Source organism: Gadus macrocephalus, chromosome 18 (assembly GCF_031168955.1).
Source record: "Gadus macrocephalus chromosome 18, ASM3116895v1".
Classification (NCBI taxonomy): Eukaryota; Metazoa; Chordata; class Actinopteri; order Gadiformes; family Gadidae; genus Gadus; species Gadus macrocephalus.
This window is the reverse complement of record NC_082399.1, coordinates 8002418-8065921: the sequence shown is the minus strand read 5'-3', so window position 1 is coordinate 8065921 and position 63504 is coordinate 8002418. Positions and strand designations below refer to the sequence as shown.

The 63504-nt window shown below is 44.6% G+C and overlaps 6 protein-coding genes across 7 annotated transcripts; 4 read left to right on the top strand and 2 right to left on the bottom strand.

Moving 5' to 3' along the window:
* Positions 1-23285: 23285 nt before the first annotated feature.
* Positions 23286-26819, bottom strand: fbxl15 (F-box and leucine-rich repeat protein 15). Its single transcript, XM_060036377.1, has 4 exons — positions 26668-26819; positions 26197-26356; positions 25597-26099; positions 23286-24895 (listed from the first exon to the last, which is right to left on the bottom strand). Exons 1-4 carry the CDS (start codon positions 26739-26741, stop codon positions 24706-24708), a joined length of 927 nt encoding a protein of 308 aa, XP_059892360.1. The 5' UTR covers positions 26742-26819; the 3' UTR covers positions 23286-24705.
* Positions 26820-27484: 665 nt separating this feature from the next.
* On the top strand, positions 27485-28899 carry gpx9 (glutathione peroxidase 9). The gene is made up of 5 exons (XM_060036380.1): positions 27485-27670; positions 27783-27876; positions 28128-28258; positions 28358-28488; positions 28586-28899. The coding sequence occupies exons 1-5, from the start codon at positions 27539-27541 to the stop codon at positions 28641-28643; spliced, it is 546 nt and encodes a 181-aa protein (XP_059892363.1). The 5' UTR covers positions 27485-27538; the 3' UTR covers positions 28644-28899.
* Positions 28900-29246: 347 nt separating this feature from the next.
* On the top strand, positions 29247-31332 carry ndufb8 (NADH:ubiquinone oxidoreductase subunit B8). Its single transcript, XM_060036378.1, has 5 exons — positions 29247-29405; positions 29644-29770; positions 29960-30059; positions 30538-30693; positions 31181-31332. Exons 1-5 carry the CDS (start codon positions 29273-29275, stop codon positions 31271-31273), a joined length of 609 nt encoding a protein of 202 aa, XP_059892361.1. The 5' UTR covers positions 29247-29272; the 3' UTR covers positions 31274-31332.
* Positions 31333-32001: 669 nt separating this feature from the next.
* sec31b (SEC31 homolog B, COPII coat complex component) lies at positions 32002-46814 on the top strand. Of its 2 annotated transcripts, XM_060036246.1 has the most exons (27): positions 32002-32166; positions 32809-32917; positions 33134-33257; positions 33501-33696; positions 33963-34058; positions 34691-34831; positions 35568-35710; positions 36080-36179; positions 36504-36665; positions 37100-37252; positions 37558-37788; positions 38030-38104; positions 38211-38303; positions 38442-38550; positions 38853-39031; positions 39482-39608; positions 39727-39872; positions 40308-40481; positions 41136-41315; positions 41720-41921; positions 42025-42435; positions 42581-42619; positions 43504-43562; positions 43846-43971; positions 44222-44341; positions 44787-44858; positions 45421-46814. In XM_060036246.1, the coding sequence occupies exons 2-27, from the start codon at positions 32839-32841 to the stop codon at positions 45598-45600; spliced, it is 3717 nt and encodes a 1238-aa protein (XP_059892229.1). In that variant the 5' UTR covers positions 32002-32166; positions 32809-32838; the 3' UTR covers positions 45601-46814. The 2 variants fall into 2 exon arrangements, with proteins under 2 accessions (XP_059892229.1, XP_059892230.1); XM_060036247.1 differs by lacking the exon at positions 42581-42619.
* Positions 46815-51029: 4215 nt separating this feature from the next.
* scd (stearoyl-CoA desaturase (delta-9-desaturase)) lies at positions 51030-55798 on the bottom strand. Its single transcript, XM_060036266.1, has 6 exons — positions 55582-55798; positions 55116-55346; positions 54863-54993; positions 54509-54714; positions 53969-54201; positions 51030-53666 (listed from the first exon to the last, which is right to left on the bottom strand). Exons 2-6 carry the CDS (start codon positions 55333-55335, stop codon positions 53467-53469), a joined length of 990 nt encoding a protein of 329 aa, XP_059892249.1. The 5' UTR covers positions 55336-55346; positions 55582-55798; the 3' UTR covers positions 51030-53466.
* Positions 55799-56874: 1076 nt separating this feature from the next.
* Positions 56875-63021, top strand: dnajb12b (DnaJ heat shock protein family (Hsp40) member B12b). Its single transcript, XM_060036212.1, has 8 exons — positions 56875-57494; positions 57952-58114; positions 59151-59296; positions 59704-59877; positions 59966-60036; positions 60235-60344; positions 61048-61220; positions 61605-63021. The coding sequence occupies exons 1-8, from the start codon at positions 57362-57364 to the stop codon at positions 61724-61726; spliced, it is 1092 nt and encodes a 363-aa protein (XP_059892195.1). The 5' UTR covers positions 56875-57361; the 3' UTR covers positions 61727-63021.
* Positions 63022-63504: the final 483 nt, after the last annotated feature.

Below are 63504 nucleotides of genomic sequence, written 5' to 3'. Positions count from 1 at the left end.
CTCAGCAGGTGAGCTCATGCCCCAGAGGAGGACGTGGACGTGGACGTGGACGTGGACGTGGACGTGGACGTGGACGTGGAGAAGGGGTGGCCCCCCCCCCTCCATAAGCCTGCTCACTACTGCTATTGACGTTCACATGCAACTTCTCATAAGCCGGGGTGTCAGTGTACGTCTCAATGCCACCAGGTATTCTTCTAGAATATTCAATAATTCTGGAAGCTGCATCGTATGAATCAATGTCTTAAGATCTGTCTTTAAAGATAATTGTCTGAAACTTTTTTAGTTTGAAGCTTTTCACATCTCTGAATGACATTGAAATTCAGAACCCAAATAACCCTGAAGAATATATTCTCGATCATATTTTTCAGTCACTGGCAAATAACCCCCCCACACACACACACACACACACACACTGAAGTAAAAGCAAGACGTCCTGCTGTTGTTAAGGAATACACTTAGATTGAACGCTGAGCTCTGGTAGACAGGTCACATGGTGCGGTCGGGGGTGGTGTGTGTGTGTGTGTGTGTGTGTGTGTGTGTGTGTGTGTGTGTGTGTGTGTGTGTGTGTGAGACTGTGTGTGTGTGTGTGTGTGTGTGTGTGTGTGTGTGTGTGTGTGTGTGTGTGTGTGTGTGTTTGCACAGCAAGTGGTTCCCCAGAACCCTGGGCTCAGGATTGATTGAGACAGGGGGTTATGGGAGTGATGAAATGTACAGCAGATAATTATTTAGCGTGATGTATAACTTTAGCATAGCCCTACTCCTCTGGCGCTGTTCATCAGTCCGCTTCTGTGAGGAGGAATAACTGCCGTACTCTTTGTTCTGACGGTGTTACAAGTTACAACATGACGGCTATAGGAGGATTTCTAAAGCACTTACTTGTGACTTGTTTTTGTTCAATGAGGAACAGAAGTGAAGGATTTATAATTACAGGCCGTTGCATAAACAGTTTGAGATATTTATATAACCTAGAGTTGGACGGGCAGTGAGTGGTGATTTTGTTCCTCCATCTGGCCTTTTCCATCTGGTGGAACTACAAAATATACAATGGAGGAATCATTCCAATTAAATCTTTATTATTATTTTATAAGCTTATGAAATAAACGCTTAGAAACTTTATTTGACAACAGTGTGTTTGGACGTAAGGTGTATTGGGGGAAAACTTGTGAAGGTGAAGGCCATTTATTTGCTATAAAGAAATCTCGCTGTGAACATCATCAAACTTCTGGAGCACCCAAATACCAAACTACTACATAACCAAATATCAAATATAACATACCCAAATACCAACCTAATACATACCCAAAGTCATACTTCTATATACCCATATACCAAACTACTACATACCCAAATATCAAAATTAACATACCCAAATACCAACCTAATGCATACTTCTATATACCCATATACCAAACTACTACATACCCAAATACCAAACTACTACATACCCAAATACCAAAGCATTACATACCCAAATACCAAACTACTACATACCCAAATACCAACTACTACATACAAAAATACCAAACTCCTATATACCCAAATACCAACCTCTAAATGCTTTGTCTACCTACTGCGCACATCTTATACATACATAACTTGACTAGACTACAGTGTTGAGGGTGAGAACGATTGACTCACCACAACACCACATAAAACGGGGTGGATTCACCTTGAATCAGTTAGAGAAACAGTTCTAGATTTATTTTCCACCATTATCACCTGTGCAGCGTGGTCTCGCAACCTCAGGATCAATCTGACAAACACAGAACGAGAATGCGCGCGCAGGCTGTCTCTCTTCTATTGTTCTAGGTCCGGCCAAGGTGTGGAGTTTCTCTCACTCTTTAGCGCCCCTGAACCCTAGCAACCGCCTTACTTATATTTCATCCACAGAGGCAGGCAGCACAGCTGAGAGCAGCTAAACACGTCGGCGGCTGCTCCTGGAGCCATCTCCATCCCCCCCAGCACCACACCTTTTCAGTTAAACCCTGTTTGAAACAGGCAAGAACCATGGCCAGAGACAACGGCGTGGGACTTGTTAGCGCATAAGAGAGCAGGAGCAGGAGCAGGAGGAGGAAGGACTTTGGTGTGTGTCTCTCAAATGAGCAGTCTGTGGGGGCGGGGGGGGGGCATTGTTGGGGTTGAGGGTGTAGGGGTGTGGGGGGGGGGGGGGTTGACGATGATTTCCATAGCAACAGTCAAGTCCCCAGCTGTCATGTTTGGGCTGAGGTGGGTGGCGTGAGCGCCGGGACCACTTAACCCCCGGCCACATTTCAGCGGAGGAAGTTATCTGCTGCTGAGTGTCTGAGCCGCGCCTCATTTAAATGCAAACGGCGCACCCCTGGGACGCCAGGGTAATGCTTTAAAATGAACACAGGGAGAAGAGAGAGGGAGAGAGAGGGAGGGAGGTAGAGAGAGGGAGGGAGGGAGGCAGGGAGAGGCGGCAAGGGGGGGCTGTTCTTCTGAAATAATTAACCATAAATGCTTTGGATGTCACCGTGATATATAGAGAGGGGGGGGGGGAGAGAGAGAGAGAGAGAGAGAGAGAGAGAGAGAGAGAGAGAGAGAGAGAGAGAGAGAGAGAGAGAGAGAGAGAGAGAGAGAGAGAGAGAGAGAGAGAGAGAGAGAGAGAGAGGAGAGTATATACGACACACACAATTCCAAAACCCTACAACGCCATTCGTGTCCGCTATCCTCCCGTGCATGATGTAACAGTATTGGTCAAATCAAATAATGAAATAAAAAGAATTGCCCCCTGCTCTCGATCTATCTCGCTTGTGCATTCATCACACACACCGTTCTCGGTGGAAGCGCAAAGCTCACCTTTCTCATCCCCTCCCTTTGTCCTGGTTATGGGGTTCATTCAGCCAATTACCAGGAACTGAGCGCTCCTGATGTCCAAAAGTGGCCAATTGGAATAATATAACGACCCGCGCTACGGAATTGACCTTAAGACACAGAACATGTATGATTCCATTATAAGCAGGCAGAGCCCCTTGTCGCAGGATGGCTGGAACATACGCCCGCACACCGTGTAGGGACAGGTGATAGAGGCAGCAGGAAGCCAGGTAACACACACATGAGACCACATACGCAGCCATTGCTCTCGTGATGCGACTTTGGTCAGCATAGACAGCCCCAGATTCAGTTTGATTTGCCTTGTCTCCGCCAGTTCTTTATTTGGGCAGAGAAAAATAGAAAAATATAAATAGAATTCACTTTGGAGTTTTGTTGTTGATTTAAATATTACAAAACATCAGAGGCACATGACTCATGACACTCTGAGGTCCGAGAGAGAGTATTTATTACAATAGCACACAGAGAGACCCAGTTGACACAGTACGCCATTGTTTTCTATTACATTACCCATCATATATTGATTTGTGTACAGAGCAACAGTATCCTATTGGCCTGCTTACACAAGTCAATACCCATGCAGGTTCCCCCCCCCCCCCTCCCCCCCCCCTCCCCCACCCCCGCCATACTGCCGAGAACACACACACACAAACCACCACACACACACACACATTAACCCGCAACCAAACACATTGTCTGCACACCGGGAATGCAGATTAAGTGATAGTTAGCCTCTCGTCAAGTGATAGTTGCTCGCGGCGATGGCGACCGTACTTCCCCTGTAACCCCCCCATGGAGACCGTGATCTCAAACAGCCTCCCCGTACCATAACAAATATTGGCCGTGACAGGCCAGACAAAACCGTCCCTGTTGTTGTGCTACGTGGCGGCGGTTGTCCCCTCGCCTTTCACTGGGGCCCCCTTCTGGGGCCTGTGAAAGGCCAGCCAATCACACGCTTCCCTCACGCTGCAGCTGGTTTTACAGCGAGCGGTGAGGGCTGACCTCTGAAGGGGGCCTCTGCCTCCCCCCCTGCCTCTCCAGCACCACCTCCCTCCACCCACGTCCTCAGGGACCCTTCAACAAGCTTTAGAGGCCAAATGAGGTGTAAGTCTATTAAAAGAGAGTTTGTGTGGAGATCACAGTCCCTCTGGGGGCCCCGGGGTGGGGGGGGAGAGCTATGGTGTGGGGGAGGAGGGGGGGGGGGCACTGCGCCTTGTCATTCAGGTGCGGCTAATTTACGTCTGCTTCGCAGCAGAGGAGTGGGGGCCGCAGACGCCAAGGCCCGCCCCTACGGGGTCTGTCCTCGCGCTCCGATTGGAAACACGTCGAGAGTTGACGTGACAGGCAGTTGATTTATGAACCCCAATGAAGTACAAAAGAGAGAGACGTGCAGCCTAAACGCTGCGGATGAGGCCGCAATTTCCATTTTGCTAAAGCACTGGAAGTCCCCTTTAAGGGCTCATTTTTATTCTCTCTCTCTCTCTCTCTCTCTCTCTCTCTCTCTCTCTCTCTCTTTCTCTCTCTCTCTCGCTCTCTCTCACCGACAAAGTCAATCTACCAGCCTACATTGATCAGGATGTATTCAAATTACATACCATACCAATACATAACACACAATCTCGGAAACCATCAGCTATCGTCCGACGACGATTTACCACCAGCAAAAGCTGGTATTATTTCTGGTGTTCTGGTGAGGCTGGATAAAGGGTAACCGGGCCAAGTCTCCTCCTCCGTGCGCCTGATCATAGTTTCTATATCTTCTGTAGGTGCTCCAGGGCCGGACCAACATTTTGGGCTGATCTCTATGTTCAGATATCTTATAAGAGCGACATCATCAGGCATTAGAAATAGTTGCTCTCCATAGGGACTGTTCACCTGCATGGTAAGGGTGCTCAAACATGATTGGTCGATACTACTCGGACAACAATCGGAAAACCATAGCGCTTCTGACACCGAAATCTACACCCGTTGCCTACAGATTCTCCATACATATGCAGACATATGTTTATGGAAAGGACATCACACAAAACCCGACGATCCAACAAGCAGGCTCCTACAGAGATCTGTGAGAAAACCGTCAAACACAAAGCTCCTTCATGCATTCACACACACACACACACACACACACACACACACACACACACACACACACACACACACACACACACACACACACACACACACACACACACACACACACACACACACACACACACACAGAGAGAGACAGCCACCGTCTCTGCAGGAGGCCATTAACACCGCAGTTGACACTCTCGCAGGTTAAGTAGATCACTGGATCATACTCAACCACGTGTACAAGCATCCGACAATTATGAACAGGTTTTGCTGATTACTTCGTCACCTCTGCTGAATATTTATCTCTATGAAGAGTGTATGCAAGACAGTATATATCATCTCACCAACTGAAATGGAATGGTATCTACAGAGAGGGCTAATATATTAGCCCATCACTACATTAGCCCGTGCATAACCCCGCTTTTCCTCATCGGCAGTCAGCCTATTCTCAATTTGGCTGAGAATGAGCCTTTCCGTATCCCGTATTGACAGCAGTTGTCAGTTTGGGGGAGGGAGGGGGAGGCGCAGGTCACCTGGGCGGCATTAACCTCTCGGAGGCCGCCTGTGAGCAGTGCATTAGTCACAGGGGGAGGAAGGGGGGATCCTGGCCGTCCCTCCCTAATAGATTATTGACCACTGGGCAGCAGCCAGCAGCCAGCAGCGATGTGTGGTCCGGGAGAACGATGACTTCTTCATCGCCGGCGGAGAAGACACACACACACACACACAGCTGCACACATGCACATGTGCGTTCTCCATCTTCGATGTATTTTTCGGGATCTATATTTCGATTCTTTAGTTAATGTTCTTTTAGGGTTGAGTGTTTTGTACCCACGTACAGATTTTTCTGATTCTGATTCTGGTTCTCGTGTCATCTGTCGTTTTCTCTTTTCGCCAAATATGATCACAATGGAGTTATTGTAGCATAAACACCACATTGACCGTGCGTATTTTGGTACAGCTTGCATCGTACTCGGTTTATGCCAACGCTTTTGAAGTGGTTGCATAGGAGATAGAAAGGAGAAGCAGGCTGGCAATGTTTTGCTGTTTGCTTATGAAGTCATCTTGACAAAAGGGGCCTTTGGTGGGTGGGTGGGGGGGGGGGGAAAGGAGATAAATATGTAAACCATATCCCGGCATAGGCTTCAGTATAGGAGTCTGCAGCTCATCTAATAGGTGGGGGGGGGGGGGGGGGGAATGCTCGGGAACACAATAATTGCATCCATGAAGTTGGACTCCCTAATTAAAAGCAAGGTCGTTTCTCTTTGGGTGTCACACTTAGGAACTTTAATTGAAATTGAAATTAAAATGAATATCTACAGTTGTGCATGTTTTCCCTGTTTATGTGTTTGGGGGATAGGGATTGGGCTGTGTGTGTGTGTGTGTGTGTGTGTGTAGAGGGCGGGGGGGGTTAAGGGGGGCCGGGTGGGGTGCTGAGGAATCAGGGGCTAGCTTTTCTTACACATGGATTCACATTGTCTCAACGACGCATGTTATCTGTCTTGTTTGTGGGTGAGCTCTGATAAAACAGGTTTTCAATGCGGTTTCTGGAGGTCAACAATGCAGTGAATGCATAGTTTTTTTATAATTAAAATTGAAATGTGAAGAGCCCCCCCCCCCCCAACACACACACACACACACACACACACACACACACACACACACACACACACACACACACACACACACACACACACACACACACACACACACACACACACACACACACACACACACACACACACACACAACGAAGAAACGAGACAACAGAATCCACCCGGAGACCAGCGCCAATATCATATGTGCTCTGTTTCCTTTTGGCTCTGCCTGGGTTTTTTAATTGTTTGATAATTCATCTCCGAGCCCTAATTTACCCCCCGCCGCCAACACTGTATGTTCGACCGTTGGGTGAGACAATCCGCTGAATTCCAAATGAGCTCCTCGCATATAAACGCTTTCTTCCGGGGGGAAAAAAAGCACCTATTTATGGACGTGTTTGTTTGTTCTTCATCAGCGTTTAACCCTTTGGGCGACCAACGTCCGTATGCCGGCTCGGCAGAACCAGACCCATTTGAAATGTCCTTGGGCACACTGCCACACGTTTTTTTATCCCACTTTGTTAATGACTCTTGTGATCAAGATATTAGAAGATAATTAATGCAATGAGTTGAGTTCTTGACCACAAGGTCGACCATTTAGATTCCTTGGCAGAGATGATGGAAGATTCGCCCTTAACGCTGGATCACTCAGTGGACCAGGCAACCCAGAACTTTCTTGGTTGTTGTTTGTGTTTGCGGTCGTGCTCGGCTTCAAAACTGTGCACCAACACAGTGAAATGCATTCTTCTGCGACAATCAAGTCGATCGTATTGTAATGATGGGGAGAGGGGGAGGGAGAGAGAGGGCCAAGGGAGACAAGGGTGTGTTTTTATGTCAAAAAACACCACATTACCAACTGCACATTCTGAGTGCACGATATATATACTGTTGTTGCACCATTAGGAAGATCACCCCCTACCTACCTACCCACTAACCCCCCCCCACACACACACACACACACACACACACACACACACACACACACACACACACACACACACACACACACACACACACACACACACACACACACACACACACACACAAAAAGCACCACAGAAGGATGGAGAATATGGGCTATCTGGGCTTGGCCACATTACATTGACTGGTGGTGGTCTTCAGTGTGTGAGCGGGGCTGCCTGCTGCGCTGCGCGAGGCCGCCAGCGGCCCCATAAGAGAGGTAAGTGGCGGTGATGAGACACTGTCCCCTGTGCCTCCTTCAGCTGCCATTCCCTTTAAATTGAAACAGAGTCCCGGCAAATAAATGCCACAGAGCTGGGGGAAAATGGTTCGAAAGTTGCATTTCGCATAAGCACCCGTTGGGGAATTGCACCCCCTCCGTTCCAGCCCGTCGAAACCCCGGCCATCCCCGCCCCCCCCCCCCCCCCCCCCCCTGGCGTGGCCCGCCGTACTCGCTCCACTTTTTGTTATTTATATGATGAAGGGAGGAGGGCTACGTCAGGGTCGTTCAGCGTTCATTTGTCTGCTGGCGTTGCGCGGCGCTAGGTAGCCACTGCGGTCTGAAGATGTTGTTCTGACGAAGCGGCCTGCAGCAGCCTGCTCAGGATCTGCTCCTGTCCGCAGAACAAGCGCCTCCATGGACCAGCTCAACGTTAACCTTCTTTAACAAATCGTCGGAGCTCAATGACGATTTTAATACATACGGTGCATAGGACCGTTTAACTTAACAATTACTTTTTTTACCCCAAGCTCTAAATGTATAGTGTCGTCCTACACGTCCACTTCGTCCTACACCACCACCTTCCATGATTCTTTATTTCTATGAAGCCGTTTACTCTCCAGCCCATGTTACAGTCCATTGTTGCCAACGGTTCTCTGGCTTTATTTCCACTCTGCATCAACGTACCCCCCCCCCCCCCCCCCATCCTGTTCATCAGGTATAAATCCTACCTCTATTTTACTATTTTACATTTAATTGAGGCCATGATAAAACACGATGGCTCCCAGGGGTGGCGGGCACGCTGTTTGCTATTCATGTTGCTTTAAAAAACAGAAACAGTAAATCCTGTGAGTTGTTGTAAAGCCCGCTGTATTACCATATGTGGGCCATTTCCATGGAGTGACAGACCCCCCCCCTCCCCTGCCCCCCCTTTGATTCCGCCCTGGATCAAATGGGGACTATTGATCCTGGAGCACTCCATTTCAAGTTAATTGTGCTTGAAATGAGGCGCGCACACTCGAGTATACACCTACAACGGGAAGGCTTTATTTATTTATATTTGTCCGGGAACCAATGTCAGATAAACGGCAAATATTCAATTCATGTCTTATTCAATTTCGCTCAAAATAGCCGGTTTGTGCTGATGTATGCGCTGAGACGGGTTGAACCAGATTGAATGCGACGTTGATCCCCGACCGAGGACGGCGCGCTTCACGAGACATGCACTACACGAGAGCGTTGGCCGATATTTTGGCAACACATTGCTGGATATCGTGGACTAGTTCTGGCAGAGCAATGATTTACACTTATCCACAGGTAAACAGCTAATCAATTATTTTTGGGGTGTTCCACTGACACGACTATCTTCCTCAGCATTCTCCGCCTTGGCCAGCCAGCGTTGTTCTGCTGCGGCATCTAAAAGGCGGTTTATTGTTTCCAGGTTGGAGAGGTAAGCAAATCTGGATGTAAGATCTCAACAAAGGTCTGCCGGGAAACCTGGCCTCCCTGTGACCCTTGTCCCTTTTCCGTCTGATACTGGGACACACAACTTGGACCAAGAGTAACAGCTAGGAGATCCCATGCACCAAGTAGACCTGAGAACAATGACCTATTCTCACCTGATTCTATTCTTCCTAAAGCGACTACCAGTGAGGACCGAAGCGGGTCATTTAAAAGGAAAGGTTAGGGATCAGGGAAGTTGGCTGAAGGATGACTACAGGTAGGTCGTGGGCATCGGAAATCGAACCCAGAACCTTTCACCTGGGAAAGCAGCAGCAGCCCGACCACCCTCGTGTCCTGAGAACCCTCCACACCACCCGGGTACCTGAGTAGATGGTAGTAGAGACAGTCAGGCTCCAGCGTGATCATGGGTCAGACAATGGTTTCCAGTGCTCCATCTGTGCATAGTCTTCCTATCTTCCTGCAGCATCACAGCACCAACTTTGTTCGTCGCCGTTGTACAACGGACTAAACGTTTCCCGCCGTGATGCTGCAGCCCCAGTCCAACCAGCACCCCACGTCCGTCCCACTCCAGTCCAATGCATTAAAACCACTCTGCTAACCCACATTAAACCCGGCTGTAATCTCACCGAGGGGGGAATTCACACACTCGCTGGACCTCATCCAAGAAATGTACAGTATCGTCAAATGAGATTAGGCGCCATGAATCGGTACAGGAGCAAACACTTACTGAATGTAATTTAGGCTGGCCGGCCTAATCCCATTTAACAGCACAGAGGAGCAGGGGGCCCCAGAGCACAGCATGGAGGGGCCCCACCCTGGTGTAGGGACCCAGCCTGGTTGTGAACCATACAACAGTGAAAGGAACTGCTCCCTCCACTGGCCTTGGGGCCATAGTGCAGCGAGAGAGGGAAAAAGAGGTCCAGCAGCATAGCATAGCATTTAATGAACAAACACCACCCTCCCTTTGTTTATAAGCCCATTCCTTTCATAATAGTATATATAAATAAGCGAAAGTGTGTAATGGATCGCATTAAATAGGCAGGCATATTGAGGCAGGATTTAATTTGCATGCCAGATTAGCTCGCTACCGGTTGGGGCCTTGCCTCAGGGCACCCAATTCATTAATAGGATCTAGTCTCTTCAAATCCATTAAGTCAATTGAACCCATACATAATCTGATTTTAGAGGCGGCATGTAAATGGGGATGGGGGGGGGGGGGGGGGGGGGGGGGGCAATGACTGGTATGGATGTACCAACACAACCCTCTGTGCGGGATCTCTCCGGGGTGACTTGACTTCCGACGAATGGTGTAAGACAATCAAAGCGTTTCACTTAAGATAATGCAACATAAAGCAAATACTTGTATTTGATTTTGTACTGCTATAAATGTATTAAATAAATCTAAAATAGTCTGGAATCAGACTGTAAACAATAGGGTCGTTGACACACATCTCAGGGTCTGTGTCTGCGCCTTCACCCGCTGGTTTCGTCCAGGTTATAATAAAACCAGACACACTCTTGTAAACTAAATCTGCTTCAGGCCATCAGAACCAATGGGCTCCTACTCATGTTAAGTGGTGTGTGTGTGTGTGTGTGTGTGTGTGTGTGTGTGTGTGTGTGTGTGTGTGTGTGTGTGTGTGTTTGTGTATACCTGTGTGTGTGTGTTAGCTGACCTAAATCCTTCTTGGTAAGAGTGACTGGTAAAGGCAGTGAGGAAGGGGGCCGCTGGTTGGTGTGTGTGTGTGTGTGTGGGGGGGGGGGGGGTTGCTCTGAACACAAGGCCTGACATAGTGGGGGGCCATGCATGAGTGACGCAGCCATGCAGTCCCAGATTTCACACTGTACACACACACGCGCACACACACACACACACACACACACAAGTGCATCTGGGCCAAGTGGGTGGCTAGACTTTGGGCACGTGCACCCAACCATGACCGCGCACGCACACACACACACACAAACAGGGTCATGCACTTACACACTCACAGAAAAAGGCATAACATAGCATAACTTCGATGACACTCTGATACACACGGAAATGCGCTTGTGTATCAGCCGTACCAGATATCACAGCAGACATTGGTAAATATCTGCCCATTTGTCACCCAATCCTACTGTAGACCACAGCCACGCTAAGATGAATTCCTGCCCGAACATGAATTCATAAATAATAGCTAAATATATATATATATATATATATATATAACCTCTGCAGGAGGCAATTAGCCCCAGAGATCCTTTTCGAGACCTGAAAGGTTTTAACCAGAAGCTAAACTACACCTCCGTATTCTACATGAGAGGATTTGTCACCGTTGTCACAACGACTTACCTGCTTTTCAAAACTAGAAACGACCCACAATGGATAGCGTGGGGCATTTGGAGAGGGTAGGGGGGTGGGTGGGAGGTAGGTTTTAAATCTTCTGTGGAGGATTTGGACACTTATATAACCCTTCCAATTATACATTTCTCTCCCTCCGAGACGTGGCCCTCGTGCCCTCCCTTCTGTTTCTATGACTCACAAATATCCAACGCTGAGCTGAGCGGTAATGCCAGTGTGCCCACATGACTGCAGAAAGAGTGGCTCTTTCCGCTTTCTGCCCGACTGACTAAGGCATAATGGGGAGGCTTGGAAAAAGCAGGCGGCTTAAGGCAGCGCACTTTTAACAAAGCCTCCGGTGGCATCGCTCGCTGGGAGGCTGTGTGCGTTGTGTTTTCAAGAGTCAGTCAGTGTGGCACCTCAAACGCCTCTGATGAAACGTCAGTCAGACTGAACTACAGGGTGCTGATCCTTTCACAATGTAACGTCAGCCAACACATTTAGGCATTTAGGAGGCCGTTTACAAGCAGGTAGGGGTTAGGCCTTTTGTTTGCCTACAGTTAGACTGTAGATGTCGGGGTTCAAACCCAGAACCTTTAAGCTTGGGGTCAAACATCCTTATCACTCGACTATAATAGTAAATAATACATTTCAACCCAATAATAAATAATCATTATTATAATAACATCTTATAATACATACTGGTTAAATTTGCAAACCATATGAATTGAGTTCATTCCATTAACGAAGCCACACAACAACCACCATTCAATACTAGCGGGGCCGAACTAGTGAATGTGATAGTTCTGGAAGCAGCAGCCCGTGTGTTGGGTGTCGGGGGGTGGGGGGGGGGGGGGGGGGGGCCCGGGGGGGGTCCCTGCACTGCTTAACCCTATAGCCTTGTTCTCTCACCAGAACTCCTGCAAGTGTTTCATGTGCTCCCACCATGACTGAGGAATGTCACAGAGAGCTCTATTCTCCACGACCTCCTACCACGGTTCCTCGGCGCTCCGCCTCTCCCTTTATCAGATTTCCGCCCCACCTTAGATGTACCTGTTGGCCTGGCGGTGGGTGGTCCGTCCCTAACCTGAGCTCCTGGCTCTCCTCCCTCCGCTGCGTTGCACCTGTTCATCACAGTTTGGCCGTAACTGTTTTTTTTTTTGTGGTTTGTAGTTTGTAGTTTGTAGTTTTGCAGTTGGTTTTCTGCAGTTGTGGTGGTGTTAAAAAAAAAGTTACATGGAAGAAGGGTATCACGGATGGGGCGGGTGAAAAGAGAGGATAACTCAACCCCTCACAGGCCCCGAGACCACCTAACCTGTCGCCTCTATTCCTGACTGCCCCCCCTCACATCTCCCCCTCATAATGAGGGAGGAGGGCAGAGTGGCGGGAGGCGGGTGAGGCATAACCTTTTTACTGCCTGTGCTCCCCCCCCTCCCCGCATGCCCCATACATCCTGACCCCACGGAGGTATTACAGTGGGCAAATATAAAGCCGGGCTTCATGAACCCGAGCTTATCTGGCCTCTGGAAGTATGTGAGACATGCCTGGGAACAAAAGGCCATCTTTCAGCTCGGGAAGCCGGCTGAGCAGATCTCTTTCACCACTCACAGATTGCCCTGTGTTTTCTTAATTGACAGAACCCGGGACCGGGTTTGATAGAAATGACATGCAGCTGGCCCGGGCTGGTGGGCTGGTGGGCCGGTGGGCCGGTGGGCGGTGGGGGTGGCTTCCAGGTAGACCACCTTTCAGCAGGGACATTGCCCGGCGATCCACCTCATAAAGCAGTGTGATGGGGGTCTCTCTGCGGAGCCTCTCTGAACCCGTGGCCGGCTAGCGCTCGCGTGGGAAACGTCTCATGTTCCACGGGTTCATAGTCCGGGGTCAACGTGTATGAATGTTTTATTTTTACAGACACACGCACGCACGCACGCACGCAAACACGCAAACACACACACACACGCACACAATCTGAACTATGTTTTCTGTCAATTGAATGTTCTCAGCTTCACTTATAAGACGCTTTGGATGAGAGCGCCTGCTAAATGTAAATGTAGAAAAACTATTTTAAATCAAATGAAAAATACAAATGCATAATTATGATAGTAATCAACATCAAGTATCATTATTGTTTGCAGCACTATCAATAAGATGAGGTTCCAACTGTTCCATGATAACACAGCAGAAGCGTTTGTAGGCTCCTATGTTTGACTTCGTCTTAGGAAAGTATGTCCTCAGCTGGTCAGATACAGTAATGCACCCAATTATGGCTTCAGGGTGAACCTCAGTTAACCCTCCCTTACAAAGCCTAGTAAACATACCTTCTGCCTTTATGAAGCACAAAACATGCTTAAGACCTTAAAGGCTTTAATGTTCATCCAGTGCCGAAGACTCAAATTAAAGTTTAAGTAAAATGGTGGGGGGCTTGTAACAGCGCAAAATAAAGAATTTGTTATTTATTTTCTGATAGGATGATAGGATTATGCAAAACAAGTTTACAGACAAATACTAATAGGCTCCAACAATACAATTGTAAACCCAAAAAATTGGAACTAACTCAATTTATTTTAGAGTTAATTCGGAACTCAGTGTTTGGATGTTGTTTATTGGAACTATTCCTTGGGTTGGAAGATGGGGTTCAATGGTCGGGTATAGCTTCCCATCAGGCTGTATTCCAGCAGCAACACAACCACATTTGAGGAACACCTTGCTCAAGAAAAGCACCTTTGATCGGCAACCGAAAGACAGGGCTTTTATACATACACAAAATAATATTTTTGGAATTTGACTGCTGTCGTGCTTCCTTCAATTTATTTAATAGTTTAAAGCCTCCTCGAGATTGAGACAACCATTATTGTGTACTTCATATAAACACCAACACTGACAAGGAATTATGAAAAATAGGTTACCATAACCTCTGAGAAAGCACATCTTACAACTCAAGAATTTGTACTGCCAATCAATTATCTTTTAAAACAAACAAAGAAGGTATTGTAGCAATCTAGTTGTGTTGGAGGGTTTGTCGTTATGAGATGCTGCAGGTGTGTGTAATCAGCAATCGGACAATTTACTCACCCAAACATTGTGCTGATTTTAAGTTGTTCATTCAGCCAAAGGATGGACGGACAGCAAAGTTATTTTGGTTCGGTTGAATCTGCAATAGAGAGACAAATGAACATATCTCTTCGAGTTAAGCTTGATATCTATTCAATGTTTCTTACTTCAAAGCAAATCCATTCTGGTTTCTCTTTATATTATCAATAGCATTGCTTACAATAACAATTTGAACACCAAAATACACATGGCAATTACACAGTTTGTCAAAAAGGAAATTAGATGTTACAGGCTATTACACATGTATTTCCATATTAATCACTCAGCAGAATGAATATAAACTGTAGGCCTACAACATCAGTAACAATATATTGCATTTCACAATGAAACACATTAATGCAGTAGCGGTTTGACAATCAGCGTCTGTTCCTTATCTGGGTTTGTTAAACAAAATAAAATGCATTGACACCTAACCTTGACCGCCGGAAATAGCAAGAACAAAAGGGATAAAGTTGTTAGCAAACTTAATTCACCTAATTAGCGTAGGCCTACATTCACAAAATCGGAGTAAAGTACGAGAGTTTCAGTTTTCAGTTCAGTTTTTGTGTTTCAGTTTTTAAATGGAACATTACTTTCCTGAAAATAATCAAATGTACGGCGACGAGTGACAGACTTGCTTCAAACAGAGTTGAAGGGTAGTTTCTTTGTCAAATGTGCCGTATTGGTCCGAATATAAGACGACCCTGATTATAAGACGACCCCCCGTTTTTCAACACAAACATTTAGAAAAAAAGATTTGCAGACCAGATTTGCAGAACAAAGAACAGTGAATTAAACACTTGTTATATTAATGACAATAATAATAGCCTAATGCCAGTAAAGGCCACGGCACTTTCAAGGCAAAATATGTACAGTATGATTCAAAATTAATATCAAGCAATAATCAAGCAACATTGGGAACATTTTTAAATAACATAGAAAAATACAGGCCACATATTTAACTAAACTTAACTAAAATTCGCCAAACTTCTCCTCCGATCTCTCTCTATCGCTCACACACGTCCTCTGCCCCGCTGTGTTTGCTCTCGCTGTCATCGCTCCCCAGCTGCTCCGCTTCCACCGGCTCCGCCCAAAGCGCGTTTTCTCTGACGTATTCAAAAACTCTCCGGTCAACCTCACTGAAACAGCCACTTTGAGGACCACGGTAGGATTTGCGCTGACTGTTGACGTCTTTGAGACGTTATTTTGGTGCTCGCCATCTTCTTACGTTACACTCCGTGACCCCAAACTTCTTGGCAGCTTGGCAGTTGTTACTTGACTCTGCCTTATTGACGACCATTATTTTAAAATTGGCATCATAGCTCCTCCGCTGTTGTTGATTGACCTGACCCACTTTTGAGCCACTTGTCTCTAATGGTCAGCCTGTCTTTAAACACCGGTAACGGTCTGGTTAGGACGCTGGACTACTTCTTCCCGGAACCAATTTCTGGCGCAACCTGCGGCCGCGAATGTGTATTGACATTTAAAGGGAGAGGCGAAGAAGAGAAACTGCGCTCTGAATACTAGACCCCGAATATAAGACGACCCAATTTTTTTCAGACCTATTTCGAGGGGAAAAAAGGCCGTCTTATATTCGGACCAATACGGTATTAAACATTCCTGGTCACTATTGTTTCTTGTGTAGCATACTCATATCTCTGATTGGTGCTTGTGTTTTTTGTCCTGGAGGTGGTGCCGTACGGCTATTTTAGAGCAGTTGTTACTTTGGGTGCACTCACACTAGGCCATCTGGCCGTGGCCGTTGGCCGTTTTCACACCTAACCGTACCAGAGTTTTAACAACAATTGACAACAACACAGAGAACACACCAACAGTTGAACCGCTTGACGCGATGTTTACCGTTTAATGGGAAAGAAGGCTCGTCGCCTTTATTATGTCCGTGGTCGTCGCATGGACTCTACGTCATCCAGCTCAGGTTGCGTAGCCGTGCGTGTGCGCGTGTCGGCTCATTAGCATCTGTACCGTAGCGGCCCGTACCATAGCAGCACACCTCTCCCAAGTGGCCAAATTGGCCTGGCCTGGCCAGACTGGCCACACTCACACTGGCAGATTTGAGCACGGTTAGGTGTGAAAACGGCCACTGCCAGATGGCCTAGTGTGAGTGCACCCAAAGTAACAACTGCTCTAAAAAGCAGTACGGCACCACCTCCAGGACAAAAAACACAAGCACCAATCAGAGCTACAAGTATGCTACACAAGAAACAATAGTGACCAGGAATGTTTAATGATGGCACATTTGACAAAGAAAATTAACTACTCTTAAACTCAGTTATACCGATAAGTATTGTATATTCAGACGTACTTATTTACATGCAAGCCTTTTGAATAGCTTAGCTAGTTCAGGAAAGTGACAAAATATGACAACAGCACAAAAGAGGCTGTCCATGTTGTCAAAGTCTCTTGTGTACCCTGTAGATGTTGGGTACCCCAACTCCTTTGGGAATAAATAAGGGGACATATGGCACTGGCAGTCTAAAGCTCACATGATGATCAGTGTACTGTGCTTTCTCATGCAGCGTAGGAGACAGGATCACACTGAGCCAAAAACAGATCTGGTCCCTAGTGGACAACAGGGGTCCGTGGAGACCAGAGACAGTTTGACAGTTAAGGAGTTCATCCCTGTGTACCTTCTGAACACTTGCTGTTTCATCTCGTGTTGTTCAGATGTGGAATGATCGCAATGAACCTCACCATGGATCCTGGTTTAGGGCCTTGTTGTTTCTCTCATCAGAGTCTGATAGACAGTCATACAGCTTTGAGTTGACTTTGGAAAGACACAGACAACTTTACAATTGTACACAATTTCTTAATCATTAATATTTTATATTAAAATGGTATATTGGATTGGATTGTTAAGGACTTGTTTGATATGTTCAATGGGATGTTGTTAATTGTACAAGCCATCACTTTTTAAATAATCCCATTTAAATCATTGGCAACAACAATGAATAGCACCCAGAATTGTGCAAATAAAATACGACATTGTAAAAAAAAATATATATCATGTCAAAATGACATTATGCAAACCATGTCAAGGCAGAACAATAGTTAAACAACAACAACAAATTATAATAATCATTTCCCTGAGAAGCTTCTAGTGCTCTGAGCTCAACCAACAGTGAGCAGGAGCAGTGAACAGGCTGCCGTGTGCCCGAGCGTCTCCAACCATCACGCTGACGTGCTCCAGATTCCTCCTGCAGCAGGGGGTCACCACCAGATGATCAACCCCCCCCCCCCCCCCCCTGCAACCCCCAGCTACTAGGAAAAGTTTTACTCATGGACGAACAGCGTAGCTTGATCCAGCACCTTGTCACACTGGTGTTGTGCCAGATCTGTCTTCAGCCAGGCCACTCGGGCCATCTGTCTGGACTGGGAGGTTTACAGAGTTGATTTGTTGCGTTTTCTGTTTTTTGTTTTTTTTCTTTGTTGTTGTTGTCAAGAAAAAGATATGCTGTCATCGGATGGGTCGGAACCGGTCCGAACTGGCCGGAGCCGATCTGGCCTTCCTCTTCAGACGCCTGACCGGTTAATGAAGTAACAACAAATTGGGCCTCAGGCTAATGCAGAGTGGCATTTCCTGGGCCCTCTTCGCCCCCATAAAGATGTGTTTCATTTTCTCTTATCAGTGATTCAGTCATGTGGCTTCACGCATGGACGCCTCTGTCTCCCCCCATTGCAGTGCTAATGAATACGGTGTTAATGCCATTAATCTACACACAAAGCCGTGTACTAAACACATATTTGGCTGTTTTGCGGTCCTGGCGAGGAAATAATGCCAAATGCACCTTCTTTTTTTAGCTGTAATGTTGATTGGGATTGCTTAATAAAATGGGGCAACTCTTTCTCAAATTCTTGCTGTGAAGCGTTCTCATTGTGTAGGCGGTTTGTGGTTGTTATAGTTTTCCATTTAAATTGTAAAGCGATAAGATGTTTTTAATTAGCTAGCTAAAATGTTATTTGGCAAATTATGAGTTTAAACATATATATTCATTATGTTCCACTTTAAATGCTAATCACTAGTGACGGATTCAAAAAATTTAGAAAATATGTTATAACAAGTCTACTGCCTTATGTTGTCTCCCATCAGACCAAAGTGGTTTTCTATATAAAATAATTGATAGACAACAACACTCTCAATAATGGCCCAGTATAACAAGACTGCTTACCCTAACCCTGAATAATGCTGTCTTAAGGACAACGATTCAATTCATTTCTTTCCTTGTTTCCTTCAGCAGTGTGTAGAATCTAGGCAAAATGCAACTAAAAACTTTTAAAAGCAGGAGACCTAAATTGCTCCAATGATTCTGTTAATATGAAGTCCAAACGCTGGTCATCTATTCAGTACCTTAAAGGCAGAAGTCCAAAACAGGGATGTTCTGTAAACCTCCTTGAGCAAGATGGCTAACCCTACCTTCCCTCTAATGACCCGTATCAGTATTCACTGGAAGTCGCTTTCGATAAGAGGGTCTCCTAAATGATTAGGAAAGGAAAGTTAATGAGTGGTCCGATGCAAGCTTTGAAGTAATAGAGTCGATTAACAGCAGGTTATTGGTACCTGTTCTCAACTGGTCTCAAACTCTGTTTAGCTGGTACTGGTTACCTCTGTGGATGTAAATCATACAGCAAAATACTAGTCTTTTCGAAAACTATTATAGCTAACGAAATGGCTGAGAGTTCAACCATGTGCCGATTAAAAAAAGATTATAAAGGCCATAATGAGTGTAAAGCAGACTAGGACTACACTTGGAACAAGGCACTTAATGTCCAGATGTTAAAGGAGACTGAAAGTAAAAATATGATTTTCTTGTTTATCTCAATCAACAGGATAACGAAACAGTCTTAAATGACCGGGGATGATCGATGAAAGATTATTCGACCTTGGATAGAGCTCAATAAGTGTTGGTGACCTTTTATATAGCACACTTGGCTGATCTTAATAAAAGCTGGGTCAACTCGTGTTTCATGCAAGGCTACATTGCCAATTGGGGTACTGCACCCATATTGTTTAATTTAGTAGAAGACAATGAAAAAGTAAATAAAAACATGCACTTATGAAGAGATTGCTACTATGGCCAAGCATGCTTAGCAAGTATGCAATGTTTGTTCAGGCTTTGGATAAAACCGTCCACCATAATCTATATTTATTAATACATTTAAGCTTTCTAACAATGGATGAATGCTAGCAAGGGAGATCATTCTATAACTCCATAATTCTACCCATGCGTTCCCTGCCTATTCTGGGGTTTGGAACCGATTTACTTGAAGTAAATGCAGATCTATCTGACAATTATTACAGTCTTAAATAAGCTTCAAATTTCACTCTTGTGTTGCCCAGTGTCAAAGTTCTAAAATAACACACAATAAACTGTAAATATATGACACAAACACACACGTAATGAATCTGATTGAAATAGTGCTTCTTGGATGAATCTTCCAAAAACACATAACACATAATACTTCATCTTCCAAACGTCTTCCTAAATTAAACCCCCTTGCAGTGATGCTAAACAGAAACGGTTATATATGCAGATTGCAAAATTCCACACTATTTCTTGGTTGGGTGATCGACATTTGATGACCACCCTCACAAAGCTAGTCTAATGTTGTTATTAGTTATGCTTCCCTGGTGACCAAAGGACTGATCCTTAAGTCCCCCAAATCCACTAGGGCTGTATATGAATGGTTGGGAGAGATAAAATACATCAAATAAATGAAAAAAACAGACTTGTTCACTGATGGGGGGAAAGAAAGAGGAAGACTGTTAATTAAAAATATGAAAATGAACGAAAGTCTTCGGTTTTGGACTGCCTCTGTTTCACTCCTTCAATTTTGGTTTGTAGGGGAACTAGATTGAATTTCTAAAAGGGATATTGAGGTTTATGCTGACCTTCTTAAAAACATTTTTCCTGAAAGTTGAATACAGTGCATATATGATTATATTCGGGTAGGCTTTACTTACGAATATTTTCACATATTTCTTAATTTTCTTTTTTATTGAGAGACATTTTCATTAACCTTATATTCATTCATTTTAGTCACAAGTTAGTATCATTAGTAACATAATCAAAGTTTAAAAGCTGGTGATTATATGAGCTTGTTTTCGAGATAATCTGAAAATGAGTTGTCATTCACTTCATCAACTCGTCAATTCAATTTGTCTGGTTGATTACAATATTAAGAGTGATCGACGCTGTGATCTCGGCCCGATAATGAACTGTTGAGCTGACCAGTTATACAGAATAGTTATTGCCAATGATGAGAAGGCCCTTGTAAGAATGAACCGTCATTAATAGCAATAACCAGATACGTAATATTATACATTTTCACATATTTGGAGCATTCAGTGCTTGCATGCAATACTATCAGCTGACCTCTATCACAATTCTTTTCTGTATTATCTTGGTGGGGCAAAGAAGAAACAATTTTTCTGATAAAATAATTCTTATTATTTTCAAATTCCTCTATTCATTTCCAAATTCATGTTGAGGAGGGAAGCCACAGCAACTTAAAGGTTTGAAATAACTAGAAGAATGTTTGTTTTATTACAGACCTATATATCATAAAGGCTTCAAAGGGCTAATTGCTATTCCAGGGTCGTCCATTGGTTTGTTACAACTAACTACATTGTGTAATGCCAGGGGGCAAAGAAAGTCTACATTTAATAAAAAAGGATAAACTGCAATGTGCCTGAGCGTAAAAAGATCAGTTGCTATTGATTCATAATTTGAACAAGTGCCAGATTATTGACAGGAAGACAAAAGATGTTAGGCCAGCTATGTTTCAGAAATCCCCCACATACACTCAATCACGGGAGGAGCAATTGCACCATGGTATATAATAACAACGCCATGTTCCTACCCCCACCCCTTCCTCTAGATCAATGCTAATTGAGGTCTCAGATGATGGATGTGGTCTAAATGCTTTTAACCCACCAACTGCTGAACCACACTGTACTGTACCAAACACACACACACAGACACACACACACACATACACACAGTCACACACATGCACACACGCACAGTCACACACACACGCATGCACGCACGCACGCACGCACACACACAGGCGCACAAGGACGCGTGCAAGGCTGCAAGCACACGCACACGCACAGGCACACGCACACACACTCCTGTGATAGAGAAGGCCTTCAAATAAGACAAGTAATGATTAGAATACGACATTATCAAAGGGAGAAGGCATCTTTCAACAGTGGGTATGATTATTAACACAATATATATTTTTTCTATTGTGTAATGCTATAATTTGTATTATTGTTCAGCAATAATTACTTGTTACACTAAGTGTCACTTCATACTCGGCCTATTTAATACTGTTGTCAGGTTGTAGAAGTCCTTCAAAGATTGCATAAGGCCTAATAAATTAACAATGTTGAGAATGTCAAAGAAAAGATACCAAATCGGTAAAGAAAAAGGTTATTATTTTGGGAAAATCTGGAAATTGACAGTCCTGTTAAAGGGGTAGTTCAGAATTTTGGACATTGATTCCCAAGTTAGCCTTGGTGTTCTTTATCATTGGAGACAGTTTTCAACACATTTCATTCAGTCCTTACAGAGTTCGCTCGTGCTAGGCTAGCGCACGGCAACGGGCTACTAGCCTGCTAATAAAACAGTCTTACCCACTCCACAGTACACCCGAGGAAAATCAATTATAACGCCAGACTATAGATGTAAATGTCTGTGTTGATAGAATAATGTTATAAATAAAACTAACCTTGCATCGCATGAATCATCGCATTTTGAGGGACTACTTTCGCAGCAGCAGCGGAATTTAACCTAGGTATCAGTCCGCCACTGCCGTAGCCTACTACCAGGAATATAACACTGCTGCTGAGACACAGCAAGTCACTCAAAATGCAATGCAATGCAAGGTTGGTTTTATTTCTAACATTATTCTATCAACACAGACATTTACATCTACCGTCTGGCGTTATAGTTGATTTGACTCGGGTGTACTGTGGAGTGGGTAAGACTGTTTTATTAGCAGGCTAGTATTGCCCATTGCCGTGGTAGTTTAGCATAGCACGAGCAAACTCTGCGACTAGAAGTAGGCCTACTGAATGAAATGTGTTGAAAACTGTCTCCAATGATAAAGAACACCAAGGCTAACTTGGGAATCAGGCCCATGTCCCAAATTCCGAACTACCCCTTTAAACGTAACTTAATGGAGATGGGTTCCTTCTTTGATTCGTTGCTGCCACCAAGTGTTTAATGTAAGTTATAACAGCAGGACGTTTACGTAGAATCCATTATTCAACTCAAATACATGTATCATACTAATGAAAATGCTAATACTTGATGAGATACAATCATCAAATATTGACCTTCGTTAATACTAGGATAAAAATAAAGAATAAATTAGGTTTTTTATTTTATTTATATTTTCCATACACATAATATGACGTTGATATTGCTTCGTCAGCATTCACATTCGCAAAAAATGTTGGGCAATACTGTTCAACTGATGACTTATTTGAAATCACAAGCAACTAGTGTATTTTGGTGTTCTCTCCCGTTGCTCTCGTCTGGTCCACCAAAACTTAATTGAAAATCCCCATCCAAAGGGTCAGGATATGCTTCACTGACCATGCGTTTACGAAATGTGTTGTTTCACCACAAAGGTAGGAAAACGCAGTGTAGACTATATGCAATTAAAAGACAACTTAAACTGTGACTTTTTTTATTTACAGTAAAATAAATGTTACATTTAACAGTATATTAACATTATGTTTGACATAGTTTGCCAAACATCCTAAATCTTCAAATGTGTATCATATTTATCTGAATTTGTGATATAGTTCAGTGCCTGTAAGTACTGATAAACAGTGCCTGAGTACTTCATAAAAAAAAATGCAGATATCTTATAATGTAATATTAAACCAAGTAGCCTTACGCATGCAAAATGAAATGAATCTTTACGAATTATAAGAAAATTGTTTTGTGAAACAAACAATTCCAACAAAGAACAATAATATCAAACAATAATAATGAGAAATTAGTTTTCAATTAAAATAAATATGTTGCTTTGGTAGTACATAATGCCAAAGTCACAAAATACATATTCTTGAAAAACAGTGAAGAAAAAAGTTAAGAGGCAGAAACGATTTCTGAAAAGTGCATGGCTTTCTATTTCTTAGGTGCAGAAATATTCTCAATGCCATTTTACATACAATTGCAATAAAAGTTTGAACATTTTCCCCACATAAGGTGAACATTTTCCCCAGATAAGGTACACATTTGTTATCATTAAATATTTGCATTTCTTTAACATAAAAAAAAGGATATATCTTTTCAAGTTGCAGTTAGACCGAGGTAACCGAGGGTGAGACAAGGTTACTTTCTACTGATCATTTAACACAATTATCTAACACGGTTATCGCATCGTATAAAAAAACAATGAGAATGTGTGTGGATAATACTTGGACACATAAATATGTTTATAAAGGCATTTGGATATATTGCAGTCAACAATAGGGACCAAAATAAGCTCTTATTACATATATTTTTTAAGACATTTAGCGACACTTTTCTTTGAGAAAGTATTTTCTTTTTTAAACGTTAAGGCTCGGGTGTGGTTCCACGTCGCCGCAACGCAATGGGGTTTACAGATCCCCTTACGTCCTTGCGCCCCTCCTTGCGTCCACCGTAAGGGCCTGACGTGCGCCCCCAAAAAAATGTTAACCTTCTGTGGAGGCGACGCAGCAGCAGGGGCTGTGATTGGTCCACTCACCAAAACCAGCCCCAGAAACAAAACAGGTTCATGTTTCTGCGTCTGGACGTGAGGAGGATCCGTAAACCCTCTTGCGTTGCGTCGACGTGGAACCATAACCAAGGCCCAGACCCATTACTACCCCTTAGCCCTTCCCCTTACCCCTCCCCCATGTTTTGAAGGGGTAAGGGGAAGGGGTAAGGGTAAGGGGGGGAAGGGTAAGGGGTAGAAATGGGATTTGGCCTAAGGCCCAATCCATTCTACCCCTTACCCCTTCCCCTTACCCCTTCAAAACAAGGTGGAGGGGGAAGGGGAAGGGGTAAGGGGTAGAAATGGGATTGGGCCTAAGCCTTTACACGTGGCTCTCTTACGGACTATATCTGCAGGTTGATGAACGGTGCGAAGCCCACCACGTCCTGCAGCAGCACCAGGGCCCGCTGCAGAGGAGGCTCCACGTCGATCTCCACGTTCCTCTTGCGCAGCGGGTTCAGAGTGGACTCGGTCACGTTGTGGCAGTGGTTCACCTTGAGGGACTGCAGCTTTGGACAGTACTCCGCCACGGTCCTGTAAGGACCCGAACCCCAACGCAAAACACAGTGGGCATGGTTATGTAAGAGTCAGGGGCAGAGAACAAAGTGAATGTGTATCAAGTCCTGAATAGACCCCTTTTCGCAAAGGCATCATTATAGGTTAAAAACAGGTCTCAATTCATAACACTGCTAATGGGTCGGCTGCTTTAATGTGCGGGCGCACGGGTAGAAGACCAAACGAGTGAAGGAACCACATACGTGGACCATGGACCATGGACCATGTGCCAAGGTACATAAAAGTAGCAAGCAAATCAGTAGTGATATGAGCGACAACTGCGTTTGTCCTACGATGGCGATGGAGGGAATCCAACCTCTAGGATTGGAATCGATTTCTGGATATGAAAAAAAAGTAGACATGATCGATACACAGTACAGACTTTGCAGCAAGGAGGCCTTAGTGCCAGAAGCTTTCGTTGTGTTGTCAGTTTTATTGTTGGTTATTATCATGTTATTCCTAGCTAATGTGCCCATTCTTGTCTTGATACGGTAATATTCTTTGCATATTAATAATGTATATAAAATTCCAAAAAACAGTTCAATTTTGCAGTTCAAATTCTTTCGGCAATCGATCCTGGCCCTGCCTAGTACAATGACGGTTTGTGTCATTCCGAGTCTGCAGAGAGCCGGATACCAACCTTAAGAAGAAAAGTTCTGTGTGTGCATTACGAGTCCTACCTGATGGACTGGTTCCCCACCCGCAGGCAGCCCGTCAGGTCCAGCTGTTCCAGACTCCTGCAGTGCTTGGCGACTTCCTCCACAGACTCGTCGGTGATGTTGGCGTTGACGGCCACCGACAGAGACCTCAGCCGCAGACACTTCTTGGCGAGGTAGCAGATGGCCTCGTCCTTGAGCTGGCGACAGGCGGTGAGGTCGATGGACTGGAGCCCCCCGCAGTGGTCGGCCAGGCTGCGTAGGGACAGGCTGTCCACCCACTCGCAGTGCGCCAGAACCAGGTGCTGGAGCTGCACACAACTCAGGGACACCGCCACCAGGGAATGGCGGGTGAGCCGCACGCAGCCCCTCATGTCCACTCTTAGCAGGTGCTGGTTTTGGCCGATGACTGGCAGCAGCTCTTTGTCCGTCACCCACTCTGCACAGTTATGAAGTGACAGGTTCTGGAGAACTTTGTTGTCCCTCAACATGTTACAAAACGCCTCCTTGGGAATGCATGTGCCAATCTGTAGACGTTATAACAAGACACGGTTTTAATGTTTCAATTACACTGATACAATCGAGGACACTACATGGATCGTTTGACATCACCGCGTGACCTACCTGTGACAGATCGAAATTCCGACAGTTGGCAAGGTACACCTGAATGAGAGCTTGGAACTGCTTGCTCACTCTTTGGAGGCTTGCAATGTGTCGCAATGGTAAATGGCATAAAATGTGTGGAACTAATACATCCTCCCAGGGCAAGTCCAAAATATGACATCTGCAAAAGAAAAGTAAAATGAAGACTGGAGCAAAGAACAATGCTTATATCATATTTTCACAAAGATATATCCAACCTATTTTCCTAGCAAGTGGAATAATGTCGATCGTAAACAATGCATTGTGTGTGATTCACGTTGAGTGAGTAGGAAGGTTTCTGCATGTCCCGTTGTGCATCGTTGCATGCCTGTCTATTGGTTGGATGGCTGGTGGCTGAAAGCTAATACTAGCAGAACAGCTAGCCCAGCTCTCAGGTTGTGACATTTGCTTTGAAATAATGTATTTTAAGAATTATTTACAAAACGCACATACTTTAACTCCAACGCATCTTCATCCATGTTGAGCATGTAGGGATAATGTATAAGCACTACTGAATAGGTACTCATTCGGCTGGTACACACCCGGCTAAAAATCTCGCGATCAGACTAGAAACGGGGTTTCGTTGATTTCCGGGTTTGAATACATTATTCATTGGATGTCTGGAAGAATGCTGTGACATTTCAATCATGGTAATGACTATAGAAACAGCCCACATAATAGCAATACAAATTTACAGGTAACAGATATGACTCAGAGACGTACAATATTTTACTTAAGCATCACATATAGTTTACCGAGGTGTCCTATCCCAATTTACTATAGGCCTACCTGAACTCCTTTTACCTCTGCACCTCTGATGGTATATTCTTTGAAAAGTGATTTTGTTTGGACTAAAAGAATGAATACAGTGTTGTACTATTAAACAACTAACTGCAATTCTATAAAGGTTGAGGCTGTGGTTAATTAATTCATTTAATACATTTAACATTGACAGGAAATAGTCGAATATTGTGTGTGTGTGTGTGTGTGTGTGTGTGTGTGTGTGTGTGTGTGTGTGTGTGTGTGTGTGTGTGTGTGTGTGTGTGTGTGTGTGTGTGTGTGTGTGTGTGTGTGTGTGTGTGTGTGTGCGCGCGCGCATGGTCCTGGGAGCCTGCGTACGGGTGTGTGTTTAGGCAGTCCTGTGGCCTATGTGTAGAAGAACAATTGAGCATAATGTCAGTAGTTCCCTTCTGCGTTGGGGAATAATGGAGTCAACCATGCTGACAAACTGCTGACCTAAGAGTTGTCTTTCAGTGAAGAAGGTGAGCAAACAGGGTGGCAAACTTTCTCCCCCACAACGAGCCGCACAAGCTCAAGAACCAACATGTGTGATAAATCCATCTATGATTTTATGGCAGAAAGCCTTGATGGCCAATCTGTACCACTCAGTAAATACAGGGGTAAGGTGCTTCTGATTGTCAACCTGGCCACTTTCTGAGGCTCGACAATAGAGGAGGTAATACTTGATAGATACAATCATAACACGATGCATAAATGTGTGTTTGTGCATGTGTGTCCTCTTGTTAATAACAAAATTGGCGTTGCTGCTACTTTTTCCTCTTCAACAGCACCACCGACTGAATGCACTGATGGATATGTTCGGGGGCCTCCACTTCACTGTTCTAGGGTTCTGCTGTAACCAATTTGGTCTCCAGTCGCCAGGCAAGGCAACGTTAAGGCTTCCACTATCCCACTATATATATAAATATTAATAGTATGTCTTGGAAAAACGCAGTGGAACACTCATTATTCTTGAAACGCCATCTTCTAACGGTTTGAAAGAGGAAAACCATATGGCTTGAAATGACTACTGTGTGTAGAATACTGTCTCACAATATTTCACGTTATTTTGTCTTGTTCTTTCTTTACATCCTGTTTTATTTAGTATTTTGTATGTTTTCTTTATGCTGCAGAGGTGAACAGTGAAACACTAAATATTCTTAAGTATGTGCGACCAGGAGGGGGATTCATACCCAAGTTCCCTGTGTTTGGGAAGGTAGAGGTGAACGGGTTAGGCGAAGAGCCACTTTTCACCTATCTCAAGGTAACGGGCAGTTTATTGGCTTATCCCTAATGCCCCATATATGGAAACAAAATATTGAATATCTACTCTGTCAAGTCTAACGTCTATTAATCCCTGCAGGACTCTTTGCCTTTTGTAAACCCTGTTATTGGAGACATAAAGAAATTCTATTGGTCACCTATCAGAGTCAATGACATTCGATGGAATTTTGAAAGGTTTCTAATCACTGCAGATGGTGTGCCATTCAGACGGTAAGAATAAGTTAATATTCAGATTTCAAAATAATGTGGTTGAGCACAAATACTATTCAAAATACATATAGACAGCCTTGGTTGTTTTCTCTTTCAGTTATGAACTTCACTGTCCTGTTTCAACGGTGGAAAGAGATATTGCTGAACTACTTTAGTAGTAAATGTCTTAATTTTCCCAAAATGTGTGTTCAACATCAGTGGTAGAGTGACGATCCCTCTGTAAATGCAGACATGCACCTGAGCTGGATCTGATGGGGAGGGTGAGCCTGACACAGAGATTTAGTGCATTCACTCTGAGGACTGCTTCCCGTGGACCATTGGTGTTGAATTTGTTTATCGGCTCTCAATACAGCCATGTTGTAAATCAAACATCAATAAGTATGTGCTAAAATATGAATAAATAACCTTTATGCATCTATGTTGTTTGTATCCTCATTGACAATTTCAGGAAATCAGATAGTTTACACAAGTTCTACTTTGATTTGTTTCCTGGCATTAACTGAGAAGTTGTATACATTTTGTTCTAAATTCACATGTGCGAATGCATAATATAGGCCTAACCGATTTCTGATATAACAACTTTTGAGAAATGTAGTGCTTCAAACACAACAAGCATTATTCTTCACCACAACTCTTGTGCATTACTCGGCATTTCTTCTGTTTGAATTATGGACCGACAGTTAATAAAGAATATTTTCTATTCTTTATAATTAGATTCAGCACTATAACTTTGCTTTTCGTAGGACCATCTGCCCCTTTTCGCGACCCATAGATTCACACGCACATGCGCGTTTCGTTTGTATCGCAAAGCAGCCAGTGTCAAAAAATGGCTGGTGTTGGCTTTCAGCAGTGGGTCCGGACCCTTTCAAAAGGGAAAATATCTGGTATTTCAGGGCTGCTGCCGGCATGTAGATCAGGTGAGATATTGACTTATTTTCCCATCAACATCGGAGCAATATACCTTAATAATTTACTTGCATTTTGAAGCACTTGCCCCGATGTCAACATAACCTTGACGGGCTATCAGAAGCTAGCGCTAGCAATAAAAACCCAGTAACGTTTTACTGTCAGATATAACAAGATGGATCCAACCCATTGGTTAAGTTGTCATCTTATAGTCTTTGTAAATAACAACGATTTAATTGTGGTTTTCAGCCTCTGGAGTTTCGAAGGATATGCTACCTGGAGCATTCCCCAAAAGTCCCGAGGAGATTGCCGCTGCAGCTAAGAAATACAACATTAGGGTTGAGGACTATAAACCAATAGCTGACAATGGCGAGGGGTACGTCTTTAAATCACAGACGTGTTTGCATTGGCCTTCTATAATCGGTTTTGGACTATAATGTTTTTAACGTGTTTATGTTTTTAACGTGTATTCGGTCCCTTTCTGAACGTCATCACTTAACATGAGGATGAATGAATTGTTGAGATTGTTGCAACTAATCTAACGTTAGTTTGTATGTCTCTGTAGATACGGCGACTATCCTCAGTTGCCAGATAGATCTCAGCAAGATAGAGACCCGGCGTATCAATGGGACCATCCTGACCTGAGGAGGAACTGGAACGAGCCTGTAAGACTTGTAAAATGTATTGCTGTTCAAGTTCAACCAGTAATGGTTATGTTTCTTACTGGGCCTAGCAGTCGTGTTGGGTCAGAATATTTTTTGACGGAATTTGTTGGAGGTAGTCCTCATGTTAGTTTGACACCTAAATTGTTTAAGCTTGTATGGCTGGAATTATGTTAGACTCATCCATAAAGTGTAATAGTCATTTAAATTACTGGACAATATCAGATCCTCGCCTTAATTGTTGAATAGGGTTGTCCCGTTTTTGGTATCCTCCATATACATGGAATTTCACAATTGAACAACAACCTTGTTTGGCTTTATTTTATTATGCCAAAATGAATTCTGACATACTGTGGACTGTGTCAATGTGTTACTGAACTGTAATTTGGATAGTATAAGCATAGTGTCTGTTGATAGCTTGAGAGTTAATGTAACCTATACATGCATTAATCAAATTTTTTTTGTTCTGGATCATTTGCAGATGCACTGGGACTTTGACATGTTCATCAGGAACCGCGTTGACACCTCTCCCACTGTGGTTCCCTGGTCAACAATGTGCAAACAGCTCTTCGGGTTTGTCGGATTCATGCTGTTCATGTTCTACCTTGGGGACAAATTCCCAGCTTACCAACCAGTCGTAAGTACAGTTGAAATCATTCCATGTTCCTTTACCATACCCACACATGCCATAATATATTGTGTTATTTCCTGGCTTTTAATATTATGGATGTATGGTAGGGAAGAAAGGGGGCAGAGGGAGCTTTTGTTAAGCTGAACATTTGTTTTTGGTTCAGCAATGCAATTAAAAGTACGCACCAGAAACATATTTTTTGGTTCATCATGAAGCATATTTGTACAATATATATACTTTTTAATGGAATTCAGTCACTTCATCTGACTTACTTAATAAACTGAAAGTGTCAAAGACACTTGAGTTTCCACCCAGTGGGTATACCTTCAAATATACTGATGTTTCTGAGCGAATCTGACCATGAACCATGCACATTAGTCTCGTATTTATAGGCTTAATCAGCACCAAAGCCATTTTTACCATGTTTTGTCAGAAAATCGTCTTTATTATTTTTATTATTAACTCTTTCGTATTGCAATCTTCTATCTTTCAGGGACCCAAACAATTCCCCTTCAACAACCTGCACCTAGAGAGGGGTGGCAGCCCTGATGTGGAACCAGAAGAAGTCAAGAATTATGAAATATAATAATTGAAGACCTTCGTGTGTATATGTACAATTTCTTCCATTAAAAATCTTAAACATTGTATCTTTTTGTGTTACATGTTTGAATAATAATTATAAACGAGGCAGCCTGTTTACAATTCTATTTTTACGTTCTGACAAAACCAGAAGTATTTCCACTCACATCAACTACGTGTTCATGACCTTTTGGATTCAACCAAGTGTAGCTCTGTACAAAAATCTTCCAAGTTAAAGAGAGACAAAAGGTGTGATGAGGACATCTACACGTTCAGAAGAGGGAGGGTGTAGCTCTGTACAAAAAATCTTCCAAGTTAAAGAGAGACAAAAGGTGTGATGAGGACATCTACACGTTCAGAAGAGGGAGGGTGTAGCCCTGTACAAAAACCATAAGTTACAGAGCATAAAAAATAATTAACAGTATAATAAAATGCTGTGTTAAATGTTCATAAATAAATAGAGTTCATAATAATAAAATGGGTTAAAATGTGTGCGGGTTAAAAGCATAAATATAATACGTTTAATAAAACTATTTACAGTTAAAAGATAAACACGGCTTCTTCCTCTTTTATATCCTGAATTCACAAATATTTTAGACTTGATAAACTTAAAGACCTTTATATTAATTTATCTTTTAACTGTAAATAGTTTTATTAAACGTATTATACTGTTTACTGTTAATTATTTTTTATGCTCTGTAACTTATGGTTTTTGTACAGGGCTACACAAGTATTGGCGAATTGTTTTACCCATGTCGGCCACCGTAGCGAAGTGACAACACGCCACGGCAAATAATTGGGTGGATGTCAGTGGCTAAGCCGCTAGCATTTTTGCCTATCCAAGCTAGCTTTGTACATTTTCTGGTGATCAGGGTGCCATAACTGCATTTAAAGTCTTGAGTGAGTACATTGTTAATATCGAGCCTCCAATTCTGATTTGCAAGGGGTTATACGTAGGTATAACAAGGGGATGGATTGGTTCAATTCATTTCCTGCTAGCTAGCAGTAGGTCTGCTCAAAGTCTGGAGCTAACCGACTGTCAAAGTTTAAACTATCAGCTATCTTTCTGATCGCCACCAGAGCGAGATTAGAATGAGTGTCTGCTGAGGTTTAAAACCTTGCAATGGTTGACATCTTTGGGTAAAAATGTTCAGTCGTTATTTTTCTTATTTCGACTAACCTCAGTAGTCGTACGTGAGCTAACAGTGCTACATGAAGGGAGATGTGTCCAGCTTATCTGTGAATGAAGTGTCGCTACTGTTAAATTCTCCTTCGAGTCGATTATATCGCAGCATATTTATCATAGATGGCGATTATAAAGGACCTGGCAGCAAGCTAATACATCATGTTAACAGTCGATTGATTATTAGCTATTTCATGCCCGTGTGTATAATGATGGAGACCAACTCATTGCATTTAAAGGTGTATCAGATCCATTTATATCAAGGCAAAACATGAATATTTGTATAAATCATATTCCTAGCTAATGTATGTCGACGGAATAAGTTCCATTCGTTAACTGGTTTCTGTTTCACAATCCAGGGAATAGGAAGTGCTCGCCTGAAGAGGAAGATGAGGCTGAAGGAGATCCAGAGGACCGCCCACCAGGCTTGGAGCCCTGCTTCGCATCATCCCATCTTCCTGGCCCTAGGTAATTAACTCGTCTTGTTTCCCTAAATGTTACATTTAATTCACTATAAAGCTTACTATCACCGTTTATACAGAAATATATCATAGCTGGTGTTTTTGTATTCAGAGTTTGTAGTGCCTATATATTATGTGTATTATACGTAATAGTTGATTTGTTTGAAGGCAGCATATTTCTATTTTTTTATTTTTTATTTTAATGTTTTTGGTTCATTTACAGGTACATCAGCACAGCAGCTTGATGCCTCTTTCAACACCACTGCAGCCCTTGAGATATTTGAGATGGATTTTGCTGATCCCTCACTAGACATGAAGCTAAAGGGTTCCTTGCCAACCACAAACAGGTGAACTACAGTATTTGGAGCATAGACACAAGCAATATGTGCACATAGACTCAAAATTGTCAAGTAGTTATATTTGTTCCATGCACATCGATCATACAAGCATGACAGTGGTAAAAATGCAATGTGGCAATTGTGCAACAGAATTATCTTAAATAGGCATAGTTTGAATCAAACTATTGACTGTTAACGTACAGTTGTTATGAATGGAGATTAAAGGATATCAAATACTTCTGTGTTCTTTAGGCTGCATAGTATCGTATGGGTGAATTTTGGATTGGGAGCAGATGGTACTGGAGGAAGACTGGTCAGTGGCAGTGAAAACGGTGCAATAACGGTCTATAACGTGGAAGCCATACTAGGATCTGCAGCAGACGCCGTAGTAGGACAATCGGACAAGCACACAGGCCCAGTGCGAGCACTGGACTTCAACCCCTTTCAGGTAATGATGCTGGCCGGGGCCTTGTACTCTTGTCTTCTATAGGAAGGTTTCAAGTGATGTTGCACACATTCCAAGCCGCCATCTTGGGGCTTTCTCACCATAATAATAATAATAATATTAGTTGTAGAATAGTAGCTTTGGTTATTCTAGAGGTTTTGGTCAAGAAGAGGGCTGGCTGGCTCTCGGCTGACCCTTGGCGGGCTGTCATGGCTCTGTATCATACGCAGTTCATTATACGGGTATCTCTAAACACATCTCTCCTTCAGAGTAATCTCCTGGCGTCGGGGGCAAACGATTCAGAGATCTACATATGGGATCTGAACAACTTCAACAATCCTATGACGCCCGGAGCCAAGTCCCAGGTGATTATACATTAGAACCTGAGGCTGCTGACGTTATAAATAAAGTTCAGAACATCCTCAACAAGGCTTAAAGTTAAGCTGTTGTTCTCTGTTTTCCTTGTAGCTTATAGAGGTAAGAATGCTGGTCTCGTTTTGTTTGTTTGAACAATTGTTTGTTTGTGGTGTGATGGTGATCTTGGTTTGTTGGAGAATGCTAATGCCTTACTAATCTCAACTTTTGAGTGGTGTTGTCCAGCAAAAAGCTGAATTAATTTAAAGAATAAGTAATGTGGTATAAGCCAATGTTTAATATAGGATTGATTTCATGGGGTTATCTTTGAAACTGTGGAATTGATTTGGTGAGAAAAAAATGTGGTTTGATTATTACTGCTGAATTTTTCTTTTGAGTGCATGCGTTTGGATTTGCTGTGTATATTTCTGATATAAGATTCAGTAGTATTGGCAATTGAGGATTCAAAAGATCTGGTAAAAAATGTAAATATACACAAATAAGTATAGTTACCTTTCCAAATACACACAAATCCAATATATATATATATATATATATATATATATATATACAGTTAATCAGTCTTGCATATTTCTCAGGCCCCCATGCATTAATCTCATCCCGTCTTCTCTCACGTCTCCAGCCTGCGGAAGACATCAGCGTTGTCTCATGGAACAGGCAGGTGCAACACATCCTGGCCTCTGCCAACCCCAGTGGGAAAGCCGTTGTCTGGGACCTGCGAAAGAATGAGCCCATCATAAAGATCAGCGACCACAGCAACAGGGTGTGTAGTAAAATGCAAATGTCTCTTGCTGTTTATACAAACACTGACCTGATGTTAGTGTTTGATCATAGTCAAATACCCACTTAAAGCTACATTACGTCAAACATTTGGGTATAATAGAATAATTGCGTTTTTTTATATAGTAATGTGCATCTAATGTGGAATTACTAGATGCTTTTCTATTCCAATTACCCCAAATAATAATAATCTGTCAGTTATTTTAACAAATTTGACCTTCCCCGACTCCGTCCCTTGCGGAGACCAGGCTGTGGGCTGATTTTTATTATATCTGGACCCGGCTGGTTTTGCCTGGGAAATGGAAGGAAGTGACTAAATCTAAATGCAAATAATGGCACAAATTTCTGTTTGTTCATAACTACATTTTTTAATTTTATGAAGGATTATAACCATCATTATTTTATGATTATTATTATCTGAATCCACTGAGCTGCACTGCAGTACTATGAATGCACGAGTTTGAGCAGGCTGCAGTTCACGTACCAGCCAAAGGGGCCAGTAGTGAGAATGAATTTATGATTACTCATAGTACCTTTTTAAAGCTGTGTAGGATTGAGTGACATCCAGTGTAACAGACTTGGCAGATACTCCATCAACCTCAACGCTAGATGCCACTAATCCTACACACTGCACCTTTAAGTCGATTCTGTGACAGGCAAATGGTTGTAGGTGTTTTTATCCAACATTGTTCGTCTTGTGTGTTGTGTGGTTGCTACAGATGCACTGTTCAGGAATGCTGTGGCACCCTGAGGTGGCCACCCAATTGGTCCTGGCCTCGGAAGACGACCGCATGCCTGTTATCCAGATGTGGGACCTGCGTTTCGCTACCTCCCCTCTCAAAGTCCTGGAGAACCACACGAGGTAGCTCTTTAGCATGTTGCCGTGCCGACCACTGAAGGGCATTTACATATACATTTAGGACATTTAGCAGACGCTTTTATACAAATTGACTTGCAGTAAGTACATTTGTCAGAAGAAAGAGAAACAACAATATATCACTGTCAGTACAGTAAAGATGTTGACCAGAATATGCATTGTGATGTGGCATGCAACAGACTGATGTGAAATTAAGATATAATTGGATTTCTTCTCACCTTCTTCTTGACAGTGATTTTAGTTCTAAAATCAGTTAACGCATCAACAGTCATCTGTGTTGTTATTGTGCATCATTGTACTAACACTTCACACAGATATTACCTGATCCTATCATGCAATGTGTGTTTTTATAAGGGGAATCCTGTCCATTTCATGGAGCCAGGCTGACCCAGAACTCTTGCTGAGCAGCGCAAAGGACAACCGTATCCTGTGCTGGAACCCAAACACAGGGGAGGTGGGCGGGAACTAGCACGCCGAAGCATCCATCCATGCCATGCAATATTTTTCCTCAAGCTCATGATATTTAGGGTTTTATTGCTCTGAGCCTATGGGCTTAGCTATAAGCAAGCGTTCACATGTGTGAGAGATGCATGTGTCACGCAAAGCCGGTTGGAGTTCAGCATGTTTATCTACTAATTAATCATCAATTTCAAACTGCTCCATCTGTCTGTTTCTGCCAACAGAGGCATGCCAACTGCTTTTGCAGCCTCCCTCTCTCTGCTACATTTACATCATTACTAATATCATTGTGAGCCCTAACGCCCCTCTCTGGCTCCAGGTCATCTACGAGCTGCCCACCATCAACCAGTGGTGCTTCGATGTCCAGTGGTGTCCCAGGAACCCGGCGCTGCTCTCCACCGCATCCTTCGACGGCAAGATCAGCGTCTACTCTGTGATGGGCGGAAGCCTGGAAGGCCAGCAGCAGAGCTCTGTGGATAAGGTATCCTCCTCCTTCCTCCTCCTCCTCCTCCCCCTCCCCCTCCTCCTCCTCCTCCTCCTCCTCCTCCTTCTGCTGTCTCCTCTTTATCTACGTGGACAACATACTCTACAGGGGAACTAAAGGATGTGTTAACCGGCAATAGTGATGATCAATACTGAGTGATTAATTAAGGATTACGACTTTGCTATTCATCAGTTTGTCTTTGCTCTTTGTGGGTGTTGGGTGAGTGGGTGATCAAAGGCTACACAAATACGTAAAAATAGGGTATTTAGGGATAAGGCATCTTGATCAAGGATACCTAAAGCGTGCTGCAGACATATGGCGGGCGAACGTAGACTGAACCATTCCGGAGGCTCCACACCCCAGCCACCAGTTCTCTGGACGTCCTTAATGTATATATGTTGAATGTGTTTGTGGGCGTTGACCTCCTCCAGATCTCCTCCTCGTTCGACAACATGGATCCCTTCGGCATGGGCCAGACCCTCCCTCCCCTACAGGTGCCCCAGCCCACGGCCCAGACCACCGTCGTCCCCCCGCTCAAGAAGCCTCCCAAGTGGGTGCGGAGGCCGGTGGGGGCGTCTTTCGCGGTGAGTGCCCCGCCACGCCCCTGCTTTGCCCCTTCTTACCCTTCGTCATGACCCCTGAATCTAAATGAAGATGCTCCTCTTGATTCCCCGTCTGCAAGTCTCTGTCGCAGGGTCGAAAATGTACTTTAAGGATTTGGTTTTGTGTTGCCGGAGTGGAAAACTCTTAACAGCCCAGCAGTTGTTGTTCTAATAGGTCATCCTTAACGGTTGCACCTGCAAAATGTTCAAATCCCTCCGCCATTGGCTGGGTCTCTGGGTGTTAACGTTGGACCCCCCCCCCCCCCCCCCCGTGTCTTTCCCCCCAGTTCGGCGGTAAGCTGGTGACCTTCGAGAACCCCCCGCCGGCCCCGGCCCAGAGCCCGCAGCCCGTCCCGCGGCAGGTGTTCGTGAGCCAGGTGACCACGGAGACAGAGTTCCTGCAGCGCAGCCGGGAGCTGCAGGCGGCCCTGCAGGCCGGGACCTTCGTCCACTACTGCCAGGCCAAGATCCAGAGCGCCCCCTGCGACGCCGAGCAGGACATCTGGAAGTTCCTCATGGTGGGCCTCCTATGGAGTACAATGTGTTACAGTGTGTTACTATGTATCACCATGTAGTACAGTGTGTTACAATCTGTTACTGTATTACAGTGTATTACAGTGTTACAATGTGTTACTTTTTATTACAGTGTGATGCAATGTGTTGCAAGTTGTTAGTGTATTTCAACTTATAGGTCGTAAGACAGTCTTCTAACAAGATGGGTGAATTCTTTTGTGTGTTTCGTCCTTTTGAAATGCACAGGTGAACTTTGAAGACGAGGCTCGTGTTAAATTCTTGAGACTTCTGGGCTTTAGCAAAGATGAATTGGAGCGAAAGGTAGGAAGACGTTTTGGGAGTTTTGTGTTCATATTGATCTTCATAATCGATGCAGAACTTTTAATCGGTGTTAACGTTAACTATCAACGTTTGACTATGTTTGAAGATTTCAAAATGCCTGGGGAAGAACTTCCAGCCCAATGGACACGGAGTGGACGCTAAGGATTTGGCTGAGAAGATGCAGCTGCTCTCCACGGAGGTATGTAGCCCACCATGCATGAAGTCTGGTATGCGTCCCGCCGTTGTCCCCTGCTTTAAGACGAGTCCCTCCACCTCAGCCGGCCTCTGCAGACTCAACAGTGTGATATAATGTGAACGTCGACGGTTGTGTTTCCAGAGGGCGGATGAAGCGGGCGCTGTATCCGACACCGGCTCCACATCGCCCACAGACTTCTTCAGCCAGATCCCTCAGGACAAACCCAGCTTCCAGATCCCAATTTCATCTGGTGAGTACAATGGCTTCCCTTCTTTCTTTGTTTTCCTTTCTTTCCCTCTGACTTTGTTTCATTCTTCTTTCTTTTTCTCTCTTGGTTTGGGCTTTATCTTTGACCATCTCTCTCTGTTTCTTTTTTCTCTTTCTTTGTTTCCTTCTTTCTGTGTTTCTTTCTCTGTTTGTTTGTTTGTTTGTTTGTTTGTTTGTTTGTTTCATTCTGTCTGTCTGTCTGTCTGTCTGTCTGTCTGTCTGTCTGTCTTTCATTGCTGTTTCCTCCTCTTCCTCCCCCTTGCTCACCACTCCTCCCCCTCTCAGACACTGACGGGCTGATCAGCCAGGCGCTGCTGGTGGGGAACTTCGAGGGCGCGGTGGACCTGTGTCTGAACGACGGCCGCTACGCCGAGGCCATCCTGCTGTCCATCAGCGGCGGGGAGGAGCTGCTGAAGAAGACCCAGCAGAGATACCTGGACACGCAGAAGAACAGCATCTCCATGGTGAGGCCGCCAAACCACAGCCATAGCTAATAGTGCCATGCACGCCCCATCAGCCTGTTGCTGTGATACGTCAACGTGCGATCCAATGGCCAATGCAGTGTCTGTGTATAGTGTCTCTGGTCATAGCCCCTCATATGCATGGTCTTCATGCTCAATATTTAAGAATGATGTCCCCCCTGTCATGGTTTACGCCTTGCAGTAGGAAACGACAGAATAACTTGTCAGGACCGGTGCCCCAGGTCTTGGGTTAGGCTGTATATTTTATCGTTTATCATTTAAGTATTTCTTTTCCACAAATTGTATGGGATTTAAAAAACGTATAGCAAAAATGAATATGCTACAAACAATCCATCCATCAATCAACACTCACTTTTTTAATCTCCCCAACACTAGCTAGCGTTGCTGTCCTTTCAGGAGCTACCGAGACACTGACCTTTCCCCCCACTGCAGCTCATCTCGTCGGTGGTCACCCAGAACTGGAGGGACATTGTGCAGAGCTGTGAGCTGGACAACTGGAAGGAAGCTCTGGCCGCTCTGCTGACCTACGCCCACCCTGAGGAGTTTGCCCCCCTGTGTGGTAAGCTTGTCATGTGATTTGAAGTACAGAGCACCAAGTTCACCAAGTTTCCTTGATTCCTCCTCGTGTCTCTCTTTGTGTTTAACACCTTCCCTGTATGTTCATGTGAACCCATCAGACACGCTGGGCGGGCGTCTGGAGACGGAGGGGACGGAGAAGCGCTCCCTGCAGGCCTGCCTCTGCTACATCTGCTCCGGGAACCTGGAGAAGCTGGTGGAGTGCTGGGCCGCGCAGAGGGACTGCTCCTCCCCACTCGTCCTGGAGGTACGGCGAATCCAACGCCCCTTCTTCATATGTTTGATACACAAGCAAATTAATGCAATAGCTTCTTCTTCTGTTGTTCTAACAAATAACTACAATCGCTTCTTCTTCTGTTGTTCTACTGACTGATAGGCTTACTCACGATCACAATACTGTTATAACAGAGATTAATACAATGACATTGCGTCTAGGTCCTCCGAATTAAGCTAGACATGTCAAACTGCCACAAACCATGTGCAAACTATTAAACGCCAAACAGCATGCGCGATGAATCAATATAATATAATATCGATCTTCCGACCCACCCCTATTTCTTTTCTGCCGGGGCCAATGTCATATGAGGAGGCTTTGGTCAAAAGCATCCCCCAAATGGCTAATCATATACATGGCTGTAGTGCTGAGCCTTGGGCTAAAAGCCGTATCCCCTGAATGACGCAGGATCTGGTGGAGAAGGTGATGATCCTGCGCAAGTCCATCGAGCGCCTGCGCAACAGCGAGGTGCCCCTGCAGAGCCCCACCCTGGCCGAGAAGCTCACCTGCTACGCCGGCATCCTGGCGGCCGAGGGCAGCCTGGCCACCGCCATGACCTACCTGCCCGACAACTCCGATCAGGTCAGTAGAACGGGGCTTTGGTCTTTAGTCTCCATACGTCTCGATGCGTCCCCACAGCCCTCATACACACTCATTGTAAGTCGTACTTCCTGGCAGGTAATGTACGCACTTATTGTATGTTGTACGTCAATGTACGTACGTCAATGTACGTGCGTACATTAAAGGAGCAGGCTATAATTGGTGTTATCAGCGAAACCTGTATTTTTCCTACGAAGAGGCCCCTTGTGAAAGTGTGTAAAACCTAACATACCCTGCATTCCAATACCCATACTACCATACTATTTAGTATGTCTGGAAAATATAGTATGCCAAAAATACTAGACTGTTCTACTACATCCGATAGTATGCATTTCGCAGAATGCAAGGCAACAAGGCTTGCATAGCAGGCATGGCTTGCATTCTTGCAAATCCTCAGGAGATACGACTGAGCCTGTGGAATACGATGGCTGGCCCTACAGGTGATCTTATCAGTGAAATCCCCTGCTAAATGTCCCGTTTGTATACATACTGTGTGCAACAGTACGTGCTTAATGGTAGTGCAGTATGTGCGAAGTAAAAGGAAAAAGTATGCGGTTTGGAACACAGCCATGGTCTCTCACGCAGTACGGAGAGAGATTGGCTGATGGCGCCCTGTGTGTCTTCTTGTCCCCCCAGCCAGGGGTGGTGTCGCTGAGGGAGCGGCTGTTCCACGCCCAGGCGGAGCCTCCCGCTGCCCCGGCGCCCGGCCCCGGCCCCGACCCCGCCCGGGCCGCCGCCCCTTACAGCAGAGTGGGCGTGGCCACCGCCAAGCCGGCCCCCGCCCCCCAAGCCCCGGCGCAGAACGCACAGATCATGGTACCCGCCGGCGCCTGGGGTTCATTGTTATGAGGCTGATGATTATCATCGTCTCCTTCATGATGTGAATTTAAAATATGAAAATAGACATGAGTTGAAAATATGAAGCTGATGAGGGTAAATTGAAACAAGAATATTATTTTTGTAATATTATCTAGAGGCAATACATATTGTCTTTAGAAATCTAAACTTTGTAATATATGGTTAATCAATAGCATATTATTTTGTGATATTATCTACAGATGAGTCTAAATATTTGTAAACGATAGCATAAATGAATTGTATGTTATCTTGGTAATATTATCACCAGACGATGTGTGAAGCGGTTCTGCCTCCCTCGTCCGTCCCTGACCTCACTATAATGACTCCTCCGCGTCCCCCGTGTGCGGCCCTCGCCCCTCTAGAGCCAGTACCAGCCCGTCCCCCCGGCCCATCAGATGGTTCCGGGCGGGCAGCGCCCCATGCCGGCGCTGTTCACCCCGCACGCCCCCGGCCCCAACCCCGTGCCCGGCCAGCCCCCCAGCGGCCACATGATGCGGCCCAGCGCGCCACGCCCGCCCGCCCCCACGCGGCCGTCCTACCCCCAGCATCCCGCTCCAGGATCAGGTTCGCCTCGACGTTCATTCATGTGTGTGTTTAGTCTCTGGTTGTGCGACCGCTGGTCCGTGATGCGTTCCCTCTCCCGGGCTCTGATGTGCGTTCCCCTCAGGGTTCCCCGCGGCCCACCAGCCCTTCCAGCCCTTCCAGCCTCAGCCCATGCACATGGCCCCGCGCCCCGCCTTCCCTCCGCCGGGGCCCTCCATGCCCGCCGCCGGCCTGTCGGGCCCCCCGCTGCCGTCCTCGTCGTCCGCTCCCGGGGGCCTAGGCTCCATGCCCACCCCGGGCCTGCCGCCCATGGGCTTCATGCCCTCCTCCTCCATGCCCAGCGCTCACTCCCAGGGGCACTTCCCCAGCATGTACGCCCCCGGGCCCGGGCACGGCCAGGGGCATCCTCCGCCACCCATGGCCGGGGCCCCGTACCCTCCACCCAGCCCCGGGTACCCGCCCGGGGGTCCCGGAGCCCCCGCTGTGAGGCCCTTCTCTCCAGCAGTCAAAGCTCCTCCTCCTCCTCCCCCCACAGGTAACCACCCCCTCCCCCCTGCCAGACATGCCCACATGCTGCGTGATGATGCAGTGTTGTTGAGCCTGACAGTGGTCGCCGGTGGGTGGGTTAATGTGTGCCCCTGGCGGGTCATTCTTTTCACTGAGATGCCCTTTACTTTCAGGGTTCTTCCCTTGGCTGGGTCCCCAGTCTGGTGATCAAGGTGACAGGGTTAGAGGTGGATGCGGGCTGGTAGAGATGTGTGTAGCGAGTGCTTGCTTCCCACAGCCCGATAGCATGTAGGAACACGAGTGTTGGCATGATGAACGGGAACACACTGTTTAATTTTGCAGTGGCCCCGTGATTATATAGTGCAGATTTTCCGGTTTACGCAGTGTGACGGACTTCGTCAGACTGAGCGAATCCAAACTGTAGGGATGCATTCAGAACTTTTGTAACCGTTAGGAAAACAGTGTTTCCATTGTCAGAGGTTTAATTTGCGTATGTAGGTCAGAAGTCACGTTCATTTGATTATGAAACAGGATAACTAATGTCTTCCCACTCTTCTCTCGCCAGTCAAAATAAGGAAAATGCCATGGAAAGAATTTCAGTATCTACTCAAAAGAGATTTTATTTGGAGAAATCTGGTCACTTTTCACAATTTCTGAGTCCCAAAATGCACATTTGGGTAACGGAGACACATGCATGAGCTTTCCCTAACCTGAGGTGGCCTGTATTGTTCAGGAGCTTTAGAAATGAGTCACGCTGCCTCTTGTCGGAACACAGATGGGCAAATGTCACTGGTTGGACAATAGGGCAGTGAAAGACACCACACGCGCCAAAGCCAGCTCAGTGACAGTTGAACGAATGAAGAGATAATGCTTACCCCGTTTGCAGTTCCATTATTTCCTGGGCGAGTTTTTCCTAGCGCTACGTTCATTTGTTTGATTCCTTTTTAATTGCATTAAGAAGCTTCCTTTATTGGCCTAAAAAGGTATGTTTTCCTGCTTGTGTGTGGCTAAGAGATGAAGGGGCTTTTTTTTTTCTTTTGGGGGGGGAAGAAGCGTGGTCAAGACTGTTTCTAACTGTAAGCATGCTCCGTTTTAGGGGGTCAAGATGGCTGGAATGACCCTCCTGCAGTGCGCGGTGGACCCAGGAAGAAGAAGGTACTTGTTCATGTCATTTTATTCTTTCTGTGCCCTGTGTAAGCGTTCACCATGAAGTGTGAAAGGAGGCACAACAAAGCACTTTTTTGACACTTAAATTATGTCAACTGGATATTACCTAGTGGTCTGACATAAAAATACCACAAACAATCAAAGTTTTATGGCTCGAGTTCAGAGGGCTGTTATAATAATAGATGGCTTGTAAGGCCCTTTGTGACTAATTGTTATTAAGGACCTTACAGATAAAATGTACTTGACTTGACTGTTCTTTCCCCGTACGAAGGTCCCTGATAACTACACTCCCCCGACCCCCATCACGGCCCCCGTGATGGGCTTCCAGGGCGATGCTGGTCAGCCCCACGACCACGCCCAAGTCCCTCCAGGGGCCCCACAGGAGCCCAGTGTTCAGGTGGGCGTCCTAAAACCACACCGAGACTTGTCACCACATCGCCCCTGTCTAAATTGATTAGCAGATGAATCACATCTATAGGTCAATTTAACAGAATAAGATGAAATAAAATAAATAACTGGAGTGATAGTAAGATGGAAAATGAGTTTGAACAAAACAAATGACGTAGTGAAAAAGTGACTTTCTGCCAAAAGTTATGGCGGCATGGGAAAAAAAGTGAAGCAATTGTACCTCCTCCACCCTCCTACAGCTCCTCCAGCAGCTGCCGGCCGAGCGAGTGGAACAAAGGGAGATCCCGGCCGAGCACATGATCCTCAAGAGCACCTTTGACAGCCTGGTGCAGCGATGCCAACTGGCTGCTGCAGACCCCGTAAGCCCCGCCTCCCCTGTACCGACAGCAGTTTGGACCAATGGCAATGGGGCTTGTACATCAGAATGCATCATGGGATTTCTTTGGTCTCTATGCTAGATACTCCACCTTATCGAGAGAGAGTTTTGGGTTCTGTAACGTCCAAAATGTAGTCAATATGCATAATCTAGGCTTATAAAAACTTTATTGCCACGTCTTGCATAAGAAAAGCTGTGGCAGTTTCCAACATTGTCTTCCTTTAAATAATTGTATGATTTAATTACTAAACAATGACCCTGGAAACAATACTTACAACACACCCTACCTAACATTTCAAAGCTCCTATGCTTCCAAAATGGAGACGGCCAGTGAGAAGGGATGTTGTGTACACAAGCCCTATGAGAGTGGACTTTTCGAGAGCTTTGTTTGAGTCTAATGAGAACAATGTCTTTTGTTCTTTTGGCAGCAAACCAAAAGGAAACTGGAGGATGCGGCCAAGCGACTGGGATACCTGTATGACAAGCTGAGAGAGCAGTCGGTGAGAGGTCACACGCAGCACATGTTCTACCGCACCGGCAATGACCCTGAAACGTTGCACTTATGCAACTGAATACATACCATTTCTGCCCTTGGTTCTACCTTAGAGTGTCCAGTTATTGGAGTTACTTCTTTTGATATTTATTCATAACTATTTTGCAGACACTTTTATACAAAGTAACCTGCAGCTGATTCAGACCCTTGTCATTAAGGAGGCGGGAGGAAAGGTGTTTCGGGTCTTTTTCTTGGATAGCTACAGGTTAGACTACGGACATTGGGGATCAAAACCTTTTTGTGGTTTTGAGACGGAACACCCCTTGCCGTTACACTATCCCATCCCCTAGGTTCTTATTCACACTCGTTCCCAGTCAGACGCTCGCTCCAAGTGTAAAACACCAACGGGTCTCTCCCATTCCACGGCTCGCTGGCTCGCTCCTCATCATGCCGGCGCCGCTGCCATGTTTCTCCCTGTTGTTGCTTACTTTCTTTCATACCCCCCCCCCCCCCCCCCCCCTCCCTCCCTCCCTCCCCCCCTCCCCCCCCCCCCCCCCTCCCTGGCCCAGCTCTCCCCCAGCATCCTGGGCGGCCTGCACGAGATCAGCCGCTGCGTGGGGGGGCAGAACTACCAGCGCGGCCTGGAGGTCCACACTCAGGTGGTGGGCAGCAGCAACTTCAGCGAGATCTCCGCCTTCATGCCCATCCTCAAGGTGGTCATGACCATCGCCAACAAGCTGGGGGTCTGACCGTCCCGGCCTGCTGGGCGCGGGGGGGGGGGGGGGGGTGGGGGTGGGGACACCCACACACCCACACACTCTCTCTCCGAAAAAGGGAGGGGCGTTAAAGATGGTATTTGTTATATAAATATATATATTAATATTTATTTCTTCTCTTTTGTGCTCATGATGGATGTGGTTTTTGGTTGTTTGGAGAATGGGTAAAGGATGTGCCGAGAGTTTAAAGATGAGGTAAGGTCGCAACCGTGGTCCATATTTCTACAATGAGATGAATGGTCGTTGTTTGGCGGGGGTTCAATCCTTAAAATGGTTAGTCGTCGTAACTTAATCGGCTGGTAAATATGTACTTAGAATGCAAAGATGCCCCGACGTTGTGATTAATGCTGTAGCTAGACACGCAGCACAGTGAAATAGTCCTCTTATTTCAGGTTCCCGTTAGCCACTTCAAGTTTTAAACAGACGATTAAAATAAAACAGGACATCACTCCGACGGAAGAAAGCACTCGGAACCGCGAACCCATAGAAATCCAGACCCTTTGACCTGGAATGAATGTCCTGAAATAATGACTGTATGTACCATAGTACCCTAGCCTCTCCCACTTAAAGCGTTGTGCCATTTGATGATTCTTGGGCCAAAGCACTGAACAGAATGTCATTTCAAACAATGTTGGTCTAGTCGCTGGATAGTTTACTTTCTTTGGCTTCAATTTTGTCATTTTGTGCTTGTGAGAGTTTAGGCATTTCCCTCGGAAACCTCTGTCCGTGATCATGCCCGTCTTCACCTGTGTACCTTCAGCTCCTGAGAGAACCGGGCAGCTCACCGATGTTGGTTCATAGATACATTTTCTATTGAATTGATCAATTTCCTCAACCACTGCTTTTGCAGTGTCTGTTGCGTTGTCTAATATATCCTATAGGCTGCCCTCCATTACAAAATGATTATATTTTTTGTTTTAAAACCATTGGTCGATTTGTCTGAAAAAAAATGAACGTAGTGAGTGCTGAAATAGAGGACAAACTGTATGGAAAATGGCTGGTGTGTTGTCATTTGATGGCGGTTCAACAAAGCTGGAGAGAATGTGTATATTATTGCAACAGAAGGCATTGAAGTGCCTCAGTGCTCATTTTGGTTGCACCGATATTTCTACAATCCATGTTGCTTTATGGTTTTATGTATTTTTCAAATAAACTAAAAATAAAGAAATAAATTCAAAACAGACAAATTTGATGACTTTGCTTCCATTCTGGAAATTTCTGAGATAAAGTATTTACTAGTAGTTAAGATGTCAGAATGCCAATGATCTCAGGAACCTGTTGTATTATTATAATGTCGATTTCGATTACACTTGATAAAAATTGCTTTAAGTTGGGCTGTTCTAATTATTACAAACACTACTTAGAACTACGACTATATACCGTTTAACGTCAGCGCCAAACTGCAATGCGGCTGTGTATTGCAGACTGCAGCCAAGTCCCGCCCTTAGGATGTTGGATGCTACATTTCCTGTTAGCCTACCTTGGTGGGGGTACGACTATTTATCCAATATAATAATACCGGTATGTTAATATGTACTGCTTGACTGCTATCTGAAGTGAAAAACCAGAAAAGTGAACAGTAGGAAAAGAAATGCTCTGAAATGGTATTCTAAATATTTGATGTATATGCAAATATGTATTCTGTCCAAACCAATACACTGCACACTTTTATGCAAAGCGTTAAGTCAATTCAACCATGAAGATGCAACCTAAAAAATATAAGAATCATGAGAGAACCGAAATCCATTAACTTAGGAAACGGCAACAGGTGCCACAATACAGAAACAGGTGATAGAGAACTTTCTTTTTCTTTTCTTTTTTTTAAGTGGCAGGATCCAGTCCGACCAGTTATTAATATATTTTTTCCTGAATAGGCTGCCATGGGGGACAGCTGGTGGGTTTCTAAGCCTCGCCATCGGGTCAAGAGAGCAGGTGGTTGGGCGTTGAAAAAAGTAACAAGGAAAGCACCTCATTGGCAGAGAGGATTGAGAAGGGGCTTAGAGTAGGGGATGAAGAGGGGGATACAGGACAGGTTGTGCCAGCAGGTGGGTGGGGAAATTAGCGTATTTCACCAATCTTTTTCACAAGATAGTTAACAAAATGGCGTTAACTTTAGGGGGTAGGGCGATCGAGGAGGGCGGAGAAGATAGCAACGTTTTGGGGTTGGGGAAGGACTATTTAATTGTAGTTTGAAAGAACAAGCCTTAGCAGATGATGAGTTGTAAAAGCAGAGTAGAAAATAAGGTTGTCAGCGTCCGCGTGGATCCGAACCGTTGTCTTTCAGCAGCTCGTAGGAATGTTGTGTACGCACGCAATGAGGCCCTATGGAGCAGCTCCATCCCAGACAAGACGCACAACATCACACCACCCTCGTTAGCAGCCAACAAAATCCCCCTAGAATGCTGTTCTCCACCATCACACCATCTTGATCTCCCCCCCAAAAGCCCTCAGGCGCACCTCAACCCCAGCTCCTAGTTCCTGGGCTTCCTCCAGGCCAAGTGGCACCTTGCTCCCCCCTCCCCCCTCCACACACATCAGCCACAGGGCGTGGCTCCCTCCACGGTGGCCAGTTCTCCTTCTCTGAAGAATAAGTCCCGCCTCCGAGGCTCCCGGTTCCCTCTGTCAAATGTTTATGGGAAATAACATGACATAAAACTAAAAAACATAAAACATATAACATAAAACATAAAACTGCAGTGGAAACTAAATGGAAAAAGTGTGTAGGTCAAAACGCGACACAGCTTTTACCTCTGAGCTCCCCCTGTGCTTACAGTCTTGGACAAGGCATGCCTACCTTAAAGGTGACAAACCACAACCATTGTGGTATAATATTATATATATATTTGTGCCTCTTCTGACATCACAAGTAGGTGTGACCACCTAGATGTATGACGGATAGATGAGCAACGTTGGCTACTGTCCACTGGGTAGGCTGGTAGACTGATCTATCCAGCACACATCTAGGTGGACACGCCCACTTGTGATGTCAGATGAGGCAGATTTTCAAAACGGCTTGTAATGGCTATTCACACTCACACCTGGTGGCATAATATGTCCCCTTTAACCTTGGCAAGCATCATGGTGGACGTTGTCAACTCCTCCATGGGAGCTGGCCTGGTACCCTCTAGCTTCAAAACTGCCGCGGTATCCCCTATCCTCTTAAAGGCAGGTCGGGACCCTGATGACCTCAAAGACGACCGATTGATCTCTTGACTTTCTTTAAGTGAGCAGAATCCTAGAAAGAGCAGTCGCCCGCCCGGCTCATGGAACACGTGTGCAACCACGAGCTCTGTGAAGCCCTTCCGACTGGCTTCAGAGCACAACGCAGTCCCTTGTGAACCGCCTGCGCCAAATACAAATCTGCATGGCATCTAACCTAGCTAAAGAGCAGTAAGACACATTGCTTGTGGTTTGAGGGCCCAATGGAACATTTAAATGGTAATAATAATTCAAGTTTTAACGTGATCCTAGGGACCTCCAAATAATGTCCAGAAAAGCGATTCAGATATTTTTATTTATCATAATCACTATCTTACTTGTGAGTTATGACCTTTAGTATTACAGACTAATTAGTAAGCACAATTGAACTATGAAGGAACCTCATCACTTGACACTAGGTCTTCTCGACACTGACGTAGACGATTACGTAGGAGGATTCCACAAGTTGCGAGCGCGGGCGAATAGCCGTTTTTGCTGTCAGTCACCTGAGCATAGTGTCACCATATGCAATTATATGGTACTTAGTATCATTGCAAACAAACGTAAACACTGATCCATGCAGCCCCACCTCACAACGGCCCGATATTAGTGTGTGACCCACTGCTCAGCATCACTAAACATGGGGTTAAACCATCCCAGGTACCCCAGGTAGTAACTTGTGATTATGTTGGATACATAGACTCTCAGACTACCCAGACCACGTCACTCTGCTTTTAAGCTTAAAAAAAGTATGTTCCACTAAATCCATGGTGTATATTAAATAAACGATGCATAGGACCAATACAGACAATGAAACTTTACTATTGCAATTACCTTTTTGAGTTACATTGACTGGACTGCCCAAAATAGCTTGGTCTATTGTGGTTTTTCCCTTTTTGTTGTAATCTCAGTGTTTGTTTAGGTCTGTTGTTTTTCCCTTTGGCTGTAGTTTGAGTCTTGTCTGTTGTTCCTTTCCCCTTTGGCTGTATTTTGAGCGTTTGTTTAGGTCTGTTGTTTCTGCCCTCGGCTGTATTTTGAGTGTTTTTCTGGGTATGTTGTTAAATATTAAGTACTTCGATTTGCCTTAGCTGTTGATGGATGGCTTCCTCATTACATGGAAGGTATGTTAGCATGCATTGTAATTGTACACTGCTTCAGTGTGTCCGTTTCAATTCCCCTTTGATGGTCTTCTCCTCAGACACATTCTCTGATTTGAGGTGGGAGGAATTTCGGCCACATGTGTAATTTTCAAGATATAAAGGATCTTGAGGCCAATGAACTTGTGAAGTTTTCTATGTACAAGTGAGGCAGATAACACACAATAATGTGCTGGAAAATAATCATTTTTGATGAGAATTGGTCAGTGGGAGTCTTTTTCGTGAAATATTTTTATCAGAATGGCACCAGCCCCAATAATATGATTTAGGCCTTTCGCCTTTGCTGACATTTCATCTTAATATTTAAACTTATATCACTTCACCAATAAGGGGTTTTAACTTTTGAGGCCCTTGAGTCCAAACGGCCCCTTGTCGGGGCGATGTCGTTATCGACCGGCTTGGATTGCCCACGGCATAGACCAACACCAAATAATAGAGAGAAAAGCTCCTGAGGGCTAGACCAGGCTACCGGCCTACAGGAGGTGGCGCCCTACAGCCGGAAAAGTTGTCAAACCAGTTCCAAAATATTTTGCGTCTAAAACGGTCCACCTCAGTCCGGAACTTGCACCGACTCGTCGTTAAGGCGGCTACCTCATTTTAAGGATTGGTCCAAGTAGTCACAAGTCAAGGATCTATTGCTGATTGGCCGAGTTGAATCAGACGCTACGGATCGCGCGCTGTGCATGCGGACGTGAGGCCTGGAGGCTGAACTGCAGTAACCTCGTGTCCGACTGCGGTGACGGGGATATGATGTAACTTTGCAACGTGCATGCCTCATGCCGGTTGCTAGAACAGTTCCACACCGCTGTGCTCTTGAGGTTCACCATCTCAAATCTGCTAACTACATTCAAACTTATGCAATTTGATGTTGCTCCTTTTTCTTTTAAGCGACTGCCCAAACTATAGGGGTCAGTAATATAAATAGAAGGGCGTGTCAACAAGATGTAGACTAACACTTTGCAAGTGTAGGAGAGTTGTTCAGAATGCATTGTAGACTACCGATTGCATTCAGTGTGCACAAAAAAAACAGTTTTATTGGAAGAGTAATGAAAATACCAGTGTATTTTTTATTTCAGAATATATTTATATTTCACATGTCATTCAGAAGATCCTTGTGCCTCCCTCAGCAGTCATGAATGATGTATCGTGTCAAACAGTTCTGAACAGCAATCGATGTTTGGGTGGCTTGTTAAGTTTTAGTACTTTCTATGATAGTTCCCCGAAAAAATAACACTGCATTTATGCAGCTATACCTGTACTAGAACAAACCGGTCAGGACCACTAAGTTTAATGACTTACAAAACACCAAGGTAAACATTCACTGCTGGTCACCAATCCGTATCTTGTTAAAATTCTGAAATGAACACCAGCTACTAAAAGTGATTTCGTTTTGCCATTACTTAAAACTTCTTACACTTGTATTGAAATGCTTGTGTGGTAGGTAGGAGTTAAGTGAGGTGTTAAGATTGTAAAATCAAACCTTCTGATTTGCTTTATAAAGTTGCACTTTTATCATAATTGACAGGATTACAAAACAGATCAGGAATGGATGTAAGTCATAAGGCATTAGGCTTTATCCTGACTTTTTAGGCATCATATCAGGCTCTTATTCAATAGAATTCAATATAGTTAAGGAAAATATTAACATTTCAGAAAGCAGTTTTGTTTCCGCCTTTTTAAATGAATATATTTCTTCCTCATGGACAGACAATAACTTAACCAAAACAGGCAACAAAATAAATAAATGAATATGCATTCAAGCCCAGCGTACAACCAGATATTAAGATGAAATATAGAAACGCGTCACAAATTCTTTTCAGGACAATCAACCGAGCAAAAAGACACCGAAAGGGGAAACCAGGCATTGGCATACAAAGAAAACAAAGCAACAGTTCTGATTATCCAAAAGCTATGCTTTTGGTTCTTTAGGGGTTTTTCGCCACTAAAAATCGCTAGGTAAAGGTAAGTGCACCACAACATGTATTCCATGCACAGCACATCATTTTGAGACACCAGAACTGTTACATAACCGTCTGCTACAGGACCCCAAAACGCAGGGTCATTCCGCCCCATGCCGTATACTACATAAAGAAATCAATATATATCCATACATTAGATATATAGAATATTTTTTTTCTTAGCCAGGAACGAGACAAGTCTTGAATAAAGCAAAGCGACACACTACCACACTTCCAAAAACCCTCCTATAAGATATTATAGCGCAGAAGCGATAGAAAACCCACTGTGATATAGATGGGCCACATGTGCATGAGATGAAGAAAAAAAAAAAAAAAAACACGTCAACAATTGGCACGTTCTGAAGACCATGGCATATTTCGTAGCCTTTGCAGATTGAAGCCCGTCGGAATCCGCCCGTACGAGTAACAAAGCAACCCTTGACGTCAGAGATTGTCAAGGAATGGCAGTTAGAATGTTGGACATTTGTCACATCTTCCCGTTGTTTGGAGAAAACTGTCGCAGACTTAGCCTTACACACAAGAAAAAAAGTGTGTAACCGATTGAAAAGATCGTTCTTCCTAGGTAACTGATTTCCGTTTGAAATATCAGATCAGGGGAATTGTAAAGGAATAATATTTGAATTGGTTTACTCTACGCAATGACGACAACTTCAGTATACAAGTTACCAATATACTGAGGTATTGGAAAAAGTATCGGTTTGCTTACATCACTGTGTATACAGCGTCTCTAAACAGTGTAGCCGTATGTTCCCCACTATAATGTCACTGCAAGTTATACAGTATATTTTACACTGTGAAACACTGTACACACCGATTGTAGTCAATCCCAGGGCTAATGTGTCCAAATGAAGCGCCACACGAGACAAAGGGGAATATTCTCAGTCATATTTTTTGGTTCTCTACTATCTGGCAACTAGTAAACTCATCTGTGGCAACCGATTTAACTGTTGCGAATTGCGTTGTCGCGACACAGACAGTATACTACAAAGTGCTAAGGTAAACGTAGCCAAGGGTTGAAACTGAAGCTACTCCCATGACTCTTTTAGAGATTTCATTACGGATTGCCGTTTGCAACGTTATCACCATCCCCGTTTAACTGGGGCTGTGTGTGTGTGTGTGTATGTATGTGTGTGTGTGAGCGGTCCATAGCAGCAGTTATTCTGGAATAGAGCTCATGGATTGTCATCCTCCTCTACACTTTCTTTTGTTTTCCGCTTCAACCCAACAAAGTCAGGATGAATAAAAGTGTCACTTTTAAATGGGGTACACCTTCTTTTCATATTTTGGATATTCGTAGACACGAGAGTAATGTATGAATATCAACAGAATGCGATGTTATCGTGGCGGTTGGATGTAGCTACACAAAAAGACACACGGCTCCTAAAACAATGATCAAAAAACACACAATCAGGATTTTTGACGTCCTTTTTGATGACGGTTCTGTTGATGCAGGCCGTTTTGTTTCTCCCTCTCTCCCCCTCGCTCTCTACCTCTGGCTGGCCCTCTTAGCCACTTCGAATGCTCGCGTCGCCCGTGCGCTGTACCCGGGCCTGCACTATGTCCCGGGAGGCCCTCTTCCTGTCCGTCGCCAGGCCCAGGAAGCACATGAAGTCGATGAAGCAGGTGGTGAGATTCAGCTTCATGCCGTACTCGCTCGTGGCGTAGTCGTATGGGAACGTGTGGTGGTAGTTGTGGAATCCCTCACCTAAAGAGGCAAAGAAAATGTAGCTTCGGGTAAGTCATTAAAATCCACCAAAAACGAACTAAAAAAGCGTTGAGGTATGTTGCATCAGTAACCAAATTTCCAAAATGTGTTCCAAATGCAAATAGGATTAGGGAAATACTTTTTGTTGTTTGGCAGACGGCAAACAATTTTTCAAAGAGAATTATTCAGAAGTAACATCATGTACTGAAAATTCTCCAGATTCTCAGGCAACATCTGCCCTCAGTGGGAGCCCTGTCCATTATAAAAACATGGGACCGCAGCGGGAGGTTCATTATGCTCACCTATGGCACTGAAGGTCACAAACTTGTTCTCCCTGGGGTTGATGCCGGTGTCGTACGGCCTGTTGCCCCACATGTGGGCGGCGCTGTTGACCAGCCAGGTGGCGTTGAGGACCAGGGTGTACCTCAGCAGGGAAGGCACAAAGTAGGCCACCCAAAGGGACTCTCCCCACATGTACCAGGGCACCACCATGGGCAGCAAGAAGCACATGAGCACCACAGACGACTTGTAGTACCTGGTGGGCCGGGGAGTAAGAAGCAAGTGGTAAGAGAGGAGTGACTCATCTGTGGACACGTTAACTCAATAACAGTGCAGGGGAACCCCGAGTGGCACGCAGTCATTTCTTTCAGTTAAAAAGACTTATGTTGGTCCGGCAACACATGTTTCGAGTTACTTTATTAGCCTTAAAGTATTTGCCAATAAATCCAACAGGTGGATGAAAAATCCATTCTCCACTGAGAATGCACGAAAAAAGGGTAGCATGCACACAAAAGATCAAGTTCCTCGATTAATACACCAACGTTGCTTTTCACACTACTCACTTCCTTTGAAACATGACAACTTTGTCTGCCTTCAGGTCACTGAGCTCCAGCTTGCGTCCTTTTTCTATGACGTCGGGGTGCTTGCGAACCATGAGCCATCCGATGTGGGCAAAGAAGAATCCCCGTACGGCGTTGTGGGGGTCTGCGTCCGTCTCAGAGTACTTATGGTGGACCCGATGGTCTCGTGCCCACTCGAAGATGTCATTCTGTGGATTGCCATAAGGTGTTAAGATTACATGCACTTGCAGCCCAACGCGGTGCTTAAGAGTATTATGAAAACTGTAATTATGACTCATGTGCATGTGTGGGGACCCGTGTGTGTGCGTGTGTTTGTTTGTGGTCAAACGCAGTTACCTGAAAGGCCATGGAGTTAGCCAAGCCAAGAAACACTCGTAGGGGTAGGGAGGCCTTGTAAGTCCGGTGACTCCACAAACGGTGGGCTCCCGCTGTTACCCCTAAAGCACTGATCACAAAGCACACGCCGGCTGTGTGGCGACCAGGGATACGTCAACAGATTAGATCACGGGGGGGGGTAAATGCACTCGGTAAGCATGCAAAAGGTGTTACAGCATCAGGTAGATTCAACCCAATGTTACGAAATACTTACACCAAAGCAAGGTCATATAAGATGCTGAGGGGACTTGGAACAATCCGTAGAATGCCCCGGCGTGCAGGAAAGTCATCAATACTACATTTTTCCATACTATTTCCTTGGGAGGTTTGGGGCCTTCCTGTTCTTTGTACGAGTGATCAAATGTGTCAATCGACGCCGGCGGCTCCGGCAGAACATGTCCGTTCCTAGCGTGGAGCTCAGTGTCCGCCGTCATGGTGATAGAGTCTAGAACAGAATTAAAGCTACACATTAAAACATTGTCGAGTCCCCCCGCCCCCCCACAGAGTACATATTTATCGTCTTTGGTAAAAGAAGCAGTGGGCCGACTGGTTTCTCTCTAAGGTAACGCTGGGGAGAGATGGTGATGGTGATGGTGACGCTGACTACTGGCTATGTAACAACGTGCAAAACAGCAGCCCTGAACGTGCACAGAAGAGCTAAATATCACAGTCATACTCACGGAAAGAACCGACGAATCCGACACAAAAGTACCCGAGGACGATGTTTAAACCGATGTTGTTGATCGAGTGACTTTTCTAGCTAACTCAACGCATATAAACCCTAATACAGGCGAGCACTGTGCAGTTTAGTACGCATCTGTGAGATGCGGTCGACGAGCTGGTTGCGACGATTGGCCAATGGGGCTTTGGTACCACCTTAGGCGCGGCCTCCTATTGGCTGCTGCTCTATCTGCTGTTCACGTTCACACTTTATTCATTCCGTGCCAGATGTAAATTTAACCCGGGTGATCCATTTTTTTGGTTGAAATACGTATTGTATTAAACGCGCACCACAAACACATAGCCTCAGGTGACACAGACAACGTGTAACCAAAAGCGTATATCAATACAATGTTTAACCGATAAAGACATCCGAGCCCCCCCCCCCCCCCCCCTGTTTGGTAACGTGCAGTGATCAACGCAGGCTTCCTGTTCAGCCTACATCTGTTTGTGATCTGACATAGGCCTACTCGGCCCAACCTATGTGAATTTGGAAATGTTGATCTTAATAAACTACGGTTAAGTTCTTGACCAAATCAGACTATGCTACTTTTATCGAGAACTGGACCGAGGCTTCTTATGATACGCGTCAAAATGTAAACTATAAGTGTGCATTGTAAGTTGTTGTAGACGTGGAGTGTTGCAGACCCATCAGTTATGCAAGTACAATTGTGTCATTGTCTGCTTATTGATCATGTTCTACGAAGAATCTTAGTCTGGGTGTAATCATCAAATTCTCCAGACACATTGTACAAATGTATGCGTTCAATATTTAACCAACGCACTCACGTTGCTTAGCAAGCATATTACTTGTGCTTGTATAGCCAACACAACTGTTGCAATTTGAATACACGACCATTGAGTCCTTTGAATATTGATCGCGATTCCCATTTATTTTATTTACGCCCTATTTCTCCCTTTCTAAAATGTATCTTGAAAAATCAATTGATAACCATTATGCACTGTTGGCTAAGGAGATAATGAAGGAAATTATTTGTCCTATTTTTATAATAGGCCTACTTTACAATTTACATCCACAACAATTATATTATGAATAAGGCTATTCAAGTAGCAGCAATAGAATCACAACAAGTGAAGAATTAAACGTTCTCCACATTGTGTGAACTTGCGCTACTTCTGCAATCGAGACGGTGCATCATTCACCGTGAAGAAGCAAACATGAATATGTTTTAAAATAATGTAATTCCACGTTATTTCAAAGCGGATCATCAGACTAGTGCGAGGTGAGAGCTCCCTGCTGCAAATAATCAACCAGCTTGGCGTGTTTGTGTGATTTTAGTCATACGCGTGTATACTTTGCAGCTCTGACGTCCTGGCGAGAGAACAGATGGAGCATATTTAAGGTGAACTGATGAAGAAAGAATGAATGGGAAGAGTTCATAGATTGTAAAGTGTTCCAAACTTCATGAGTGTGAGTGTTTTTTATAAGTAGGCTAGGCCTACAGATCCTGGTACTGTGTCGTCACTTTGATTCCTAGATGTAATGGGAGAGGATGTGTCGCCATCTAGTGGAGTCATATTGAAACGCAGTGAGCTCACATTGCTGTTTACTGTGGTGATGCTCTCGCATGCCATATCTTCATGAAACAACTATTCTTCAATCAACTGGAAACTGGAACATTGACGTGCAAGATCGACAACATATCAGTTGTGCACTGCATGCACGGCCTGTGACGTCATCACCCGGCGTCTTTATTTACTTCTGGCCCGGTAATCGAGATGGAAGTAAACAGGGATGAAGCAGATCGTTGCATTGAAATCGCAACGGCGGCGTTGTCAAACCATGAAACGGAGAAAGCTCGACGGTTTCTGGAGAAGGCGCAGAGACTCTTCCCGACGAATAAAGGAAAGAGTAAGTCGCGCGAGCCGCGCATGTTAGCTGTGTAGTCATGCAGCATCCTCCGCAGCATCATCTGCATCCCAGGATGAACATGGCTGTGCCTCAAACCGGGGCCTATTTCCCAGACTAGGTTAACGTCTTGTAGCATATTTCGATTTTTGATCAAAACGGGTGTTTTATTTGGCAAAAGGAATGTTGCACGAAATTATAATACATATATCTATATTTATATATATATAAATAGGCTATTATAAACCGCTTGTGGTCCTGTTTAGAAAGTGTCTTTTTTTAATGTGCGCTATGATATCCAACACTATATGTAAGCACAGGTTGGCTTTGGCATTTGAGCTGGTGTATTATTATGAATGTTATACATTCCATTTCAATGCTCTTTGTTCCCACTATCACATAATTTAGGTATTTAATTGATGGAATCTGAATGCTAACAGTTTGTTTATGAATATTTTAGTGCTGCTGGACATGATAGCCAAGAATGGATTCACGCCGGGACATACAGGCCACCAAGGGTCCAATGGAGAGGCCAGATACAGGCACCAGGCCTCCGGAGAGGAGAAGAAACAACCTGAAGCAGCCAAACCCTACACTTCGGACCAGTTGGAGGCTGTGAAGAGGTGTGTTCATTCATGATGCGGCTCTGATACTATTCAGGACAGGAAAAACCAAACTGATGGATTTTTTTTGGTCTGAGGGAACAAATCTATATAAGCTACATATCCATTCACATTTAGGGCATTTAGCAGATGCTATTATCCAAAGCGACTTATAACTACTATTTTTAAGTGCAAGGACATACAACATACAATAAGTCCATGGAGGGTTAGGGGGGTATGGGGGGACTACTGCTATGGGGGGGTGGGGGGGGGACTACTACTATGGAGGGTTAGGGGGGTATGGGGGGACTACTGCTATGGGGGGGTGGGGGGGGGACTACTACTATGTTATCACTTTATTACATTTTTTATATATTTGTTGTATATTTGTTCAGGGAATTTATATGATATATTACTAATAATTTCATATTTCCTTTTTATTTAGCCAGCTAATTACCCAGAATTTGTTGTTAGCAAAAGCCCAGTATACTGTAGCCTGTAGAAATAGCTGATCATGTGTCCTCACGTTATGTTTTCACTACACGGATCAATCCGGACCTCTAGCCACCCACGATGATCTCCAGAGATTACAACGTAATCTGGGCCATTCAGGGACTGTGTCGAAGTTGATGATGTAAAATACAGACCGCCGCTGGCAAGCAGTCATGGCATCTCGCGAAGCAACGAGCAAAAACGTTAGCCTTTTAGTAGAGTGAACAGAGCAATACGTTTAGTGATTGCAGAAATGGAGTCCATAACAACTATTGAACAGGAACGAGGGTGTGCAAGTGCACTACTGGACGGTCTCTGAAAACAATCCTTGTTCCTCTGATTGGCTGAAGGAGCTTGTCTACCAAGGCAAGGAATCCCGTCCACTGCAAACGATGTGCGCGGCAAGAGGTCCAGACTGATCCGTGTAGCGAAACATACCGTGAGGTCACATGATCAGGGTGGTCTCCAGGCTGTGCATTTCATAATATAAAAACGTTAGCCTTTGGACAATCAATTCTTCTCACTCCTGACATAATATCATGGCGTGGTTCTTCTCCCTACACAGGATAAAACAGTGCAAAGACTTCTATGAAATACTGGGGGTTCTGAAAGAGGCTCCACAAGATGAACTGAAAAGAGCATATAAGAAACTTGCTTTGAGATTCCACCCGGACAAAAACCACGCTCCAGGTGCAACAGAAGCTTTCAAAGGTAATCCATGGGATGTTATGTATTGAATGTTTTTTTCAATTTCTATTCTATTTTCAATTATATTTTTCGATTTGCAGATACTTTCATCCAAAGCAACTGGCAGTATAACATTTCTAGATATGATATGTCCTCAATGACCGGGGCGGGGTTAACCCCTCTTGCTTAGGAATGCCTCTATGTGCAGACTGTGTGGACAGTGGGGGATCGAACCCCCCCCCCCCCCCCCCCACTTACATCAATATGACGTCCTTATTCACCTAGCTGCCATATTTGGTTCAAATCACAAGCCGGGTGCGGCAACTGAATTGGAAATTCCGCTTTTGCCCCCACCCAGCTAGTGTCAAGAACCAAAATGCAACCAAGATGGCCGCCATGTGAATAAGGCCCATGTTTTTTGTGTTCCACAGCTATAGGGAATGCCTACGCGGTTCTGAGCAACGTTGGCAAACGGAGACAATATGATCAGTGTGAGGAGGAGAGGGGGGACCCCACAGACCCCGGGCCAGAAAACGGACCCTTCCAGGCAGACATATCCCCCGAGGACCTCTTCAATATGTTCTTTGGAGGAGTCTACCCATCAAGTATGTGTTTATTTTTAGCTTTTTTGGATAGTGCCCATTTTGTGTGCTTGTACTTTCTGATGTGTGTGACGGCCTGGTTTTCCTCCAGGTAACACGCCAGTGTACACCAATGGGAGGATGCGCAATCAGAGACCCGAGAGAAGGGAACGGCAGCGAGAAGTAATGCCATGCAATTACATATTTCCTTCAGATTCCACTCGATTCTTTAAATGATGTACTTTTCATTTGTAACAACAGGGGGCGACATTGTGTTACATGAACCGGTTTTTCGTAATCAGCAAGGGTACTGTGTGGATTCTTTCAGAGTTCCCCTCGAGTGTAGTGCTGCATTGTGACAGGGAACATGTTGTCTTGCAGGGAGGCCTTGCTCTCTTTGTCCAGGTCATGCCCATCCTTATCCTGGTCATAGTGTCAGCCCTCAGTCAGATGATGGTCACCAACCCCCCCTACAGCCTCAGCTTCAGACCGTGAGTGTGACTGCCATTGTCGACAGACAATGTCAATGTCTTCTTAGACAGCCATTTTATACTTGTCAAAGTTACTCAGGCCTTTCCAAAGGCGTTGAAAAAATAAATAATAAAAGAGAAACTCAATATAATTTCATAGATATGTTATGGAATTAACTTCATCTTTTTTTTTAAGATATACGACATATGAAAACGAAAGGTGTATGTATTATGCTCACGTTTTTTCATACCCATTTTCTTGAATAAAACCCATTGTTCCTACGCAGCACTTTCATACCCGATGTGGACCTTGTAGGGAAAGGTCCTCCTTAAATCATTCATAATGTCTTCCTTTTCATCCCCTGGCTCCAACATATCTCATAGACATCTGTATGTTGACAGCTCAGTCTTTTAAACATGACTCCCCCTCACATGTTTTAAAGAAACACCACCGCCATCCCTTTTTGCTTAGATTTACAGTATCCGGAAATGGGAACATTGCTGTTTTTTTCGGTTTCATGTTTTTTGCAGTACGAGCCATTTGTGTCTATGATTTTTTGTCAAGGTATTTGATAGACAATAAAGTGATCTGAAAATTTGAAGCCTGTCAGACACTGCTAATATCCTTCTAATCCTCCCCCTCCTCCTCCTCGTCCTCCTCCTCGTACTCCTCCTCCTCCTCGTACTCTTCCTCCTCCTCCTCCTCCTCCTCCTCCTCACTTAGCTCCTCGGGCCACACGCACAAGAGACTGACAGAGACCCTGAAGGTGGCGTACTATGTGGGCGACCACTTCACAAGGGACAACAGCTTGGCCAAACTGAAGAGCGTGGAGCGTGCAGTTGAGGAGGACTTTGTCTCCAATCTGCGCAACAACTGCTGGAAGGAGAAGCAGCAGAGTATGTTCTCCACTCAAATATTTAAAGAGAATCACACTCTCACTCAAACACTGACATTTTGTTTCTTTGTTTTTTATTCTTTTTTAAGTCAAATTAATTGAGTCAAAGATGGTATATTATCCGTCAAGCCATTCGGATGATTGAGAATACATTTCTTCTTTCTTTATTAACATTTACTGTACATAGCCATTTGTATCCTCCAGAAAGCATTTCAATCTGGCGCTAAGCACTGGCTGATGAACGTGAATAAATGCTAGAATACTGGTCAAGAACCATTAAGGTTTTTTTCACTAACTACACTATTATCCTTTATTCATGTTGGCATTTAATTGAATCCACGCCTTGTTCTCTCGTTAAGCTGTGTTGCCCTGTGTTGTCCCGCAGAAGAGGGCATGCTCTACCGCGCCCGCTACTTCGGAGACAACGATCTGTACCAAAGAGCCCAGAAGGCCCGCACGCCAAGCTGTGCCAAGCTGTCCGAGATCTCACCCGTGATAAACGGCTGAAGCTTTACCTCACGCTGCAAGGCGAGCTCCCTTCATATGGTCTTGTGTTGTCCTTTTCTTAGTCATCCGACAAACAGGTGGGATGTTGGTTGTGGTTAAAGCCGGATACAAGTTATTTATAAAGTCAACCCTACAGTGATGTCACACAGGAAGCTAGTGGGTGTCCACCAACTTGTAAACTAGTCTTCCTGTCTAACTTCTCGGCTAAAAAGCATAAATCTGTGTGTACTATACCTGTCAAATAAACCAATACATAACAAAATGACCAGTTGGTTCAGTCCACTGGATGGGCTTGTAAGTTGACCTATCATGAGTCCATCTCCAGGTGGCTCTATTAGGAATGTTGACCTTTTCCTCTTCGTTCTCCAGGTTTAGAGAATCATCCCCACACGGCCGTCAGGCCGGTTGTACATAGATACCGTGCGACATTCAGGAAAACCCAAGCACCCAACTCCACTCTGCTGCGATACAGAACGGGCATCTCTTTTACTTGAAGAAACACGGGATGCTCAGGAAAATATCAAGTTAGAGCTGTGACTAAAAACCAGGATGTTCACAAACACATACATACATACACACACACACACACAAACACACATACACGTACACAAACACATACACACACGTACACAAACACACAGACACACACACATAAATGGTCTTCCTGAGTTAGCATGGGTTTTGGATAATCCTACAAAATAACAGAACACAATTAATGTGCCATAAAGCCAACTTTGTTTTTACCTCGCGGTTTGAACAGAGAATGCCGAATGAGACTTGCATAAATAGTTAGAAGAGTGGTTGCAATTTCTGTAGCAAAGAGAATATATTTCAAGCACCACAGTGAATGCTTCCTCTTAGACGATTCTACCCATCAAGGTGTCAGCTTTGAGCTCCATCTCATCGTTTCACACATCCACGCTTTACGCAGAAACTATGCAGGAATATGATCTACCTTCTTTGACCACCTTGTCTATTTATTGTCCAGTCAGACAACTGTTTTTATGTTAATTTATTCTGCATGTTAGTCTCATTGACCTGTAGCACACTTACAGTCTGTGTTTTTTAAGTGTGAAAGCCTTTGATAATCGAGCTGTCAAAGTTTGATTAGGACAACCCTCAGCCGTAGCGGTGTGTGTCTTTTATTTTATGAATGTATTTATTTTAAAATCCGGCAAATTAAATTAGAAAAATAAGGGAAGAAAAATAACTACTGAAAGCCATTGCTCACTGTCGCACCTTGTTTTTACTCCCGAATGAATACAAAAGAGAAGAAATAAACTTGGATGGATGAACACGTTGGATCTGAGTCATCTTTGTGGGTACAGAGGATGGGAGGGGTGAAAATCAAAGCCGGGTAAGCATATTTTGCTTGTCCAACCAACCCCTTCACCAGAATGCTGGGGCTGGGAGACAAGGCTTTGAGCATGACGACACTCCTTTGCTCCAGACCACAGGGGAAAAGGAAAATGCTGCATACCTTCTTAGCTTCCATTGTCCAACAGAAGCCTTACTTTTCTTCTATAGTCTGCTCTCACTGTGTTTGTTCGTTCTGTGAAGCCTCTTGTCTGTAATGTTTAAGTCAAACTATCTTTGGAGGTTGCATGTAGGTCAAGTTGGTGTGAGGATTGTGGCGATGGTCACGAAAAAAAAAATATATAGACCTGGATGTGGGACAACGAGAACGTTGCAATGCCTTTATCTGCATAGAAAAGGTGCTGTGTTTTATGGGCCCCGTTAGTGAGATAGTGCCTGTGCATTCAAATACTCATAGCAAT

Bases quoted from the DNA above. Each gene is read 5' to 3' on its own strand.
- fbxl15 (XM_060036377.1), bottom strand. From the start codon at position 26,741: ATGAGTACCTATTCAGTAGTGCTTATACATTATCCCTACATGCTCAAC. The intron at 26,357-26,667 runs GTATGTGCGTTT...TTTCTTTTGCAG, and splicing joins GAAGATGCGTTGGAGTTAAA to ATGTCATATTTTGGACTTGC. The intron at 24,896-25,596 runs GTAGGACTCGTA...GGGTCCTTACAG, and splicing joins GTGGGGAACCAGTCCATCAG to GACCGTGGCGGAGTACTGTC.
- dnajb12b (XM_060036212.1), top strand. From the start codon at position 57,362: ATGGAAGTAAACAGGGATGAAGCAGATCGTTGCATTGAAATCGCAACG. The intron at 57,495-57,951 runs GTAAGTCGCGCG...TGAATATTTTAG, and splicing joins CCCGACGAATAAAGGAAAGA to TGCTGCTGGACATGATAGCC. The intron at 60,345-61,047 runs GTGAGTGTGACT...CTCCTCACTTAG, and splicing joins TACAGCCTCAGCTTCAGACC to CTCCTCGGGCCACACGCACA.
- sec31b (XM_060036246.1), top strand. From the start codon at position 32,839: ATGAGGCTGAAGGAGATCCAGAGGACCGCCCACCAGGCTTGGAGCCCT. The intron at 36,666-37,099 runs GTATCCTCCTCC...GACCTCCTCCAG, and splicing joins AGCAGAGCTCTGTGGATAAG to ATCTCCTCCTCGTTCGACAA. The intron at 43,972-44,221 runs GTGGGCGTCCTA...ACCCTCCTACAG, and splicing joins CACAGGAGCCCAGTGTTCAG to CTCCTCCAGCAGCTGCCGGC.
- scd (XM_060036266.1), bottom strand. From the start codon at position 55,335: ATGACGGCGGACACTGAGCTCCACGCTAGGAACGGACATGTTCTGCCG. The intron at 54,994-55,115 runs GTAAGTATTTCG...GTCGCCACACAG, and splicing joins TTATATGACCTTGCTTTGGT to CCGGCGTGTGCTTTGTGATC. The intron at 54,202-54,508 runs GTGAGTAGTGTG...CCGGCCCACCAG, and splicing joins GTTGTCATGTTTCAAAGGAA to GTACTACAAGTCGTCTGTGG.
- ndufb8 (XM_060036378.1), top strand. From the start codon at position 29,273: ATGCGCGTTTCGTTTGTATCGCAAAGCAGCCAGTGTCAAAAAATGGCT. The intron at 30,060-30,537 runs GTAAGACTTGTA...GATCATTTGCAG, and splicing joins GGAGGAACTGGAACGAGCCT to ATGCACTGGGACTTTGACAT. The intron at 30,694-31,180 runs GTAAGTACAGTT...TCTATCTTTCAG, and splicing joins TCCCAGCTTACCAACCAGTC to GGACCCAAACAATTCCCCTT.